The following is a 72,089-nucleotide window of genomic DNA, read 5'->3' on the forward strand; positions in this document are numbered from 1 at the left end:
TCCGTGTATACATATGACCTGGGCTGGAGCTTTTAAGTAGTAATCCTTCTCACTCAGTCTCCTTGAAGAACGTAATATCTTCAAATACCATTGGTTTGATGTTGCAGGTGCGGAGAAAACTATTACAGCCTGCGGCAAATCAATAGGAAAAAGACATTTGGTTTAAACCAGTCAACGTTATCTTGCTATATCGGGCATTTCATTTACTAAGGCTTGACGTTGGGCTGGTTGGGTACACATAATTCACACTAAAAACAGCGCAGGGACGAGGACGGAAGAAGTGACAAACTAGGGCGCTGACGAACAACTGAAGTACGATTTATTACGCGACATTAAATACATGAAAAACCAGTGGCTGCAAGCATGCGCCAGTTCAAGGATAAGATATCACTCCAGTGTGCCATGGTAGCTAACATCAAGGATAAAACAATCAGACTTGCTATCTAGTACAAGTGACGTACAACTGGCTAGATATGCCACCTCTCTTTCCAAAAGGGCAATTGATGGCGTGCTCACGCATTTTCCTCCCCCGAATGCCAATCAGTGAGGCCTCCAATATTTCGCGTGAGCGAGCATCTCGATAGCGTTGCAAAACAAGCGTTTCATTTACCTTTGGGTGGCAATCTCTTTTTTCGCATTTCTTGCAATGTATTGCAAGATTGCTGCCCGTTCCTGTGCGCATGGTGTAGGCATGCTCTCTAAGGCGATCATTTAGGCATCTACCAGTCTGGCCTACGTAAACTCGTCCGCATGAAAGTGGGATTTCGCACACCACTTTTTCCGCACATTTCACAAACTGGGTTTCATGCTTCTTCTCACATACGGCCCTTGGCCTGTCGTTGCAGTTTACCTTGGCGCACAAAGACGACAGTTTTTTGGGCGCTGAAAAAACCGTCCTTACTCCTGCCTTATCTCCGATCTTCTTCAAAAGGTGTGATACCCCGTGGACGCAGGGTATGACGTTTAAGCGGCCCTTGGGTGTTTCTGAGAAGAAGCACGAAACCCAGTTTGTGAAATGTGCGGAAAAAGTGGTGTACGAAATCCCACTTTCATGCGGACGAGTTTACGTAGGCCAGACTGGTAGATGCCTAAATGATCGCCTTAGAGAGCATGCCTACACCATGCGCACAGGAACGGGCAGCAATCTTGCAATACATTGCAAGAAATGCGAAAAAAGAGATTGCCACCCAAAGTTAAATGAAACGCTTGTTTTGCAACGCTATCGAGATGCTCGCTCACGCGAAATATTGGAGGCCTCACTGATTGGCATTCGGGGGAGGAAAATGCGTGAGCACGCCATCAATTGCCCTTTTGGAAAGAGAGGTGGCATATCTAGCCAGTTGTACGTCACTTGTACTAGATAGCAAGTCTGATTGTTTTATCCTTGATGTTAGCTACCATGGCACACTGGAGTGATATCTTATCCTTGAACTGGCGCATGCTTGCAGCCACTGGTTTTTCATGTATTTAATGTCGCGTAATAAATCGTAATTCAGTTGTTCGTCAGCGCCCTAGTTTGTCACTTCTTCCGTCCTCGTCCCTGCGCTGTTTTTATTGGGCATTTCATTTCTGGCGTTGTCACACGTGAAATATTATGTTGACGGAGAGAAGGCTATATGATATATTAGAAGGTTAACCATTACAAATTAAAGAACAGCAACAGGTGCCCTCACTGATATTCCAGCAAATAGAAGGAATTCGTGAATCAAAGTTCCTGCAATGCCACATTATGAAACGGTTGACAGTGGTAGCCCAAAAAACAGTGGTGCAGCAAAGCTTGTATTAGAGTTTGTTGAATATACCGGTGACACAGCTTGCATGAATACGAACGCCCTCGAAGAGAATAAATTTGAATTGGAGTGGTTGGCTTGCAATCTGCGGCCGCGATTAAATACGTATTTGTGTGCGAGCCCCCAAATCCGCCACAGAAATTTGATTAGGCACGTCGTGACTGCGATTTTTATTTCACAGCGCGCACTGACCGGGCGCCTCCTTGAATTGCAGCTATTTACATGCAAGAGTACGACGTAACCATCTAGTGAGGCCGCTCGGCTGGTTACTGTGCTCTGAATTATGCAGTCAATATTGTCCTTCGTGGTTCATTACTTGGCTGGGCACTTGTAGTAACTGGAAGTGAGGAGGCTCGGATAGTGCTTTAAAACGGCGAGGTTACTCTATTTCGTGTATTTAGTTGAAACGAAGTTTTTTTGTAGTATTGACCTCATTCTAAAGAAAAGATAAGATTTCTGTTAGAGATTTTACTCTACGAATATTAAGGCCAACGAAGACAATGTCCCGAGAAACACCGATGAAACTTTCACAAACTATTTTGTGCTGTAATGTAGTTCCGTAAATTTCTCAGGTGTTCTATACTTACCAATTTTCTCGTCGCAGACGTCGAACTGGCGAGCTTTCTTTGCTGTTTCCAGATTCACTACGTTCAGAATGAGGGAAAACACGAGGAGGCTAATGAATGGGCACATGTCTCCTCCGTTACCGAAGTACGATGCCGGTTTTATACACGTCAACTGCAAAGAAATCTACCTATAGGCGGTCCTCGCTATTTGTCAGTATCGAGGGTGCATGGCTTTATACCTCACTAATGATGTGTGCTCACCTTAATGTATGGCTGCGCCACATCGCGTCAAGGAAGGAATTTGTTCGCGCTGATGGTCTGGAGAAAAAAAGTAGGGAATTCCTTTGTGGAAGAGCAATTTAGCCACTCTTTGCACCTGTTTGGGCCCTAAACGCTCTTTTAGTCAATGCTAACACAATCTTTTTTCTAGGGCAATGTGCACGCAGCTGACATTTTAATGACCATAAACTCTTTTCCGTAGATCCCAGCAGTCCATTCATCCTTGAGGCTTTAATGAGTCCATTTTTTCTCCGCGTTGCTTAGTGCAGGTTTTTCGAGAAGTTGAGCGCTAAAGTAGACAAGGACAAAAGACAAGTAAGGGGCACAAGTGTGCTACTGCAGTTGGGTTTCATTGCGGCGTGCGTTCGCTCTAAATTGTTGAACGGGTAAAATAACAAACAGGCTTCTCTGTCTTACGCAGTACAAATTCTGAGGCCAGGTGCGGGTCAAAGAAGGCACTACAAACATGCGCAATTAGGGGTTACTTATATCTGCCACCGAATGCATTCGTTAGGGTTCATCCCGTGTTGGTGCTCTAGATGATCCGACAATTTATTTTTTCAGCTAATACGCGGAACTAACAAAATTTTAAATACCGCGTAACTTTTGCTATAAGGCCAACATAAGATGAGTGGCTGTTCTTGGAATAACCGAGAGAAACTGGTGGAATTCGATAAGACAGACCGATTTCGATACAGAACCTGTCACGTAGAACCTACTATCTGCGTATCGGGCACGCCGTAGTAATCTCATGCGTTAATAATGAACTGTCGAACTGATTTCGTGAATTCAAGTATTTATTTACCACAATTTCGGAAAAGGGTGCCTCTTCTATTGATCTCGCATGTAAACAGTGTTTGCTACAAATCAGAGGAATCAACTTGCAGTATTCTGAGGTCGTGTGGGTTCCTAGAGTTTCGCGCGGCATTTTATCTTGAATGGTCAGAGCGTCGCTTCGTCTGCTACTTCACAATGACCAGTTTTCATGCCTACACTTCGTACTGGTTAGGGTACTTCACCTTGTTGGGGTAGTCTCTTCGTGGCAGGTCCTCCTCTCAATTTCTCTTCATTTGGTACCATTTCTTCTCGGAATGAAATATGCAGCTCCAAAGCCCAAAGCCCGGAAGATGCTAGACAGCAATAGAACCCAATTATTTTGTACCACTGGGGTCGGGAAACTAACAGCCGTGTAATCTCCTTCCCTCCTTCCCCTTTTCCGCTTATTTTGGTGGCAAAATATTTGTAGCGTAGTGAAAGGATTTATGTGGGAACCTACACACAATTTGTAGGCATAGAAAACATGTGACACCCGATGGCCTGCGAAGTTTTGTGAACTGAAATTTCCTGGGTTGCTTTGAAAAAAAAATGCCGAACATACTTTATCACCGCATTCAAGGAGTTATGAGTTATATGCAGCGCTTACAAAGCATTCCAGCTTTCCCAGAAAAAAAGTAATCCGGAAGAGAAATATTTTCACCAAATGTGGTTACTCTTAAGGGTGATTGTCTGCCGGAGATTGATCTTTGAAGGGTGATTGTCTGCCGGAGATTGCGGGAGATTGATGATGTTCTTTGCACGAAGGTGAACCCCGTGCCGTATTAAACTCTCCCTGAACGGGAGAGAATATCCTCATAACGGATAGACTCGAATCAGAGCGTTGTTCGCATGTTTTTTTTTTTGTCCTCAGTTTTGTGTGTGGTACACAGTTTTACTGACCAAATTAAACATACCCAGCTTTCTCGCTCAAAATTCAGACCTCTCAGGAACCTAGGGAAACCACTTCAGGAAAGTGATATTTGTTACAAAACAAGAAGTCAACGTGGAGATGAAAACACTCGAGAACTTTCCAGGATTCTGAATATTGTATGTGCAATTCGCTGTCAAATCTTACTTCCCATGCATTTCTATGGGATAGTTTCCGTGGCTCAGGAACCTAGCGGCAAAACGTGCAAGACTTGAAACTGTGCGGAAAGAAAGTTTTCACCCCCAGTATTAGCAGCGCAAAATAACTTTCGATTACGCTAAACAACTGCAAAGTACTCGTTGTTCAAAGGACTGCCATGAGCGGGAACGCTGCACATGAAGGGTGTATACGCAGACTTAACTTACTCGTTGCAGCAGTTTTCATTGACCTAACTAAGGCGTTTGATAAAATTAACCACTATATTTTGTTACATAAAGTTGAAGCATATGGCATATAAGGGCGTCCCTTGGAATTCCTTCGTAATTATTTAACGAACCGCTCTCAGATTGTTTACATTAACGGTACACCTTCAACTTCTAAATCAATCAACACTGGAGTTCCACAAGGCTCTATAGATCCCCTACTATTTTTGTCATTTATAAATGCGCTTCCTGCTATGCTTACACAATCAAATCGCCTCATATATGTCGATTATACTACCATCGATACATCCCATAGATCAGCAATTCCGATTCAGCAGATTGAATTCAGGCTGATTAAACGTTCCCCATTGGTGTGCCATAATTAATCTTCAGATAAACTGAACAAAAACTACGCTTTATTTTGCCCCCCCCCCCCGCCAAAGCCTACTCAGTCGGCACTCCTAACTCTCCACAACCATGGGATCTCTTTATCTGATATCATGAAGTTTATCTGCGTTGTCTTAGACTAAAATTTCAAGTTTAAGTATCACGTGCAGTCATGGCTTAAAAAGGTAGTTTTCCGAATCCCTCTACTTATCAAGTAACGCGCTGAGTTTCAACCACGCATTGTTCGTTCGTTATACTACGCATATATTCATAGTCATCTTTTGTACTGCATTTCGTCGTGAGGCAATACATATGCTAGCCAAGTCGAACCTCTTCAAATCCTTCAAAATTAGGCTCTCCGGATCATTTATTTTGCTCTTTTTCGGTCTCATTTTGTGCCCCTTTACATTAACCTAAGTGTGGTTTCCGTAATCGAATTATAAATTTTAAATCTGGCTTTATTTATGTATCACCTTGTTCATAATCAGACATTCATTGAAGGATTGCCAGGGGAGCATCTCATAAACACAAATTACACCCAATTCTCTACCCCAAACAATTCCTTGACATCAAAAGTGCGTACGAAGTACGCCAAACTGACGGCAAACTGTTCTGGTTTTTTGACATGGAACGATACACCGGAAAAAATTAAGTGGAGCTACACATTACACTCTTCGCGTAAACTGATTAAATTTATCTGCTTAGAGAACTACATGTCTAGTAAACTATTTGTGTTTTTGCTTTGTATAATTGCTTTTCCAGATTACCTGTGTGTCAATTCTCAATTAAGCATTATTGCATGGCTCCTGTTCGATCTGTTATTTTTGCTTGTCTTAATTATTTTGTAGGACGTTTTGAAACCTGTTCAACTGCTTGCTTCGTTTTGTTCTACTAAAAACTGCGTTATGTAACATAGTACCCCCGATATGCAGTTCTCAACTTCGAGACTCCTTGTTTCTGTACTCGCTTATGTTATCCAAAAAAATTGAAATAAACTTGAACTTGAACTTCAACTTGGAGAATTTATTGGTTTGAGGGATTGCATTTATTGCCAGTAGGGGGACGTGAAAGAATTAACTGGAGGACACAGTACGTATTAAGGTTGTGAGTTTATTAGGCATGTGAGGATCACCAAATAAAGGCGTTATGTGAAACTTGCAGAACGCCGACCCACTATTAAAAAATAACCTAATGTGGCAGCCCGTATTTAATCAAGTGGCCAACCATATCAATATTCCATCCTGAATCAAATGAGTATTCATATTTTCAGCTTCTTCTATGCGTTTTCTTCAGCTAATGCAAGGAATGCGCCACAAACGTTCGCATTAACAAAAATGCCCCCAAGTCTCACATAGCTAGCAGTCAAGCCAGAATTGAATCTCTCACACTGTAACTACCACACCGGTGCTGCTCTGTTCTGTCTGCAGATAACAAGCACTGTTTGTTAGTTTTTAAAGCGCACCGCAACACTATTTTAACCTTTTCGTTAAATCTCCAACCCTTTCAAAACGCAGTTAACCAGTTCACCCTGTTCGTAGAATAGGGAGTTACAATATACCTCAGCCAAAAGTTACTGCTTCACGCCCATCAGACAGCTCAAAAATGTGCCCAAATGATATTTTGTTTTCGGGGTTTGGACGTTCTTTGAGCGTTCAAGTGACACATCTTGAGTGAAATCGAGGCTATTGGCCTTGCTCCCTTCAGTTGCGGCAACGAAGGTATTTATAGCAAATAAAAAAAAATCCCACTAAATGCAAAACAGAAATTGGAAAGCGTCCCTGCTACGACGAACCGATCCGGCACTTCGTCTATTTGCTGGCGCGACTTGTATCTTGAGCCGCGCGGCCAGGTGTGAGGGAAGAAGTGAAATTTTTTACTGAGTATTTTGCAGGGCTCTTTTAAACTCCTCACTCATATGTTGAAACTACAATCAATTTACGTTCAAGGCAAGAAGGTTTTTTTGCTAAAAATAATTGCATCCCGTGAGCTTAATGCTTTGAAGCGCCAATTTCTAACAGAGGAGAGCAAATAAATGCCAATGACCATGCTTGCTGAAAAGTCTCAATCCGTGCATCCAGTCATGGTGCTGAACGCCGACTTGAAATATCGTTCGTTTTCTATTTCCTATGAATTACTTCGGAGATTGAATCAAAGAAACGTCATAATTGCGCAGTTTCTGTTTATTATAAGAAGTTTTGATCCAAAAGCGTGTCCATTATAGGTGGCAGCAGGGGTGGGTTAATATTCGGTATTAAGCAGTGCACGACGAAGTTCATCTATCCGGATGTATTGCCTGCAAGAGCAAGTACCAAATGAATACACAGAACACTTTGAGAAATGGTTATTTCTACGCCAGTGTGTGGAGCTAAACGTTGCTGCTTTGTTTTTAAAAGAAACGAGCAGTCTCGTCAAGAAGCCGCACAAACACACACACATTAAAACTACCTTATACTGGTTAGCAAACACCAATCGGCGCCGTACTGTGCTCAATTTCGTTTAAAACATAAAGTACTCAACTTTAAAAGTGCACACGAAAGTACGGAAACAGAGCAAAGTGTCAAAGACAGGTTACTTATAGCCTCACCGCACCACTTTCACGCCCTTGTTCATGGCGCACGCGTTCAGTCTCCAGTGGAAACTTAAAACAAAAACCTCATTTTTCATGGGAATCAAGGAGGTATATCTTTTTTGAGTGTAGAGCACTTTATGGGCTCGCCTTGTCGTCGTAGCTCGCTAACAGACGATGTCAAGCGACTGCCAGAATAGGGCGGCGCAGCGAGATAATAGACCCAAGCAGAGCCTAATTACCATCGTCAGGGAGTCAGGCTAAGGCTTTGAAAACCACGTGGTTTAAATAGTCATAACCGTTGGAATATCGTGAACCGCTGACGCTTGTCATACATCTCTGTATTGTTTAGCGGTTTAGCCTTAAGAAAACTGCTGGTACGGTTCAGGCAAAATCAGTGTAGATTACATGCAACCCCCACGGTCGTTTATTTAGGAACGCCCGTTGTGTTTGTTTGTAACATAGTAAGGGAAAAAAGCGACAGCTCAAGAAAAAAATCGCGCTTTCGAAATGGCGCAGAAAGGCTCTTGCCGAGCAAGAAAAAAATGGTGCGTTCGAAATGCCGCACAAAGGCTCTAGCCCCACGAGAAAAAAATGGCGCGTTCGACATGACGCAAAAAGGCTCAAGCCCCGCAAGAAAAATATATGCGTTCGAAATCACGCAAAACAGCTCCCGCATACGAAATTAAAGCAGGAACAAAGAGAACAGAACTCCCGCTGGCGCAGTTTCAGGCAGGGGGCGCGCGAGAACACTGCGAATGCGGGAAATTTAAAATGTATTTGGTGGCAGCATTGAGCGGATAACGGTGCTGCAACCGATTATGACGAATCACTGCTCTGCACTTCTGGCAGCTTTCATATTGAGTAGAACGGCCTTAATTTTTTGCTACATTTTTCTTGGTTTGAAGGATGCATGCAGGAGAGTCTGCTTTATCTTCAGATAGAGTAGTTGCCGAGCGATGTAAATTGGATGCACAAAGTCATGGGTTTTGTAATGTTTGAGAACGAAAGAGGTCAAATGTTCGAAAACGATAGTGGCTGCATTTAAAAGCAATTATTATTGGAAGCTTTAGTAACGGTAGGTCACCGTATCCTTCTGTCGGCAAGTACCTCGCCGAAGCGCTGTTACATACCACAGCTATGTTTACATTGTTCGAATATTGCCTGTTGATTTAGCTTCTGGAGGCCACACTGCACGTACCAATGATCAACTCTTTCGGTGTTCGCAAAGCCAAAGCTCAGACTTGGTCGTACTATCAACAACTGTCTCACTCTCTCATGTAGCTAAAACGCACGCATCTGGAATGTGGTTAATGCCACTGTCTTCGTCTTGTACTCTATGAGCAGCGCCGTTTCTACTGGTATAACTACAAACCTACAGATGCACAGAAAAAACAGAAAATGCACCCCAAAAGCCTTGTATCGTTGGTGCAGCAGCTGTCGTTCTTCATATCTTTATGTGAAATCCTCGTCATATCTGCCTTTGTTCCCACACTCACCCAATTCTTAGGGAAGCAAGAGCTAGCAGCATGGTTGCATAGTTTTGTTTTAGCGCGAACAACTTCATCTACACGCTTCATCTAGTGTTTATCTCCTCAGAAGCATCCCCCTTAACCTTGAATGTCATGTGCCATTCCATCAGACACGCTTGACCACCTACTTCCCTGTACATTCTTGGGCTCACGCACCCAGCCCTCCACGTTACCTCCAAGTGGCCTGATCTTCCAACACTCGCTTCGCTCTGCCAGCTGACAACATTCATGTGTCTATACTAGAGAATTTTATGGACACATCCCTCACGCTAGTCGGCAAAAAAACCAGGAAACCTGACCCCCGGGTCATCTAGTACTCACAGGTGAGAAACAAGGGCTGGAGGACCCCGAGGATGCCGTTGACAACCGTCGCCAGATCTCCACTGTTTGCAGCAACACTCTTCAGTCCAGTTTGAAGCTGGCAGGCAACTCCAGCCACGACGGTGGTCAGTTGCAAAAGGTTGAGGCTGTTTAGCATGCACTGAAACATGAACCATACAAAATGTAGAGAGCGCGTATGCAGCGTATACCTGTACAATGTCAATACTGTTTATCCAGGTGTAAACGAGCAGAATACTTATTTATTTTTCAGCTCTGATTGTTTCGGGCTCTCTATTTAAGGCTCACTGCATCATCTGCATGTTTATTTATCATCTGCTTAGGAATATTTAAAAACCCCAATTTTTTAGGAATCTACAAAGGCTAATTGGAGAAAGCAAGATAGCAAAGCCTAATTCAGACATCTTAGTAAGGGCGTTGGGTGACCACCGCCGCAGCCTACCGGTGACCTTGTCAGCTTGTTCCGCGAGGCTCTTCTGAGTCTGCAAGCCCTAGCTAACATGAGAACTCATGATTAGTTTGGCCAGTCATTCCACGCACGTCACACGGCACTCATCAGCTTTCCTGTTTCGGTGCTCCTTATGAAAGCACGTCTATAGAGCTTGCGTTTCCAACTGACCCTCGGTGTGTCACCTCTGAACGCACTAGCGAGAACGCTCCATTACGTTCGCTTCACGTTCGTTTTTTGGGGATAGAGAGGTTAGAAAATGTACTTTAAGTAATCAACCTGACGAGAGGCATAGAAAGCCGTATGCGAGGCCTGTATCCTTTATAAGGCAGCCATTCTGAAACCAGGCTTCCCAGTATCTTATTCGACCAACACGCAGACGACCTGGGATTATTTTTGGCTGCTTTGTCGCTGGGTGTGTAACAGGCTAACGCTAACAGACTAACCGGCTAACGTTTACAGGCTTTTTGCAGGCACACTACAACGTAGTTTCAAGCCGATAGAAGGTAAAAATAAAACAACTAGGCACTAAATTCAACGTGAATGCAAATGCAGTAATCCCTCATTATAACGGAATCGCTTTACTCTAAATATCGTTTTATTTGAAATATCGTGTGGTCCCAACCCAAACTCACGCGTTTTAGGTCGCACTTCTCGAAGCGCACGAAGAGATGGACCCGCTTAGGGCGAAGTGGCGAGCGGAGGCGTCACCGAGTGGCGGCGACCAAGCGGCGACAGGCGGTCAATAAGGCGGGCTAATAAGCTCGTGTTACCCCGGCCATTTTCTCGAGCCGGTCATGCTCGATTTCCGCCATCCGACTTGAGACAAGCAGTCCAAATACGTGGTAGGGTGATTGAATTTTTTCCCCAGACATTCGTTGATGGCGTGGACACGACGTTGTGCGAACACTGACACTCGAAGGGTAGAATTAAAAGTATTGTCGAAAGCGGGGCACTGAAAAACTCGTTTTGCAAACTTCACGGCTCCACACCCCGAGAAAAAAGTGGCCAGTAATCATGCAAACCCCCTAGAGCAAAACCGGTCAGTTTTCATGAGTGCGCTGTGTACCCACAATGAGCGGTTAATTGTTTTTTTTTAGCTCAACAAACACATCCTCAGATTCCAGCCGTAGAATTTGCGGCGCTTTCCAGCGCGAAACTCTCGTAGCATTCTGTGACGCCCCCTCCGCCCCCCGTCCCCCCTATAAAAGTGGCTACTGTCTACTCCTCCTCATTAGATAGGCAGTCTGCGAGGCGTTCGGACGCCAGTCACTGGTTGGTCAAATCGGAGAGGAAGTTGCTCGCGCCCGGCAATAACATGAAACAGCCGAAGCTCATTGCCTTTTTTGCTCCTGCATAAAATTTTGCTTCACTGAATACATTGTGCTTGGATTCCTCGCAGATGTGGCACAATTAATGCTAAATACTTTAGTTTTCTCTAGTGGTCACTTATATCAAAATACCGCTTATAACAAGGTTTTTCGCCGTCCCGCTGACTTTGTTATAACGAGGGATTCCTGTACTGCATTGTTTTGTTCTCACGAAGTGTATTTAACTGTATTTTCTTGCGGTATTTTCTTGCCTTCCATACTCTGCTTATTAGGACACTGCAGCAACAGAACTACTCATTGATACAACGTTTTCTTCTTTTTCGCTGCTTCTGCGCAACCTCTTGATTTTAATATAAAATGACACATGTATAAGCATGTAGCTAAGAAGTTATTTGAAGATTTTACTGGTAACCCTGCCCCTTTATGTTCCGAAAAGAACGGCGTAATTCTCATAATACACGTCTTGTAGTGACAAGACCTTGCAGCTCACTTAAGATTAGACAAGAAGAACCTGCTGAACTGGAATTGGAACTGCAGACATTGCCTGGATTGTGTTTGCAGAAAACCCTATGCATTTGAAAGAAAAAGCAGTCCGAATAATTCCCGCTTATACGCTTCCCGCTTGAGTCAATGGTTTGAAAACAAGCCTAAGGGCTAAAGTACGCGCCCCAATATTTCCAAGTGCAAAATGTTCCTTTTTAAAAAAGGGCACTTAATCGAATAGCTGTTGCAAAGCAGGATTTTCCTTCTTCCGGAAACGTGAACTTGGTGACAACGTAGGCAAGAAATTCAGACACAAAAGACAAGAGCGAACAGAATATGTGTGTGAATTCTTTCGACTAAGTTCGGTCCCTGCCTTGCAAGGAAATGCATACGTCGCGCAGGACTGAATAGTCTGCAGCCCGCTTTACCAGAGGTACTTTCTCACATTTTCGATATGACTGGTGTCACCATGGGAAGTAAACCTCAACTGAAACCACATACTCGCAGGCAGATGTTTCTTACAGCATGTTTTCAGGAGTGTTCGGATACAGCAGTGAAAGCTGCCGCTCTCAATTCTAGGGTAGTGTTCTTCGAAGAGCTTGTATTACGTAATATTGACTCAACCTCTAGTAAGAAGTACTCTTTTAAAAAGATGGGAGTAAAACTTACGGCAATGTTGTTGACGACGTAGGTAACAGCACTCGTCTGAAATGAAGACGGTTCATTCAGTGCTCATTTGCAGCGGGGGTAACTTTTATTGAAATTGAAAGTAAGTTTTAATGAACATTGGGTGCCCAAGATAATGCGCATATATATCTTTAATTGCTGCAAAGTACGTGCTAAAACTGTCATATTTTAGAAGGCCGTCCACAATTACTATTTTGTTGATACCTATGTATTTATTTTTGCTCTAGTCAAATGCTTCGTACGCTCCAGATAATCCAAAAAATGAGGGAGCGTAGTTTATACTAAGGCAGGCACGAAGGCGGGAGAATTCAACTTGCACTGCTCCTCGGCGCAGAGGAACATGAGAACGCAACAAAGAATTTACTGCATCAGGTAAAAGAGAAGGTGACCTCGTAACTGAACTGAATTAAACTAAATTATAAACCAAATATAAAAACCGCATGAACCAGAATTTAAAGCGAGCGCAATCACTTTAATAACAAAAATACTAGCTAAAATGTTTACAAGTGTTTTGTGTACCACTTGTACACAACCTAAATAACTTTGATTGGGTAACTGAGGTTGTGAGTAGTTAAAACGAAGTTAGCTTCAAACAAAGATTACTGAACATTCATATTACTGTGTACTTTAGTCTGGTGGGGCGAAACATTACTGGCGGCGCACAGTATTCCGATTAAAGACCTGTTTACTCACGGTCGTGGGCGATCCAGCCGTGCAAACCATAGCCGCGTCACCAACGCACTGTTGGAGAAAGCAAAAACAGAACTTCATTTGAGGCACATCAGAGGTTGCATCATTTCAAGCTCAGCACATAGATCTGATGTGGCATTTTACTGTGAAAAAGAATTTGTGGATGCTATTTTTCCGGGCTTAAGTTTTTTAAATTAGTGGAAGTTATTAGTTATTAGGCGTTCGTTACCTTGACAAGAGGTGTTTATTGTATTTTGGTTAAGGGTATTTCTATCTCCTAGAGTCAACGTGGCCGTGTGCGACATCTAAGACATGCGGAACAATGCAACCCGTACAATAATCTCACCGTTGTCGTTACTGCTTCTAAACAAAACTGTACACCACCTCTTTTAAAGCAAGAACGTTGTTTGGTTCTATGCATACTGACCGTTGTTATTTTTTAAACAATTCGCCGAGATTAGTGTGTTGGTCTCTTTTTTAACCCCAGCGCCGCCCACGCCCGTGCTTTCCAGTGGTCGGCGTAGATGGGATATGGTGCTTCAGTTCAGTTGAGTTCATTTGATTTGGTGAATAAACTGTTATTAAACAAAGTTAATACGCAGAGAGCAGTCCCATAGTCAGTGCACCTTGAGTGGGACCCCTGCATAGCCGACTGGTTCCGATTTAAATTGGATTACGCGCGAAGATGAGCCCGTGTAGCGGATTGTAAACACACACTGGGCGTCAATGTACATCTATTAAACAACTTGAAAACATTGTTAAAATGTAATTAGGAGTACAGGACATTCACTAAACACACTAACTACCCTGGATGTGTCGAATAATTATTCGTCGCGAACGCGACGGCGCACATATTTCAGAGCGGAGTAATCTAAGCGCCGTTGAACCCGTTTTCGTTTGCTTTTTCTGAAGAATTAGTCAATTTTCAATCACAAAAATTGCTTTTTGAGAAAGCTGTGTATATAATTTAAAGCTAAGGAAATTAAGCACCGTCGGCCCTGTTTTTTTGCCTTTTCAGAAGAATTCGCCAACTTTTCAATAAAAACATTTGCTTCCAAGGAGGCTGCGTACTCATTTAGATATTGCTTCATTGGCTTTTGTTCTCGAGTGGAAGACCCTATCCGCGACAGTGCTAACGTCGTAATGGAACCGAAGCGTGGGGATCCGAACCTAATTATCAGCTTGCCTGTAATGCTTTTTCCTCAATGAATGCACTACCTATGAAATACTTGTAAATTACGCGAAGTGGTGTGATAATTAGATTGATTTAGCTGTCCGACCAGGAGTAAAATAATTTGTATCTCATAAGCGCCCCTACTGGTTACAAAATGAGCTGTATAACCAAGGCAACGATTGTGGCTGCTGCGGCAAAGATTCTTTGCCGACATAGGCCGCGGTCCAGGGCGGCTAGCTCAACGTAGGCGTCGAGGTGTTTACAGCAATGGCTGCTGTCAAAAAATTTGCTCTAAAGGCCTAAGAACACTATTCCAAGCGTGATACAATTTGCGGTTGTTTGCAGTTCTACTCTGCACCATGAAGGTTTAGGGCATAATTTTGGTTTCAGCTTCAAAACCAATTGTTCGGAGCATGTACACTGAACGTAAAAGATATAATTTTTGTCGGTTCAAAGGCTGTGCTAGTAAATAGGCGACAACCACCTAACTTCCCACCGTCTTTAAGTAAAATTTTGAATATACTTACGGACGTCAGGGGAGCAGCCCCGGGAAGACGAATGGTGATGGGAGCGCCACAGGTGCTGTTGGTGTTGAAAAAGTTGACACCAGCCGATAGCGAAAAGTTTCCAGGAAGTGTTGCCCCACCTATACGTGGAAGACACGAAATATGTGGTAACGTTACATTAAAAGGTAAAACACGCACGCACTTTTTTAAAGTTGCGATGGCTTCAACAAACATATTTGTTCCTGATACAAGCCAATGACATGGTAATTCTAATAATTGCTTTCATTCAGTGAAGCCACAGTTTGAAAAGTTGTGTGAAGTATTCAGATTGGCTCTTACTGTAAATTACTGAAGTATTCAGTAATTTACTCTAGTCCTAATCTTCGAATGGGCCCCTTTAGATGTCTCTTCACAAATTTTCAAACAGACCGATGTCAACGAATGGAAGCGACATGCACCAATATAACGTGCGCAATGAATGGCGCACTTCAGGAAAAATTTGCCATGCCGTTCCACGGACAGAGGGTGACAGAAAAACAGAGAATGAAAGCACGTGCGGAGATCGGTGTCGTCATCGTTACCGGTGGACACATTGTCTGTGTTGCCGCTACGTTTGTATTGCTGCCTACCTGGTACTATGGGGGGATGTCAAATCGAAGCGGTCGCGAACGCGCCCCGCCGCCGCTTGAAAGCGTTGCAAAATTTAACGTGCCCAAGTGCAAGGTCGAGTAGTGCGCCAAAATAGAATGACAGCGACAAAATGCCGATACTGTCGATTCCGCTGCTCAACTGAAGAAACCACACTACTCAGACGGTTGGAGCTCACAGCGGGGTTGGCGACATGGGTGAAGTGCGTGCGCGACGTGCCATGTTGCAGACTTTAAAACCGGAGCAACGCATGCCGATTGGCCTGGAGCCTATATTTCGGGAAGAGGGATGAGTTCATCACGCAAATTTAAATGACTGTCAGTGAAGCTCTGATTATTTGTTATTTGTTTTCTAGCTATTCTTCGGGTTGTAATTAAGTAAGTAATCTGGCGAAATTGTTTTCGTAACAAATACATAGCAACAAATGTAGGCGGATAGCAATATGTAAAGGCGTTCATAGATCAAAATGAAGACGAATAATTGACCCACAATTATTTTGGTATGCTTCACAATGCGGTCAATCGCCATGATCACCGGGAAAGTCGCTTCAGAGGCACCACGAATATTTTTTTACAATATTGTAACGAGGTGACAAAGAAGGGCGCAGTAGGGTATGCGCCGCTGTGGGCCCGATGAAGAACGACGAAGAAGAGCTGTGTGTGGGGCGTGCAGCCTGGGCGAACGCTCCACACACTAAATCATACATATAGTCACTAAATTAACATATTGTCACCTCGTGACAATATAGTTATTTTACTCGTGCTAAGAATGGAATGTTGTGCGTAGAATTTAGTGTGTGTACAGTATGTCCACATTTCAGCGCAACAAAATGGTTCTTGAGCTCCCTCCTTTGCAAACGTCTCCACTGACATGCACTCTCACAAAACCTTTTCCGCACTCCTGCGAGTCCAGGCAGATTGCCTATCGCGCTCGTGCCTGTACAAAAATGGAATTTCATGGTATGCCGCTGGTTGAAACCGCTGTCTGGAAGCTGGTCATGTTGGTTTGTGGCTGACCGCAATCCTGTTGCTAACATGACCCCTGCCTTTGCCGAATGCGGCCTTATGCACGAGTGCGTATCGAAATGATTCGGGATATCTTTAATGCCCGGTAGGCTATAGGGTAGAGTAGCCGCTGTACCGCGTGCAAGTGAGCGGCGGGAACATCGTTTCGCATTGAAACGTGTAAACTCAACTGATTTTGATCGTACGGGTACTCTTGTGAATTGAGTAGTCGGAAAAATTTTCACGTTTTTATCGCGTATAAGGAAGTTGGATCGGCATCTTGACATTGGTTTAAAGCATCAAACATTGTTCCGATGCCTGTTATGTACCTCTGAGGAGATAGGTAAGTGTATCCGGCATGCTTCATCTCGAAAGAAAAAGAAAGGAAGCGAGCGAGCAAATACCTTATGCACCGGACGCCATGTTGGCAAAACGCAGTGAAGCCCGTCTTCGTTTGGATCCCGAACTGCCGGGAGGACGCAGATTATCTATGCGGTGTCCCACATCGCCTTTTGTTAATCGTGTCAATGAGTGGTAACGCCTTCTCAGTATATTGCGGGAAGGGCTCTGCAAACATTCCCCGAGCACTTTAGTCGTGTTACAAATTTGAAAGGCGATGAGAAGAATTCTTTGCCGCTACAGTGTGGTTTTCCCCTCTATTTTTGGACGCTAATTACTCCGATAGGCGGAATGGCCGCAGTTCACGCGACAACTTCCCCACAGTCACAGCACTATTACGCCTCCATGTGTTTTCCTCGCGTGCCGTCACGTTCCTTGTGTCACGTGGCACATATCAGGGGAATTCTATACGGGTGGCATATAATCAGGCGTGGAATATAAGAGTTTGAAATATATGTCTACATGTTCCCCTAAAGGTAGAAATTAAATACAATTAAAACAAAAATACATTCATACGTTATTGTGACATAGTAGTGTACCTGATGAAACTTCATGCGTACGATTTACTGCTTCTATGTATACACTGTGATCCTTCTGTGAATTTTAGACCTATGCTTTGTATAATACATAGGAAATGTAGTAATGACTTTGCTTTGTGCTATTTCTCTATTACGGTTATGCTATTATGCTTAAATTTGTGAACAGACGTGTTATTGTGTACGCTGTAAATCGACTGGCTGAGGCCCCTGTCATGCCACGTCCGCCTTTAGTCTCAGCGTCCCCTTGGTTTTGCCAAGAAATAAAAAATTAAATTCTCGATACTCGTGTGACGTGTTGCCGAATTAGAGCTTGGGTAATACTTCGCTATTGCTGTGTGGACTCGGGTTCAATTAACGCGAATACGTTTTATAAACAGCAGAGCTGTGTAAGCTTGAGCTGGAACGGGGCCGAAAATTAACACAAGCCCCGCTTCTGCGCGTGCTAGATAAAAGCACGCACAAAAATAACAGAACTTCCGCTCCTGCTGTTCTCATGCAGAACAGGAATCAAAAGATGAAAAGAAGACGCGCGCTACAAAACTCCGCTTGGTGATGTAGAGAGCGGGTGGTTAAACAAGCCGAATGGAAGTAATAGCTGCGCCATGATGGGCAAAGGGGAGGGGGAATGGCACGCAAAGACGTATGAGGAGTGGCCGGATAGTAGTGGGGGAGAGTGACAACTGTGATGAGCTCGAGGCGTGGTACAGCTGCCGTGGAGAGGAGACGCGTCGCAACGGATTGGCGTAGCCTGGTGATGACGTAGGCCCTGTCATGTAGGTTTTCTCCTGGAACCGAAGCGATGTGTGTGCCGCGGCGTGAATATCTGCTCTAGTGTCGAGTTTGGCTTAGGTGGACGAAATGAGCTCAAAAATCTCTGCTGTTTTATCAGTATTCGCAATGTTACGTCTGAGAAGCTCGCCCATTTCTTTTTTAATTATTTATCTCATCTCTTGGCCATTTTCGTACCATTCGGGTCAATGCTGACAACGACGACGCTCACTTTTTGCGTTTGATGGGAGAACTAAGGTTTTCGCCTTAAAAATTTCAGCCAAATGCATGAAGTCAGAAGAAACGATATGCCCGCGAGGGTTCAATACAAAAGCATCGAATCGGTTATTGGAGGGATGCACCGGCTGCGACATCCATGTCGTTGTCACATGTCAGAAGCCCTTTATTGGTTCGTAACCCAGTTCTGTGGGAAGCGTTAACACCGCTCGGCGCTCTGCAGCGCCAGCTACACTGGGTAGCAGCGGGAGGTTGCGATCCACGCCATTACACCCAAGAAAAACGGGGCGAAATGGGTAACCAAAAAGGCAGCAATGTTTACCATCCTGGTGATCCTTTACATTAGTGTACAAACTCGCAGCAGTACAAGGTGTAGGAGACTGATCTAAGCCATCCGAAAGTGTTACGGCATAAGCAGATCGCGAAGGAAGCCGTCTAAAGCGGACAGAGGCACTTCTACATCGCTGGTGTACACAAAACGCCCTAGGCGTCGAAATGCTCATTGCTGCTTTTTGATTCACCACCAAGAAGATCTGCTTAGGTCACCTTGAAATGTTTTGTCTGCCTTCTTACTCACCTCATCGTAGCAATAAACAAGACGGGGAAAACTGAGAACACGTACCGGGAACGAATATGGTCCATTAAACTAACCGACTGTGATAATAGTATATAAAGCCACTTAATTTGTAAAGAAGAAAGCCGGAACTCAATTCGCAACCGCCGCAAACTTTCGCAAAACCGATCTGCGAAAACGCTAGCTTTCGCATGGACTGTCCCAAGTAAGCAACGTCGATTGTGACTCGTGGTTTCGTTTATAGCTACTCTTTATTCTAAATCAACTTCGTTTAGTTACAATTGCAATTTTCTCCCTCGCCACTTACCATTTTAACGAGCAGGCCTGTGATGGTCTGAGAACGATGGCAAGGCCAAACGGGATATTTGTTGTCTTGTGTATCCTCTAGCGTTTCCTTAAAAACGTAAGAATCATCGGGACGGCTTGAGGCCTACTCACCCAGAGCGCGATTTGCGATTATTTGCAGGAGAGGACCCAGCGCAGCCACAGTCCCTTGAGGAGAAGCGTTGGCATACAGTCCCGTTAGGAAGCACTGCGAGTCAGGGAGGGGGGGGGGGATTCAGAAGGAAGCTTATAAGAACCACGAACATTAATCCTCTACCATCTATAAATCAAATGACAACATTCACCGAGTCATATAGCTCTTAGCAGTAGTTCTGTGCTATGCAATATATCGTTCTACCTGAAAAAATGTAGCAGCTCGGTGTTTATGATTAGTTTCAGCTTCTCTTGGTGAACTGCCTCGTTTGATATGCGAAAGCCTTTTATAGAAGTGGAATCATGCAAGAAATATTTTAGGTCAACACGGTTACCAAACAGTGCTTCCACAATACATGTGCAGATGGCGCGCCGTAGAGAGGACGTAGCCTATCATACCTGTGGTGGCACATGCGTTAGTAGAGCCCACCTGCGAGGTGAATTATTCGCGTGCAAATTTTAGCTATAAACCACAGCAACGCGGGGCAAGGGCCTCTACGCGTGGAGAAACAGTAATATGCACCAAACTCATTGAAGACCATAAGCGGTGGCGCCTGGGATGAATCAGTAGCCCGACTCGAGGCACACGACTCATGTTTGGCGAAATTTAGAGCAGGTACGCCTGATATAAATATTTCTTAAAACGCATTACATTGATTGCTGTGTATTTAAACTGGGCTCATTCGTGTTCTGTGAGTTTCAGGATGACAATAAAGCAGCCTAGACTAAAGGCCTTCTTCAGGCAATTTTGAATAATGATAATCATGTAGCCGAAATGGTGTTTGTACGGTCGGGCGTTCAGAAAAAATACCGGGTAGCCACTCAGGAGCAGTGCGTACGTCAATCGCCTGTTTTAGAACAGGATGCTCTGGGACCAAACTAAAATCATTTTTTAATGCACGGTAATCGGTGAGGAGCTGAACTTGGCAGCATAAACGTTTGTCTCGCAGTGTCACACCTACAGCACCGCGTGCATCATTGTCATCTTGTGTAAAGAACAATTGTATTCGCTTACAATTTATTATTGTCCCTTCTTCTTTCGGAAATTGGTAATCTTCTGTCGGTTAGTGACGAATAGAAAAAGGGAAGGAATTCTTGTGCTGCCTGTAGTTTCTTTATTGGTTGTGTTGACCACATTCTGGCTTACAGCATACAAAATTGGTTCAGTAGCACATAGGGCAAAAAATAGGAAATATCCATAGTCTGCCAGCGTAGCCTTGTTGATAAGAAACAGGCTATCTATATAGGCAGACAGACAAGGTTCTAGCCGTCTTTCTGAAATTGCCCTGATTGCACTGTGTTAATTTGATTTACAATGACCCTAAAAAACTTTTCTTCAAACGGTGTTCTACGTTCCGTCCGTGTTTGAAGTGTGGGCATCATTTCGTAGTCTCAAATTTACCGAGTTCCGCTTAACTCTGCATGACACATAGCTTGCGCAAGGCAGTTTTTTCATTCTCACGGTCGCTAGAAGCACTGTCCTCTCCTGAAAACCGTTCAAGATATGTTTTCTCTAGCTTCGGTAAAGATCGGAGGGGTCTTGCCTGACATAAACAAATGAATAATTTGTTTTTGACTTACTATTTCTAAATGAAGAAAACTTCACAATTTGCTAACTATGAACTTCCGTATTCTACTAATGAACATCCTGAAGTTGCCAAGTGCTAGTTTGCTATACAACGCTATTTATCAAAGCAAACTCAAGGGATGATAATGATTGATGGAAAGGGAATCTGCGCAGCAAGGGTATTCATAGGACACTCTACAATAAAATTTAGGAGCAGCTTACACATCGTCGTTATAGAGGAAAAATTCCCCAGTTTTCCATGACCTTTAGTTACTTTTTGCCGTACATATGGCAATACTCCATTTTGAAAAAAAGAAGAAAAGCCAGGCAACCCACCCGTAAAACTTTTGCCGTGCCGGTAACCATGCCAGTTGAGGGGAACTGTTGAAGAAAAGAAAAAAAACAATTTCATTTCAACTTTGGTTACCCGCTATGATTAACAGAACAAAACAGAACGGAGTAAGATTGCCACCACACGAGCGATAAAATAAAAGAATATTCGAAAATTACTACGCATATACTTAAGACCGGCAACTACCAATCAGGATGTTCTACTCTTGGTTACGCAGCGCGGGTGTACAATGAACGGCGATGGTTTGAACGTGAAGCTTGCTCGTGAAGGCTTTCTTGGTTTTCGCTTGGGTTAGGGCTCTGATTCGCAGATGGTCTAAACTGTGACTTGTTGAGGCTTGACTTTGACTCCCACGCAGTTTTGACTTTAGACCGCAGCGGCTGTTGCTTTGACCCTTCCCCGTTCGATTTCGCACGAAGAAAGCTTCGCGTTCAACCATCGTCGTCGTTACACGGAGGTATGCATTATTTCTAATTGCGCACGTCCATGCACCTCTCTCCGAAGTTCGATGGTGTCAGAATGGTTCTTTTATTCTTTACAGCACACTCCACCGAAATCGTATAAACGCGGTCTTCATGACGCGATGGACCGAGGTTTGATTCCGGCAGCTCAAAGCGTTTTTTTTTTTGCTTCACCAAGGATCATCATCAAAGTTGGATTTTCTGCAGTGCATTTTCGACGCGACATACGCCATCAGTAATACAGAGAACGCTTCGCTTTAAAATTTCAGCTATTCCTAGATAGGGCTGTAGACGGGAGCTTACACATGCGGGACCATGCATTCGTATTTATCAGCTGAGCTTCACTAATTACAGACTCGAAGAACGGACGTGTTCATGCGTACGGCGCTTAATCAGGACAAGTATTTTTTTATTTTTTTGGTTGCCGCTCTTAAATACGTGTGTATTATTTTTTCAATTAAAAAGATGGTTCAGCGCTGGTGTGCGTAAAGTCGTAGCCAACCCTCGACCTGCTAGCATCGGTTTTTGTTTGTTAATCATGTTCAATGAATACGCCCAAGCAGTCGCTTTGCCGAGAAGATTATTTGTATATATACAAGATATTTTTTTCTAGGTGAACCTCGAACATGCATCACCACCTTTCCAATCTGCCTTCAGTTCCCCTTCATCAAACATAATAGCGGTGCAAGCCAAGGATACGGAGAGATAAAAGCGGATACGGGAAAGTGCACATTCGAATATCGCGCTAAATCACTGAGATTCGGATTCGACAAAATTTGTACGATCCACATAGCCACTTTCAGACCATAATATTTCATCCAGACTTTTCTAAGAAAACCAGCTTCTTTATTCCGTGTGTGGACTGAGGTTACTAATAAACAAATAGTAATTTAATTATACATCGCTCAGTGCACAAAGAACGCATGAATGAGAAGTGCTGTTTTTTTTTGTCGTGGTGATATCTTTACGATCGTGAAAACGCTTTAGTGACTGTGCAACCTGACACCCCGGATGAAGTAAAGGAAACTTATGTTACTGAAATCTATCGATGTTAGTAAAATCTGTGTTACTGTAATTACTGTTTATTGTAATTGTATTGAATGTTACTATTATAAACGTGAATAAACAGTTATTTTGTAATTATTGTTACTGTTGCAGTAAAACTTATCTTACTGAAGTATGATCCATCTGTTCTATCGGTACAATGAACAGCTTCGCAGTGCCTTATACCAATGAATTTTTGTGGGTTTTCTTTACAAGGCGAAAACATTTATGCATGCCTCAACATGCTGACGCTTTCCCGAACCTACTGATACTAAGTCACTTTTATGTTGACCCCGTTTCATACCTCGATACTTTCCACGTGAACGTCCCCGAAGACACAAACCTCGCATCCACCTTTGCATCCTGCGTCGTCTGAGCACTCATATTCGCAGCAGACTAGTAGCAGATAATATGCTACCCCTTAATATAGTTATCGGCGTCGGAGAGTCAACGAAAAAGTCTTCTCAAGCCTCACCATTGATGAACAATAGTCCAGCTGATTTCCGAGACACTGAAAAAAAGAGCCATTACTTCTGGCGTGAACCAGAACATTCCAGAGAGTTGTAAAATTCAATACCAGCTAAGCTCACTTTATAGGATGCGTTTCTTCATCGAAGCAGTCTGTGGGCTACAATATTTTTTTCTAAATTATCACTGCCGCTGGCTTGAATACGAGGCAATACAAGTTGTAGGTTGTATACCATATGCAAAAAAGTGAATTAATCTGAAAATCATGAACGTAGGATAAACCAATGAACGCAGCAACTTGCCAAAAATAGCACTTACATATCGCTTGTTCATGGCAATGGTGATTTCATCCCCGACAAAAACCGTGGTTCTCTGCTTAAGATGTCTCCTTGCAAAAATTCATTTTCGACGTGAACTGCGCATTGCCACACATAGAATGTTGCGATTACTCAAAAATGGTACCGCTGATAATTCATTATAATGGTGCAAAACGTTTGACATTCTTAAAGGCGTATTCACCCCAGGCTATCATCTAATTAACCCCACCATCTTGGTGGGCTCACTGTGTTATTCTTGAATCATGCTCTGAAAGATTTTTCAGCAATCACTTACCGAAGGTTCTCTCCCATCACATGGGAATGTTGGGAAGGTGATTCCATTCCATAAATCTGGTAGCAAGCACTCCCCGACTAACTATCGTCCGATTTCGCTTACTAGCATTCCATGTAAAATTCTTGAGAAATTTTCTTGAGAGTAGCTCGTTTTTTACACCATCTCAACGTGGTTTTCATAAATGATATCTATTCGAAGCTCAAGTAGTACCTTGACGCACAGATTAAACGTTATATTTGTTCGTTCATCCGAGGCAGATTCCATATTTTGAGCCTTTACCAAAGTTTTTGATGAAGCGCACACTCAAGTTGTTTTGCGTTAACTCCTGCTTCTTAATACAGACTCAACACTCATAACCTGTACTGAATGTTTTTTAACTAAGCGTTTCCTATTCAGCGCCGCTAACAACAAAGAACCAGGGCTAAGCGCAGCGGACTCTGGTGTTCCACAAGGCCCAGTTGTGTGTTCACTGTCGTTTCCAATCTACAACAACGACCCACTTTCTGGTATGTCTCGCAACATTCATTTGTTTGCTGAAGAATGTGGTATCTTTACAGAAATAACGTGCAATTACCACTGATTCATTCTTCAGTCAGATCTTAATGCTATTTCAGCATGAAGTAACACCTGGTTGACGGAATTAAACCTTCGCTAACCACATGTTCGGGTACCCACGCAGTACCTTTTCGATGCACCTTCGCCTCTAGAGATACTCTTATACAAACACCGATCCATATGAAACAAGAATATGCAGCGTCACTATTAGATTCCTTTCACGTAATTTATTACAATTGCTAGAAACGGGGAAAAATAACTCGGCTCGTTTCATAACGTGTAATTACAATTGAACCGAAAGCATATCATCTATGAAAGCAGACCTCAGCCTGGCATATCTTGCATCCCGCCACAAATTTCTCGTTTCAGGCTTTTTCGAAAGATCTATCACCAAGCCTCTTTTCATAAGGAAAGCATATTTCGTCCACATCACCATTCGGAGCGTCTGAATCATGCCTCAAAAGTCGGTGTACATTCCTGCACAACTTTTTTTTTCAGTTTTTCATGCCACGTACATCGGAGGAATGGAGTTGGCTTTACAGCCCGACAGCAGCCATTTAACACTTCAATAGCTAACATTGTATGACCAGAGACGTGCTGAGTGAAGAGTAATATTGTGGTTTTCTTTGATTTGTTTTGTTTTCGTTCCTGTGTCGTTACTGTTCTTCCAAATTACTCTCCTGTGTAATGTCTATTGACCCCTGGGAAAAATAAATAAATAAATAAAGTTTATCTCAGAAAGCCAAAGTGATATGCTCATTCCGACATTGTCGGGAGAACTAAACCGCATTGGGCATGTGTGTTTGAAACTCAAGCAAACTGTGATACGTGCAATATTTTTTATTCACTTTGTCCTCCGTGACCGAAAAACCTTCATTGCATAGAAGTAGCGCACTTTTGAATTGTTGACATGCCTCCTCAATGGATATGTTCAATCGCATGGGTCGCCTTAAGAGTTTTAGAAGGGATTGAAAACTGAGATGAAAGCCTCAAATTGAGGTGGGCGGTTTATATTTTGCATCAGCATGGAAGCAGAATTGTTGCTGCATAACCCCGGGCCGGCATCCAGCGTACCTGCAGGAGCTTTTCTGCACGAGTAGGGCCACAGTGGTGTGCCTGTACGGGCATGCTTTCTCATCGAAGTGGCGGGAAGGTTTGAATATGAATACTAAAGAAGCCGTGTACCTGGAAATTATTGCTGTTTTCTGTGCAGATTGTGGTACATTCCCTATAAAGCTACTATTGTAACCAACCGTTTATAATGCATCAGGCAGAGCAAAACAAAACCACTCCGCGGAACTTACCTCGCCAATTTTGAAGATGTTGCTCAGAGTGACATTGACACAGGCACTGGCGGCTGAAGAAGAAACAAAAAGGCACATGATGACCACCGTTCAAAAAACATGCATTGCAGATAGTAGTGAAAATAGTTCATAAACTTGTTTCTTACTTCCAAAAAAGTTGGTTTAAATAAATAACTAAACAATTAAATAAATGCCGTGCGTGTGCGTCAATGAATACGCAGGGCACAGCACCATTGGAGGGTTTGACAGTGTCTTTCTGAAGTGAGTGAAAGAAACTGTTATGCCAGTGCCACTAAGACTCATTGTAAAGTACCTTGATGTGTTGCATTTACAATGAACACCCAGCGAGGGGACAAAACATAAAACACCGACGCCCTGTTTTTAAGAGAAAGGTGGTTGAAACGAAAAGCTTTCTCCTATGCAACTTGAGTGAAGGCCACAGTACAAAATACGACGTGCTTTGACATTGTCGGAATGGCGGAATGTGAAAGGCATCAGCTTCATAACGCGAGGGACTCCGGTTCGATTCCTACACAAAAAGCGTATTTTTCCTGGGGCTCTTGATATGCCTTTTGTAGAAACCTGTTGTGTAATTTGGCTTTTCTCAGGGCGTTTAGGCCGTAACAATGCACGGTATCAGTCAGGCATAGGCAGCTCTGCTTTAATAGGATCAAGTCTTTTTTTGTCCACTCTATAAAATTATTCCATGCAGCTGCTGCTGAATCCTGCTTCATGGAACGCTGGACGGAGTTCTGTAGTAAAGCACATCTTCTATATGAGAATGCACAGCTCTGACAGAATTGCCACAAGAAAAAAATGGCCGCCTATCTGCTCGTTTCGTTGGAAATGTCGGAGAAAGGAATAGTCTAGACCCACAAGATGAGGTTTTTACCCCCAGACTGAGTAGCGATCACGTGCTGTTCTGTACTGTGCTGTTTGAACCCCTGGAAGGTGGAAAACGCCTGCATCGCTTTCCGCTGGAAACAACCACCAGTGGCCTTGCGTAACGTATAGCCACTTAGAAAGCGTAGCCTGATTCGGGCCGTAGAGTAACCTGGAGCCACTAAATAAGCTAGGCTAGCGTAACCAAGCCTGACCCTTTCTCACCGGCGCGCTGTCTCTAGATCTTCAAAAAAGTAAACACAGCTGCCATGGATGGGAAGCGGCGCCCGGACCAATTCCGCCCGTCAACGTCAGCCGCAATAGCTTGCATAAAGCTGGCCACCCTGGCGTCAGGCACCAAAATGGCTGCCGCCGTCCCTCAGTGTCGTTATTCTTAAGCGTAACTTATTTAGTGGTTCCAGGATAGCCTACTGGCACTCCTGCAAAGTAAATGCCTCCCTCCTCTTTACTGCTCACCTCTCATGATGTTGCTTTCCCGTCTCATTCCTCCCAAAATAACACGCTAAAAGTTTCCTCAAGTCAATTAAAATTTACCACGTTCCACTGCTTCAAGTCGGGTACCTCAATGCCAGGACTGCTGCACGGCGGAGACGCGCGTGAATCGAGGCCCCTTATTGCCACGCTTATATATCCACGTTGCGTTACTCCGCGAGCGTTCCTAACTGAACGCGAAGCCTATCTAGTTGAACCTTTCGATACTGTTACCACTTTATTTCTTAAATGCCGCCAGGATCTATAGTAGCCCGGGCAACAGCAGGCGACGGGTTTGTGCAGTTGATGTAGTACTTCATTTGCTATAGTAAAAACCAAGCATCCATGATTTTGTTTAATTAAGGAACACTGCAAATATCACTCATGTATCGATTTTCTGCCTTGTATTTGCGTAATATCATGTTCTTGTTCAACATTGTTGACAAGTACGAACACCAACACCGGGCTTGGACGTTTAGATTTGGCGGTGGTTATATAACAAAATGCGCAGCTTCTGTTACACTTTTGCCGGGTGGCTGAATCAGACATACACACACATACAGACATACACACAGACCAAAATCTCTGCGCATAACTAGCCCAAGAAAGACAATCGTCTTTAAAATAAACATGGACGCTACACTTACAAGCTGAAGCTCCGGTGGCAGCAGTGGCCAGGAGGAGGAAGCCGAGGAAATGCGAAGCACGCATGGTTGCTGAACCTTCTGGGGAGAGTTGAGGAGCAACACAGTTAAGCTGACTACGAGTAACCATGTCCCGCTGCGTCCGCCTTTTATGTTAGAAGTGCTCCCGGATTCGCACGTGGCATTGACGCCATCACGGATCTAGCCACATTGCTCTCTGGAATGGAGCGCCTAAAAATTAGGGCGTCAGAAAGCTTGTTCCGCTTGTCATCGGTATAAAAGATTGTTCAGCGCATCTAAAAGCTTGTTCCGCTTGTCATCAGTATAAAAGATTGTTAAGCACACTCCAGATCATTACCAGCGCCTTTTAGATGTAGGAGTCTACCGAAAAACACGACCATTACTTTAGCGTAGTACCATGTTGTCATGAACGTACAGCGCCTCGCATGGCCCACCAGGTTAGCCGTTATTTTTGTTGAGTGGGCGTGTAAGTATCCCTATGCACGCGGCTTACTGAGCGCGGGTTGATATACTGCACATGTGCGAATGGTCCCAGCCTGGGGCAACGGAGGGAAAAATAACGAAACCGTACAGTTGTAAATGTATGATGACAGTAATGATGGTTCAAATAAATTACATTGGTGTTATAAACAAATGTGCCACCGGAGCAGATTTTCCTGTTCAAAACTTTGTTTTTTCCGCTTCACATCCGCAAATGTCGGAAGCAGCTGTGTTTGTCAATGAATGGCCCCTGCACCTATGCCACCTGCACAGAAGGTTTGGTTGAGGCTCCATTTGGATGTCTCACGCACTGTGCATGCCTTGTTGTGTTGCGAGAATTATCGCCTTTTGAAAACGTGTCCTGAACAAAATACATAAATACCGAAAGCTGTTGTTTACTGCATCGGATGCCGCGTACCCAAAATAAGGTAATCGGGTTCCAGGTATGAACATGGATTTCAGCTGGTAGGAATATCAACTTGGAAAATGAAATTTTTTGGAGATTTTACATGTCGCTTTGATAGAATATTTTTTTCTTAAATAGTGTAAACACAAATGCTTGCTTGGAATTTACGGATATAGCCTGGGAATAGGTGGTCGCCCCAGTGGATTCAATTTTAATGTTAACTCTTTGAAAATGCTCCTAAATGAGTGCGAATCTTAGAGACGTTTGAGATTGAACTACTAAAAGTGAAAGGGATGAATATGCATTTTCGTTTAAAGTACATACGTAGTTGCACGCATTCGAGCGAGACTTGTCTGCTGGTTAAACTGTTACTAATTTCTTTAATTCTTTTTCGACGTATTTCATAAAAATGTGTTGTCTATCTGGCTTCAGCGATACATCTGCCACCCATATGACGCAAACCCCTTTCAACACAGTTGCACTGTACACAATATACCGTCCTACTCACGCCCAGCTGCAAAGGATGAGCACGAGTGAAAGATGCTGAAGAGTTTGCTGCTTCAAGGGGCCATTACCACAAAATTTAACTTCGTTCAATATAAGACAAGCAGTTTTTTTATATAACTCACGTTCATTCCAACCAAGAAAGAAATTTTAACTAAAATACAATAAAAAGACTGAAATAATTTTAAATATTTTCAAGCAGTGACGTAATATGAGCAATAGTGACATGATATGAACCAGCATTAGAAACGTCGTTATCAGTGCGTTAACTGCACGGCAGCATTGAAGTGATATCATCAAATGAAACTAGATGCCCGAAAAAAATCGCCCAGTCATATTTCCTGGTGGTGGCTTAGGTCCGTGTCCACCAATTCCGCGAAAAACTTTTGTGACGTCACAGAGAAATGTTAGAACATGGCTTGGTAGTCGCCACTGCTTCACTGCTTTACTCCGTATCAGGCTTACTGTTTCAAGGTCGCAATAAAATTTGGATCATTTTTATCAAGACAAAGAAGCAGACTTCTTGGTAAACCAAACTTGTGTTTTCTCTTCATCGCCCCTTCTAAGCGTTGTATATACATTTACGTTTGGTCCTCGTATCGACGTTCCTAAGGACCGTATTTTATTTCAGAATATGCGGGATACTTCACTCAATGGGAAGACCTATGAATGCGTACGTATTTCGGTTCCTACAATCGCCGCCAGTATTAGCGACACCAGTTCAATAACCACGGGCTGAATAAATACGTCGTAACGTGGCGACGCATTATAATGCGTGCTATAAAAACACCCTGATAAAAATCTAGGCAGGTCCGCCCTCTCTCACGACCCACGGGTGAAGTCGCTATTTCGTTCATCAGGTCTTATGGTACTGATCACTGCAAATCATCCCGTCATCAAGCCCCTCGTTACACGGACACCGAGATGATATTCTCGCGAATCACAGTAAAGAATTACTCATCGAAAGACGAACACTTGAACATCCTTTTACAGGTATTATACGGCGTAAAACTCCAAAGCGCACGCCATTTACACTTTGTAATGCAACTCATTACTTGAAAATGAAATGAAGGGCACTTTCTAAAGGACACAGAGCGAGAAAGACATATATAAAAATCTTTCCCATTTTCGTTGCCACCTTGCTCGTGATGTTCACCGATTAGTCATGTCTGCGGAAGCGCGGACGTCCGATGCGGAGCGAGGAAAGCATGTAGGCATCAATGACACGCGCGTGTCATAGAACCCCGACGAGGCAATACAGCTCTGTTGGCATCGCTATGCTATTCCTTCTGAACTAGGCTTACGATGGTTACGGTGGAGTAGGACTTACTAAACAGACAAACAACACGACCACACAATTATTCACAATGTTATTTCAAGGTTGCGATAATGATTATCCTTACTCGGCGCAGCGTACGCGCACTGTCACTCGGAGAAAATCTTTGTGGACCCTCCGCTTCTACCATGAAGGACTAAAGGACCCTGAAAGGCGTTTTGAGCACCCTCAATGTACTAACGCGATGGTTATGTTGGGCGTCAGCGTCGCCTGTGCCAAGTATAACATTGTTACGTGCAGCGGAAAGCTCATACTTCGTTGCCAAATTTGTTGTCGCGTTCACTCCCTTTCCTGCGTATCTTTGGGCTCCGCCATCGTGTGTGTATGTCATCGATTTTCCCTAGCATGTCACACGGCAGAAATCTTGCAAAAAACGACTTTTTCTCTCACTTCCGGCGAATACAAGCGTCGTCTGCTCAGCGTTGACGGGTCGCGGCGGCGCCTTTGGTTAATTAGCGCTTCCTGCAAACGCGTAACGCTATCGTGTTCGTCCATATTTATCTGTTTTTACTCTATTATCACGCTTCTCGTTAGGGCGCGTTGGCTACGCCGACACAACGATGACACGACGATGGCGACGCCGACTTCCTAGTTGGCAACCGCCTTGCCATTCGACGCTGACGTAGACACGAACACGTCGGCCGACCGGAAGTTCGCCTTGTGTGACTGGCTCCTGACTGAAGACGCCGACGACGACCCATCGGCCGAACGGTCCTCGGGAATCGATCGAGAAGCAAAAACTGCACACCGACAACAATAGTGCCGTAATGAATGCGGCTCTGTTCTGTATGTTCCTAGAGTGTGATACACGTAGTAAGGTCAATGAACCTTATACAGCTGAAAACATGTGATCCGTATTTCGGCTTACAACGCTCCGCCATTCGCTTTGGAGACAATTCGTTTCCCGCAGTTGCAAACTCAATATTCGTATGCGGCCAGCAGCGTTTGTAGAGAATATAGGCTCATTTAATGGTGCGAGGAGGTGGACGAAACGATGGTGAATCGCGACGCTGGTGAAAATGCGATGTTGTGATTTGCAATAACTACATTATTACTGAACATTTTAACGAAATTCTGGACGCAGGTCCTTACTAGAAAATTGTTTTACCTGAAAATTCGAGCACCCACGTATCGGCAAAAGTTCTTTCAGGGCACCTTTAACGCGATAAGCAATAAAGGGGGACCCACCTGTTAATATTCCTGTGGTACCAACCACTTCATGACTCATGGACGGAAACACCATTGTGCACGAATAGGAAAAGCTTCAAAATAAATCCCAAGGATCGCAATGGCGTGGCTTTCTTATTTTAGGGATATGTAACTTCTGTACTGAAATAAAACTATAACTCTGGCTGGCCTGACGGCTAGAGTAATCTAGTGAAAACTGGATAAAGCGAAAGACGTTTCTTATTTATTAGATGCGAAGCATGTCATTCTCGGGGCTGTGTCCCTCCCTCCCTTGCCCGCCGTCCGCACTCTACTGCGAATGCGCGTTTCTTCAGCCCCGTCAGCGTTTCGACTGACGTCAGCGCAGTCCACTATACAAAGAAATAGTTAGGCGGCGCCAGGTTTCGATCCCACGACTCTCTGGCCGCAACGGGAGGTACGTGGCGCTCTCCCCACTGCACTACAAACCGAGACGGGAGCATGTGCTACGAAAGCGCCTTATGTCCTTCACTCATTCAAACTACGTCAAGAAGCTACTGATACAACGAAGGCACACGCGAAGCTGAACCTCAACAGAAGCGACGAACTGAAAACTAATGGTAACTTCAGTCGACCCCATGGCTGCTTCGCATACTACTCAGGGTTCCACTACGGGAAGATGCTGTAATTTTTTATCTCAGTAAAGAGGAGGTATATTTCTAACAGAAGCAAACTACGCCGTTAGAAATATTTCTATACATTTGTAAAGCCTTTCGCATCGGTACACAATGCTTTTTAAGCACGTGGGACATGAATTAGTGCCTCATAGGAATGTGATCAGGTGAGTCTTCCGTGAAAACGCAAAAGGGTGTTAAACCTCTTATTTATTCGCGTTCCATTGAGGTCTGCCTATTTTCCAAGCAAAACATTCGTCTATCTGGAGCTCCGTTTCCACATTGTGCTACCCGCTTACCCGGCTATCGAGGGGCAGTGTACGATGGAGAAATTTATCCTTTCATATCGCTTGGCAGAAGCGGTCACATAAAGAAGCAGATAAAACTCCCTACTATGGAAACGTTTGGGTTTATCAAAAGGGGATTTTTTACCGCCGACCGGGTGCAATGAACGAACAATGTACATCACTTTAAATTGATTGCTATGAAACGGAAGTGAATATAATCGTTTATTGTTAACGATAAAGGTACTTCTAGCATTTAAGCTGGTCCATTTTGTCGCTTTTGTCACAGCTTTGTGATTGAAAAATGAATTTTCCTTCGTCCACTGCCGTCCAAGTGTATCAATCGGGCACGCCAGTTGACCATCGATACGAAATTTTTTGTGGATCAATGTCTCAACTCGGTTTCCTCACGTAAGCGATGCAGAAAAAAATGGCTGTGGCTCAGCTCAGCTAACCTTGGATATGCAAAGCAACAGCCTGGCTTAGTCAGGTCGAGTTTTGGTTTCGCTTGTTTAACCTTTGATGTAGCTGTGTCGCCAACCACGGATCAAAGCTGTTGGGACTCGGCACGGATCAGCACGGATCAAAGGAGGTCCGGCCTCGCTTTCGTTCACGGCGAACGCGGCGTTCCTCTTCGCCGGGCATAAGACAAGCCACGCTTAGCCCCAGACGACCCAGCGCCGCATGCGTGAGAGGCAGCGGGGTTAGTCGGCTGCCGACCAGCTGACCGCCCGCACACGCGGCAGCCGCTGCCGCTAATTGAGCAGAACGACTGAAAACGGGGCTCTCTGCGTAGCGCCGAAAGCGGGCCCGGCGAATCACGCGATGTGCTTCGAGGGGTGTGACGCAGGGGGTGTGTCTGCAGTGAAAAGGTGAACTTGCGCATCCACGGGGAACCACTGTACGAAAGTAGTAAAGATTTCCTTTAAAAACGTGTAGGGATGACACTGCATTTTTGCCCCTTCGTGTCATAAGTGCTGCCAGTGACGTTTTTCCCTTTCTCTGGTTGTTCCCACACCACACGACCGCAAGCGCTGGCCCAGCGAAGTCTGCTCCTTGAAAAGCGTCGCAGCATAGGCTAAAGTCGCTGAAAGTACCGCAAACACAGAGCCGACGGTAACAAACATTGCCCAACTACGCAGCAAAACACCGCGCGGAGCTATAAAAACAGCCCGCCGCACGTAGGCAACGCTCGTCCACCCACAGGAAGCGGGCTGCTAGAGAATTTTTTGCGAGTATTTTCCTCATTTACCGATTGGTTTTGAAAAATGGTGTATAGGGGGTGGATGAGCTCCGTGTGCCCCGGTGCACAAATCGAGATTGCGCACTAGAATGTTGTCGAGGCAGTGGCGCCATCTGTGGCCCAGTGTGACGGGCATCATCAACAAAAATTTCGAACCCTTAAGAGCTCAGCTGTTAGAAGTCCGAGAACAACACGCCACTTTTTCTGGATTGTGAAGGCGAAAGCATGAATATCGATTTGAACGCCTGAGACGCCTTGTTTTGCCAACGGCTTCGCAAACTAGTCGCGGGAGACCCTGTGTCGTTGGATCCGCCTTATCGTTTTCGAATGGCTTTGGTCCGTCTCCTATGAGGCGCCGCTTCCCGTTCATGCCATTTGAAGGCGTTGGTAAATTTCGCTACTTGTTGTTCCTCTTTTTCAGCTACGGCGTGCTGACAGTGACGACGACATCTTGCGACTGCGGAGTTTAATTTCTTACCGTGGAACTCATCGTGAGGGGGGCGGCCTTATAGTAGCGAGGGCAACGCCGAACGCCCTTATTTTCCGCTCAACCTCGTGTCATGGAACAACTCATTGTAAAGAACTCCTCGTGCACTGGAACTCCTCCAAAGAACTCATTTTGAAGGCGAAAGTCTTCATGGGCCACATAAGCCCAAAATCCCCGTTTTGTCTGTCTGTCGGTATGTCTGTCTGTCCCTCAATTCAGCCTTCTGGCCATAAGGTAAAAGAACTCTTGAACGAGAAGTTTCTATAGCAGAACTTTTCTGATCCACTATATGCGGTAGCACACTTCGTATTTGTCAACATTGTTGAGCAAAAAGTAATAGGAATATTTGAAACTGAACATTAATGCCAAATGGTACTCCCTGGGCTTCTTTAAGTGACAATAAATGAGTGCTTGGTATTTCTGACAGCAAAGAAAAAAGTGCGAGTTGAAAACAACGCTATTACAGAAACTAAGTTGGGACGACTATATACATCGCGATACCTAATCTGTTATGCAAAAGTTGTTTTCTTTTTACCAGATTCCTTTGACTGGTACCCTTTGCAACAAAATTCCTTACATCCAAAATATTAACTAGACCAACCCTGGAATACGGAGATTATTTATGGTTTACTCATACCCAGACTAACACCCAAAAATAAAAACAATACAAAGGAAAGCCACACGAATATTTTATAAGAAATTTAAAGGTAATAACTCTCCCATGAAGGTTCTAGCTACTTCTCGGCTTAAGCTAGAAGCACGAACGACATATGCACGATTTAAATTTCTTATCAGCTCCTGCAAATGTGTTACAAAATTGACATTTGGAAGCACATTTTTGATTCACAAACATGAGCTTCCAGGCACAAACATACGAACACTTTAGTAGAGTACAAATGCAACAGTGATGATTTTAAATACTCTTTTTTTCACTTGACTCCCATAAATGGAATATGCTAGCGCCTCCCATGACTAACGCTGAGTCACTACCTAATTTAGAATCAAGAATAATTGGGGAATCTCCTAGCACGTTTACTTGGCAATGCTAATATTTGATCACGCAAACCGGCATGTACTTCCATTTTGTGTACGTATTTGTGCATGCAGTGTAAAATGCTTGAATTGTCATTTATTATGAAAAATAGCATTTACTAGTAGTGGGTGTATTCGATGAGTGGTGCAATTTTTATTTTTGCAAAGTGCAGTATTACTCAGTATTCAAACTTATTGCCTGATCGTTAACGTGATGAGCATTCTTTGTATCTGTACAACATGCCCACCTGCTTTGGTCTATCTACAGACTGGAAGTATTGTAGATAAATTAAATAAATACACATTTTTACGCCAGAATACAAAAATAGGTCGCTCAAGCCTGGACCTCCTAACGGCACTCCAACTTTAACAGTAACCAAAGGTTGCTGTTAAAGTTGGACCAAAGTTAACCAAAGTTAATCGACCTAGCAAGCCTCCTCCGTGCTTATCGCGGGAGGATCGAAAGGTAGCGGAAGACGATGACAGTTGGGCAGGGAAGAAAAGAGAATCGTTTATGTGGCAAATATGGCAGAAGGCTATCGCCTTTGAACGAAATTAGCGAAATGAGAAGATACGCCGCCATTTTTTCGGTCACTGACGCTGTTGCTGGTACTGACCACCTAACGCTTTCTGCCCAAAATTTTCTGTATAAATATTTCGGCTCGCACTGTTCGTACGTATCCTAAGAAGAACCCGTGCTGTCATCAAGGCGACGGGAAATGTTTTCCCTTTCGGTCTGAAAGCGCCTTTGGAAAGCCACGTACTACATTGGTGTTGTCAGCTAGCTATGTGGGGACACACTCGCTGTGCATTTGTAGTTCTCAAATCGCGAGGGGCGTTCAGCAGTTTCATTACGTCGAATACCTTTCTATTTCCGCTGAAATATGGGAAATTGAATCACTTAGTCTAAAATTACCATTTTAAATCGCAACAATAAAAGCTTGTAATTTTAGCAAAAAATGCGCGAGAAATTCTAATGGACTTGAGTACAAAACAAATTCCTCATTGTAAACACACCAGCGAGACAATGCGCGCTGCGCCCATTTATACACTGCCTCACGATTTTACTAGTTTCCATATTTCATTAGTCACGTGGCAGGCGGCTTGCGAGTCGGTCATTACAGTGATGTAACTGTTTTCAGTGGTGGAGGCCAGAGCGATGGCAAGTTCTTCTGTTGCGTCAGAGGATGGGGGAACTGTAGCAGCTGGCCGTTCTGCACCGCTGGCGTCGGTGACGCTCACGGCGTGGGCAGGTTGTTGAGGGTACGGAGAAGCATCGGTGTACCAATTAAAGGGGAAGTTTCGAAAGAGCAGTCAGGGCTCCAAAATACTTCGAACCCTTTCCCTTGTAACCGCGTTTCAACTGTAACTGGCGTCTCTGCCACGCTTTACAATATTGTCAGCAAGCCAAAGACGACTCAGTTGCCTTGAAGCAAGAAACAAGTTTACTGGAGGGAACTTGTGCTCCCCTAACCACTCAAAAATACACGGGCGGTGAAGCAGCAGTCAGTGAAGTGACGTGTGCACGCGAGTGTCGGCGAATCTAATGCCGCGGCGTCTGCTCTGCGGGCATTCATATTTCTGCGCGGGTATTTTTCGAACCGTCGAATTACATCGGGAACACTGTAGAATAAAGAAGGCTATTCTAGGCTAGTGGCGTTAAGGTGAAACATTGTTCCTATCACATCAGCTAGTCCGTGCGGCATAAGAAGGAAAGAATTGAACATGCACTTCACTCGGGACACAGATAACCTAGCCCAGCGCAGCGGAGCGATAAAAACCAAAACCTCAATAAACAAATCCAGTGCAGTGTTCGCGGCCACATCGTACGGAAATGTAAAAATAACACCGACATCAACCCGATCCCAAACCCCTCCTGAGAGCATTCGGAGACAGAACTCGCCCTCTCTTGCGCAAGAAACAGCTGCAGCTGATGGAACGGGCGAAGACGGCGGGTTGCTACAATGGCGCCCTGGACTGAAGGTTCCACACACAGGGCTTCTCTGACCTTGGTAAAATTATACTCGCTCCCTCACTCACTCGCTCACTTACTCACTCACTCACTCACTCACTCACTCACTCACGCACTCACTCCTAGCATGACTCTTAATAAAAAAGACTTCGCTTCCCCCTTGAACTGGCAACCTTTTTTGCCTCGTAAGAACATTTTACCCCAAGCGTGCATTCACGTGCCTGGAAGACCAGCTCCATCTGGTAAACCTGGCCCGCAAGGTCAGGCTCAGTGGTATCCTGGACTAGGAACCCCACCCATCACCAACACCAAAAATCATCTGTTTCAATAAAAGTGTAATAATTCCTTTATTCATTCATTGTACATCCTGTAGGAAGCCCTTGAAACGCGGGTCCATCTAAGGGCACGTTTGAGCATATATCCAAGTGCTTAAACTCGGTTTAAACGAGCACAGGCTGGCTGGAGTCGTCAATAGCGGGTTCCGTTTCCTGTGAGCAATCGCATGAACGGGGTGCAAATCCCTAAGGCACCAGTTTTTTAGTTGTTTCTTTTACTTGAAACACATTTCGTTTCATTACGCCTGATATCTATTAAACAAAGCTTCGGGTGGTTTTGTTGTATTTTGTATTGTATTAACTTTTGTATTGTACTTTTCAGTAGTTGGGACACTGTTAGTTCGGTTGCGGCTACATCAATATTTTTGTGCATTAGCGTGATTTTGTCTGTGTTTACGTGACTTTTAAGTGAGCACCTTTTTTCTATGCAGGTTTGCTTTTATGTCCAGTCAAAAGACAGTATATGTCCCGAAGGCAACAGACTAGGCACGTCGTGTGTGCGTCCCTTGCGCTGAAATTTGGTACAGACTTTCTGCGTCCTCCACGTGTCCTTCGTGTCTGACAACTATACAACCTTCGTGTTCGACAACTTTGACGACTACAAACCATCGGCATCTTTTCTTACCCACTAGCAAAGCCAGCAACTAAACCTGTCTAGTACTATTAAAGGGACACTGAAGTAAATTTGTCAAGGTACCGTTTTTGCTTGCACTACGTAAACTGGCTCAAATTAGCTCACTTTTCATCGTTTATCCGGTTGATAAGTCGGTATTTATTTTATCAATAGAGAAAGAAGAAAAACTACTATGCGCGGTCTGTGGCGGCCACACCAACTAAAGGCTGTGACGTCGGGAGGAGGGGGCACTGGGATTGGACCATGTCCAAGGTTAGCATTCAAACAAGTTTCGGTTTCGGTTCTGTAAAAGAACATGCTTGACATCCGACGGCATCGTTGCATGGGCATTCTCGATATCTCAGTAGTCGTCGTACAGCGCTTCTGCCATGTTTTCGGCCGTAATATGCCTAAGATAAGCCTCCCAGGACGGCTTGGCATCGTAGGAATCACTAGCCGAGGCATACGCAGTGCATGAACGCCCTCCTCGTCACCCCAGACGCTCAAATGCCATGCGCCTTTCCCGCATTCTCGGAGCTTGCCTCACTCATGCCGGTATCGTAAAAAGCGTGTTCGCACCAGGCCAAGGGTTTGCTGATTCTGGCCTGTGCCCACTTCCCGCAAGCCGTCGGTGCTTGTGGCAACAGCACGCCAATGAGAACTGGCTAGCGCGTCAGCTTCAGTATGGGCGCGTTCTGTGAACTCGCTCGTGTAGCAGTGAACGTTACGGCCCAAAAATGGTGAACTCAGGTTAGAAAGCAGCGGCCGCCAACGAAAAAATCAACTTACAAAAAAAATCATGCACCCTCGGGGATTCGAACTTGCAACTTGCAAAACAAAAATTCTAGCGCTTTAGCCCACTCGGCCACGAGCCAGGCTTCACGAAGTGGGATATATAACGTATATAATGTACAACCAGTTTACACTTGTATTTAGTTTTAGCATTTAAAGTACTTTAGGTGACTATATGTGGTATAGCACTCCTGCAGTGCGCGTCCCCCAAACTTCCACAATATCTCACGTCTAGCAATTGCATTTCTTAGATGGAAAAGCGTTCGCCGATGTGTGGTCATGCTGCTGACCGCGGTGCTTGTTCAGCCAGCGCAAAACAGTACTTCCGGCTCTCTATGTTTGCGCTGTACGGTAAAAGTTTCAGTTGATTTTATTTTCTTGGTACCTATATTGTCTTCGCTGACTCTTCTCCCGCCTTCAAGTGGCGTTATATTTTCCTACTAGCGCAAAGTGAACGAAGCGTCGCATGTGCACTTGTGCAGCGCTTGTGTGGAGCGACCCGGACTCGGAGCTTGATACAGTGTACAAACTAACAAAGTGAACAAAGGCACATTCTTCCATTCACAAATGTGTTGTGGTTTAGTTTCAACTGACCGAGCGAATTGCGACGACCCGTCGGCGGCCGGCGGACATAACGCTGGGCCGACTGACTCGGTCGGAAGGTCGGCGAACCGTGCATTAGCGCAGCCAATTGCCAGCTTATTTCCTGCTGACGTCCCACGAAAACGCCACAGAAAACGGGCGAGGGTGCAGAGAGGAGGAAAGCATTTTCGAAGTGATTTTTCTACTAAAAAAATTCGCGTAAACGCGCTCAGAGTGGTCGAAACATGGCCTATGGACTCCGGACTACAATTTGCGCTAGGAATCCCGCAATGTTTACCAATCGCTTCAGTGTCCCTTTAGGGCTCGCGTGCTTGACTTCATCTTTATTTGAGTACGCACAACACGATTGTTTAGTTTACGGCACTTCATGAAAACATTTACTTCAGAAAATAGTTCAACCTTCCACGCAATTCCCTAGAGGCTGCACAAAGGAAATAAGCCAGTCGTTTGACATCATTTTGCCTTCAGTGCACACATGGGCATTAGCACTTTGGCACTCACAAAAAGAAGAAAGCAATTCTATTTTTAAAGTTCTGTACATCCCGCCGAAAATTACCTCTGTGTATAGCAATTTAAGCTCCATTTTTCCCTAGGACATGAAAAGGTAGAACCTCGTGTCTGTTTGTCCGGCAGTCTGTTACAACTCCACAGTCTGTTTATGGCATGGTGGTAACACAAAAGAAAAGCCAGAAGAAAGGCCAGACAGTAAGCATGAAGTAAACATAAAAGAAACAGACAGAAAAAAAATACTTTGTGATGGTTGTGCCACCTAATATTTCATTTAGTATGCCTTTTTGCCTGCTTTAGGTGGGTTTCTGTTGTCAAACGCACCCAAAGCAGGCGTAGGCCCATAGATATCAAATCAAACGAAATCAGTTTATTCCGAAACAAAGTGCTGAGGACCGTGAACAAAAAGCCTCAGAAGGGCTTGACAGGATCTGCGGCCCCTATACAGAGTAGATGCAACCAGAACATACGTTCAATAAATAAAATTTACAAACATGTGACACATTTTTGATTAGCAGTAAAGATGCATCATGAAATTCACACATTCACATATAAAATTCACACACATGGTGCATCCTAAAATTCACATACATGAAACGGATAATACATTAGCAGTCCTGTATACATGGCACATTGTTCAAAGGAAATGGCAACTGATAACGGAGCATTTGTTCACCGTAATTCGTTGCGTTCTTCGGTATTTGCCAGGGGTCCAATCACGGAATGCTGCGCGGGTACAATTTAGGCTGAAGTTTGGAAATATTGCATAGTACATCGTTATTTCTTTTTACATTGGTTTGGTAGCATGAAGCAGCAAGGATTTATAGAAATGGGTCACTGGTACTAACCTGACATCTTCAAAAAAGGAGTCTGTATGACTATCGTATACTACATTCATGATGATGCGAACTGCCTTTTTTGTACTGTCGAAAGCTTAGTAATAATCACCTGAGTTGTGGTGCCCCATACCAAGTGTCAACACCGCAAATATCATAAAAACATGGCCCTATATAGTATAAGCTTTACTCTCTTGCGCATACAAAACCTAAGTTTAGAAAGAACGCCAGTAATGCGACGAACTTTTTATAACACTATGTCAATAGGAGCATTCCACATTCCACCACATGTGTTGCTCAAACACCACTCCAAGGCGTTTCACCGTAGGTAAAATTTCAACATTAGAAGTACCTTGATTTAGGGTGAGCTGTCTGTGAACTGTGCGGTTTCTTGTTCTAAACAGGACTGCTTTAGTTTTATTTCAATTAATTGTCAGTGTATTTACTCATCTCCAGCGTATCGGTATATCGAGAAGTTCATTGGACATTCAAAACACATCAGAATGGTTTTTCGCGCTAAGAAGCATGGTTGTGTCATCGGCATACATTATATTATTAGTAGAGCTATCAATATTGCAAAATCATTATTATAATGCCACGGCCCCTCGATTCAGTATTTCGTTGATTTGATTTTGATTTGATTGATTCTAGGGTTTAACACCCGACGCAACGCAGGCGATGAGGCGCGCCGTAGTGGAGGGCTCCGGATTAATTTTGACCACCTGGGGATCTTTATCGTGCGCCGACATCTCGTACACGCGGGCGTTTTTGCTTTTCGCCTCCATCAGAAAAGCGGCCGCCGCGGCCGGGAATCGAGCTCGCGACCTCGTGCTCAGCAGCGCAACGCCTTAGCCACTGAGCCACCGCGGCGGTTGATTCAGTGATTCAGTGACAGCTCAGAAAGGTGCTCTTCCGGGATGACTGCCCATGCCGTCAATCTCACCATAGCAGGAAACCAGGCTCACGCGTACTGGCGCATGGAAGTGAAAAAAGAGAAAACTCGTGTGTGTATCGCTGGGTACCCGGCATCACCATTAGTCATGTGCTTTAGGCCAAATTCTGACATTAAACTAATTGCTTTGGCGTAGTGAACCTCAATATTACGCTACATTTCTGGTGGAGCAGCCGGGTAAAGTCATGGAAGGCAATCGCATTAGCGCACCGTCTATTTCCCTCAGCGATAAAGAAATCGTTTTTTACAATATCGAGTGGTGACTACAAAAGGAGAAAAAGTTAAGTGACCAAAGCATTTTTAAATGAGTCATGCGTAGCGGTTGGCGCATGCGTCGGCTTGGTTGTTCACAGGGTGTGTCTGTTTCTTCTATTGAATGCGAGTTGCTAGTTCGACGTGTGTGTTGTCTCGTCTCTCCTTTGTGTTTCCGTCGTTTTTCGCTGGTTTTCTGATCTGTCAATGTGTACCAACTGGCACAGAAAGCTGCACTTATTCAGCTATGATTGAATTCTTGTGCGATTTTCTGCAAGCTTCGCCGGTCTTTTTTTGAAGGCCCATATTTGTCATGGAAGGAACTTCCGGCCATTTCATTGGGAGGTTGATTTTGTAGGTTGAATTATAGTGCGGATTGAGTGTTGCATTCTTGATTCTGGGCTTCCAATAAGTGCTCCTGTCGTGGAAGCATGACTAGCCACCTTTTGCATACGAGAGTTGCCTCTATTCGGCCGGCGAGGAGCAAGAAGCAAAGATATCTCGTTTGCCCGTGACCTTTATAAACTGGGGTGCGGTAAAAGATCTACCATGAGTGCTCAAACTTGTGTGCGGTAGTCACTTTGAGCAGACAGACAACATAGCGCTCAAACGTGTGTGCGGTAGTCAGTCCGAGTAGACCGAAACAAACGCAGCTTGCATGCTCGCGGGACGCACTGCGCGACCATAGGAGTGCTTGTAGCTGTTGTCTGGAGATGAGCGCGGGCTCGGACCTGTGTTGTCGTGGTTTCCATACACCTATCCTGTGTTATATTCTCCCGCACAAACCAGTAGTATATTAGCTTTAGAGCTCTGAGGGCAGTGTTCTAGATAGCATGCCGTCAATGTCAACTATATGCACCAGATCCGCCTGCCACTGAATGTGTAAGTAGGACACATCATCTCGGTGGTTTTCGATATTTTCTTATTGTATCCCTATTCATTTTGCTTTGTGTTTCAATATGTTAAAAGACCCCTTGCGAATGATCAGTAACCTCTTATTTGTGAGGGGCTGGGGCTCACGAAACGTGAAGGTCATCAAACAATTTACGGGTGAATGCTCACGCCGAGATACATCGGACAGAGATCCACCCCAGGCGTTGGTTCAGTGCCACCGTGCTGGCCTCGGAGGCTCAAGGGTAAGTCATGTGGGACTCCCGAGTTGCTTCTTTGATGAAATTTCTCAATGGAACAGCATTTGTACCCGCCGCGGTGGCTCAGTGGCTAAGGCGTCGCGCTGCTGAGCACGAGGTCGCGGGTTCGATTCCCGGCCGCGGCGGCTGCTTTTCTGATGGAGGCGAAAAGCAAAAATGCCCGTGTGTACGAGATTTCGGCGCACGTTAAAGATCCCCAGGTGGTCAAAATTAATATGGAGCCCTCCACTACGGCGCGCCTCATCGCCTGCGTTGCGTCGGCGCGTTAAACCCTACAATCAATCGGAACAGCATTTGTGTGGTAACGCAACTGTGAGTACGAAAACTGCAAAAGTAAACGCGATATTTTTGCGACTGCAGCACTCTCGGTAAGGGAAACGAACTCTATTTACATAATATCCTAGAGAGGAAACGTTTGATCCCCATCCTCGTTTATCTACAGCTTACATTTGCACTAACGTCTTCGTCTTAGAGGGGAAAACGGTTTAACAACCCTCCTGCGCAGTGCAAAAAACAAGAGTGGGCGTGTAGGTAATGGTTGTTCTACTTGACTTTGCAGTAGTACTTCCACTTGCGGCGTGATTTCGGGCGTGACCTTGTTTCAGTCGTTCTTGGTAGCACTGCTGACGGTTCTTGCGCTGCTACTTAGGATTATGGTATGGCATGGTGAAGCATCTTTATTTTTGTCGTTTGCGCGTTATCTTTTAGACAAACATGGAGGCTGTCGCGGTCGTGTCGATGACCTGAACGTCTGCCAGGCACGGCTTGCGTAATGCAGATGATAAGGTCACCGTGCTACGTCGGCTTCAAAACCTCTTGAGTGAAGCGCTTCTGATCGTTGGAAGTGCCGTTTGTTCTGTCGTCTTTCTTCCTACGTGGTTTTCCGCCCTTCTCCTAGTAAATTCAGCTACGGATACTCGTATATTAGTGTCTCGTGGGCGCAATATTTCTCTTGAGCCTCCTCCGTTGGTTCAGTTGTAAGACTTCGTCAAATATTAGTTGGCCCAATCGCTCTACACGCTGAGTACGCGTTAAAGTTATTGCTGTCAGGACGCAAGGGCTTTAATTTAGCTGTGGATGCCTTCCACCCGCACTTGCTACTTTGATGTGGGATGTATTGGTTGGTGTTAGAAATGTCTCAATCGAGAAAGTCCCCCGTGTTGCCTAGCGGCATTGTTATGGTTATGTCACTCTAGGGCGGTGCACGGAGGTTGAGTGCAACCTGATAAGACACACGGTAGGGCTACTGGTAAATTGCTTCGGCCGTTTCGTCGACGATGATGCGATGTGTGGCAACCAGTGTTTGTCGGGCTGCGATGAAGTGGAGAAGCATTCGAAGAAATCCCCAAGAGCTACCAGCTGCTGTTTCTGGTGTAGCGACAGGTTCGAGCTAACCTGAATTACCCCGGCCGCGTCTTTTGGAGCCGATGCTACACTCTGTTCCCATAGCACAAAATATTTGTTGATTGAACAAAACAGCGCCGGGAGGTGGTGGCGGTTCACTATGGCAGGTGTTGAAACTCGTACCGGACGTTCGTCAGCAGGACATCCACAGAGCACTTACTCAGGAAGGTTTACAAGATTGGTTGCAACTCAAATGTCCTAACACTGAAACGCGGGAAAGTTGGTGACAATTTGTGACTGTAACTTGAGCGCACAAAAAACGAGGACTGAACGAAAGACACGAAGACCAGCGCAGGCTAACAATTGGATTTGTATTCATCACTCGGCACATATACACCCTCTTTGACAACACCCGCACTTGATCAAGTGTGTACATATCGTGTCATACACACAAACAGAAGTAAAAACACTCGCTTTATGATTATTTGTTCAGGATTATTTGGTACTAAGCAATTACACGAAAATAGAAACGTTCAGTGCACAGGTCGTATACTTGTTCATCTTAAGAGGGGCAGAGCTAAACTTTACATAAGAGATGCCAAAGGAAAACTGTTTACAAATCCTAGATGTGCCGTTCACCTTTGAAGAACGCCACATGTGCTGGCAGTATTCACCATGCACGGAGAAGCCACTCTATAGTACACGTCTGGCCACTCAACGATAGTTATGAAACGGGATATTAATGTGGTGTCCAACATCCGCTGTCGACAAAACTTACAAACACTGAATGGAAGAAGCGTTTAGTCAGCACAGACACCGCCTTGAAAAGGCAGGGTACCCAACGACGATGCTGCTAACACTTAGCGAAAGGCTACTAAAACGATTACAAATGGAGGGTAAGAAACAGAAAAAAACCCGCCGAAAACAAGTACAAGAGCATGTCAGTGATCACTCACGTGCACGGTCTGTCTCACAGGCTCAAAAAAGCCACCACCAGGTACAACGTAAATGTGTTTTTTTCTGCCAAAAACAAAGTGTGACGCGTTGGCCCAGTGGCTAACAGGCAGTACGAAGAAAGGGCAAGCGCAAGGTTACTAAATGTACTATACGTCCCACGTACAAATTTTTGGAACGCAGCAAAATCGTTGTGTACAAGATTCCGTTAACATGTGGGCACCAGTACGTCCGTCAAACGAGTAGATGCGTAAATGTAAGGCTCAAAGAACATATGTCCTGCCTTAAAGGTCGGCCATACACGCATCTGGCTGCGTGTTGTGCGCAGTGCACAGCAAAAAATCCGAACCGTTGTTTGACCTGACGACGATGGAGTTCCACCAACAAAGACAGGACTACGACAGAGATAGTGCAAGCCTGGCAGATGTCGAAATAAAAGGGAACGTGCATAAGTCAACTGTCAGTAGCCCTGTCCGATAAGGAAAATAAATTGTTAGACGACATGAGATAATGTAAAATGTTTTTTCTTATAATTGCATATGACCTGATTCCTGTACACTTGATCATGCGCGGGTGCTGTCAAAGAGGGTACGAATAAAAATCCAGTTGTTAGTCTGCCCTAGCCTTCGTGTCTTTCGTTCAGTCCTTGTTTTTTGTGCGCTCAAGTTACAGCCATCATGGGTCATTTTCTAAATGCAAATTTATGCTGCTTTCCCCTAGCCGTTTACAGCTTTCAGACACATTTCATATTAAATTGATTGACCAAAATAATAATCCAATCAAATCACTTAAATGATTGAGCGGGGTCACCGATTTACAAGGCGTTATCGAGTACACTTTCGCGGGTATGTGCGACTGATTGCGAGTTTGATCCGCAGTTGCAGACGACCTCTACACTCATGTAGCTTAACATTTCTTCACGAGAGCGTCACCATCACCTTGTTCTTTTTGTGCCTTTTTCTGCTCCTTTTTTTAGTATAAAAAGACTACGGCCACACGTGCTTGTTTGGACAATATTTGTGCTTCCGGCCTATCAACACTGAAGTGTATAAACCGGCGACCCCTAGGCCTCCTTCCAAATGCACCGCCGCTAGTCAAGCCGGCTCGTTGGCAACGCTGAAGCTGAACCGGAGTATTCGTTTTACATCCGGGAAATTCATGGCTGAAGGGCAAAATATCCTACAGAATAAAGTTTCAAGCCAACAGGGTTGCTCCACTGAGCATGAAAATGTCCAATACGGAACTGTTGTCGATTTGCGAGAATTGCTTTCGTCAACCACTGCGTACCCATATATCCGCAAGTATGACATGCCCAGGGGACAACAAGAATTTACCTTAGGGCTGTTGCTTGTTTTTGGTCGTAAAGGTTTGCCGCGCGGTCGCCGCCTGGAAAAATACTTTCGAAGCTATTTTTTGCTTTTTAAGGAAACATTCTATGAGCTCACAATTACTCCGTCTTCTACTATTCGTGCACACATAATAGGACAACATTTTTCATACAATAATCACAATAATCATTCATTTCATTCGTAAACATGGTTACCTTTGCCTGAGTGCCCATAGAAGGCTATTGCAGTGACCGGTAGTTTTGCATAGCGAACTCTCGTTTTCAAATGCTATGCATGCGGAAAGGCTAGTGTTTTTATTCATTATTATATAAAAAAAACCTAATATTTCAAGGCTACTAAAGCTTTTAACGCACAATAAGTGATGTTGATGAGCCTACCCAAACTAATGCTCGAATGTCCACAGAATATTGGGGGAAAACATCAACCTACTCTGTTCAATGTAAGGTTTCACTATGTACTGCAGATTCCAAAGGTACATTACGAAAATCGCCATCGACGAGACGTAATTTGATTTGTTATCTAGGGCAGGTGAAATATTTTGTAGAGACACAAAACCAATTTACAATGCTGTTTTTTTATTTTGCAACGAACTTATTCAGAAGCGTGCGCATATTATTCCGTAGCCCGACACCATTAATCTTCCGCAGCAGGTAGTGCACCAGCGAGTCCATCTAGCCGGATGTTTTGCCTGAAAGAGTAGAGAAGCAATTAGGAATAACATAGGTATCGCAACACCTTAAAATATTCAATATCATGTGCCAATACCCTTTCTCAAATCCTTACTTTAAAGAAATTAAAGAAAATAGTTTCAACATGCTCGCGCACGTATCTAAAATCAGTTGTAGATCCTGCGCTGTGCAATCTCACATAAAGCTTGTACATTTCATCTTGAGAACAAATGTTAAAATCAAAGATGCAACGGCAGTTTTCTTATATCTCAACCTTGGCGTGTTAACCCCTTTAGAGTTATTACGGTAATGACCCGGCGGAAAATTTAGGTAAATCAAGTTTCGGTTTCAGGCATAATATCTATCAGCGAAAAGCATTTCAACTGCACTCGGTAATTGACAGTGTTTCCGGGACGAACAGAGCCGTTGCGATGAAGTTTTCGATTATAAATAGCACCGTCGCTGTTGATCAGCTAACTTGCAGGTGTTAAAATACTTACTTCAAACATGGTTCGCAATCACTTCCTACGAGATATGGCAAAAGGCAGAATGAGTACCATTTGAAAGCGAGTTCTCACCAAAATGAGACAGACTGGCTGGTTCTATGAGTCAGCAAACAATTTCATACTCCCATTCATTGATCAATTTCACAAAGGCTGTGCGGAGCTTTCTTCGGGAAAGTGGTTTTGATTGTGAAGACATAAAAGGCCGATGCCATTTTTAAGCTGATCATTTATGCCTTTGAGTTGCGGATGTAACAGACTGTCCTGCCTAAGCACTAATAATGGCTGCAAAGCCACTATGAGCAGTAAGATACCATGTAAATATATTTTTTACTCTGTACTACATATAATTTCCTATCGAATGGTCCAGATTTCATCCTTGTAGTGATGCCATGTTACCACCGCCTTCGCAATTGAAGGAATGCGCCCTGTTTATCTTAGGATTTCATCTAACTTGAGGCCAGGCAGATCTTGTCTTGTAACTCAACTGATCTTCAGGCAAGAAAGCACTTCGCGAAGATGCTGAAAAAGAGCTAAGAGCTAGGCTTCCGTTAAACTGCATGACCGCTCGCCAATGCTACAGGGTCTGGTTGCAAAACTGAACATATTAAGTATCAATCTGCAGGTATTTCCGAAGCTGCAGCTCCAGTAGAGTCCGCACCAACAAATGGTTTCCGCCCTGATAAAGGTAAAACCGAGAGGGCATATTCTGTGTTTATTGCCTCTTCGTCATCTGTTTCTTTTTTCTGAAGTGTTTCCAGTGTTGTAATAACCGCAACGGAAGCTATACGCAGAAAACACAAAAAATATTAGCCGACCCAAAGTGTTTTAGCTTTGATGCTGGCAGCTATGAAGCTTTTATTCTGGGCGAGTAATTGTCAGAGTTTTATAATGGGCTAACACAACTCCTAAAAAGTATTAGTAACGTGGTGCAGTGCATATGTTTCTTTACAGCGAACCACTTGGTGTTGGTAGCAACATTAGCACAGCTTGCAACCTCTGAAGACAGTCTTCAAAGTACAGAAAGCAGTCACGCAGAGTATTTGCTCCGTAAAAGCTCATTCGCAGCGCCAGTAGGGCTCTTCTCCGGTTAAGAAAGTTGATGGCCGTTGCAAACCAGCTTGACCACGTACACTTGAATTCATGGTAGAATTAAAGGAAGCAGGCGCAGGTATCTCTCAGTGATAAGATAGAAAAAATACAGAACAGGGTGGCAAGGTTCGTCCTGGGACGGTATCAATGGCGGGAAAGCTGTACCGCTATGAAACAAGAATTGAATTGGGAGCTGCTTTCATCACGTAGAAGAAAATTGCGATTAAAACTTTTATATTTAATATTCAATCATAAAACTGGAATCAACAAGGACATGTATTTGCATATGCCGTATTATTTGTCAAATCGAATTGGTCATTCCTTTAAACTGAGGGAATGCCGTCCCAGGACTGGAATTTTTGCAAATTAATGTTTTGTCAAAATGATACATGAGTGGAATCGGCTCTCAAATGTACAAGTGTCTGCTGTGAATAAAAACTTGTTTTTTTTCGAACCTTTAACCCCCCTGCTATAACGCCTTCGGGCGCTGCAGGTATATGTTGAATAAAGAATAAAAAAAGCAAAAAGTTCTGGCCGCTCATGAAAAATGTGACCTGTCCCATTTGCAGTCCGGTACTCACAGGTCATGAACAGGGGCTGCATAACGCTGAGGATGCCGTTGACCACAGTCGCCAGGTCACCACTATTTGTAGCAACGCCCTTCAGAGCAGTTTGAAGCTGGCAGGCAACACCCGACACTACAGTGGTCAGTTGGGCCGTGTTCAGGTTGTTCAACATGCACTGCAATTTAAATCCGGCAACAAGATAGAAAGGGTGTTTAAGCATCAATGCATATTTTTGCTGCACCAGTAGCAGTTTTATGTGCACAAAAGAGGACGGTAACTACTTTTTATTTTCTATCTCCCCGTTCGGGCATTGACAGCTACATAAAATTATAATTTCCTACGCAGAATCTGCCACTAACCAGTAGAGATCTTCTAAACAGCTTACATTTTAACGGACACGCCCACTGATAAAGTTTCGCTACACAGCTCGAGAAATAACCAGCCACAACTGCTTCTCGTTGGAACAAGAAATTATTTTGTTACATCAGAGTGTATTTGCTAATAGACGTCAAAAGGTAGCGTTCAGTTCTTGTGTTCTGCTCAAGTTTGGCAGTGTGCATTTCCGCACACTAATTCCACTTTTTCTTGATAAATTCATGTGTGTGTAGGAGGGAGCCTAAAAGCAAAGTTAGGCGCTTTCAAAGGAAGAGCTCATCTTCATTATTTTGAACGTTTGAATTTTGGTCAGTCTGTAGCACATACTGGTTTGCGGGCACTGGCAATCATGATTCCAATCCTAACTGCGGCACATTAGATAGGGGTATTCCAGTCATTGTCTGTTGAGCTTTACAATTTTGGTTGCTATATCTTACAAGGCGTGAATAGAAATGGGTAAGCATGTTTTTTACAGTATTATTTGTCCTCGTAAGTAATGGCTGTACTAGCATTTAGGCCACAAGAAAATTGCCCACCTACAACGTGCAACTCAAGACTCCGCATTGAGGCACGCCATTTTTCTGCGCCTGAACCTTTGACAGTGCTCACCCAGCTATGACGCGGAATGCTCTTTCCGACCTGTAACTGAAAAGGAGGCTCACCATGTGCCAGAAACAGCGAATGACTTCAGGCTAAGGATCCTGTTTCGCAAAGCGGTGTCATTAGCCTTCTCGAAGGCAAAAAAACCCGGTTACGCAAAACTGCTTATGGACGAAGGCATTCTTAATGTACGCTTCAAGAGCCAAGAAGTGGTTGTTCGTGGATCGCCCCAACCTGAAGCCCGCCTGGAAGCTGTAGTAGAATGCCATTATACTCAAGAAAGTAGACGTCTCCTATTTACCACCTTCTCGAACAGCTTTCACAGGCGGATTCTTCAGGCAACAGGACGATAACGTTGTAATAATTTTGGGTCATTTCCCTCTCTAAGAAAGGCTATTACTATAACTCCTCTCTCGAAGACCTTTAAAGGTGTCCCGAAAGCCGTATTTAGTTGTATAGGTGGAGGAGTGTTTCCAGTCTGTTTGCGTCTGGGCGTGGTATCCTGGTGGATGTAATGTTGTCTGCATCTTCAGCTGAAGGATTACATGTGCTCAGGGCACTGCTCAACTCACGAATTGTAAATTAAGAGTTGTAAGCAGCTTTTCACTCGTTATTGTCACGTAAGGGCTTCCTTCCTGCACCTGTTTCGTATAGCATGAAAGCCTTCACGTAGGGTACAGAACTGGACAGGTGTTGAAAATGTGCGAGTGTGTTACCCTGGTCTTGAAATATGTCCCTTGTTTTACGTTCCATGGGCAGGCTACACGTCGGTCGTCCATGCCTGCTTTGCAACCTAAGCGTACGCCGACAGAACAGTGAATTACAGCATGCTACAACCAGGGCTTCTTTAAGATTTTTATATGTACCACATAACCGTTTTTTGAACTCATCTGCGATCAGCCCACAGGTGAATGTGAGTAGGTTTCTACGAATGGAGCCCAATAAAGACAGGACTTGTGGCTTCCGATGACCTCCCACAATTTCCCACAGCAGTAGCAGCCCTTCTAGCCCCTTGCGAATGTGCGGAAACAGACAGAAGTGTGAAACTTACTGCAAGGTTGTTGATGACGGAGATAACAGCACTTGTCTGAAAAAAATAACAGATACACCTTACGCAGGGCCCTATTTGCGGAAATTCATTTTTGACTAAGCAAAAACTAATTTTAACAAAACACCTTGAAATTCGGAAATGGTGAAAATTTGTTGTGTTGGTTGAACTGTGACAGATAGGTTACAGCAAGCGAAGGCCGTTCCGGAAATGTTCGATTTAAGAGTTCAAGGGGTTATTCGTCCTCCGGCAGCTAGTATAGTACACCGAATGTTTCGTGCCCTCAAAAAAGGAGCGACATTTGTAGGCACGCAAGGCACGCATCTTGGAAAGGAAATGAAACTTTTGTGCTTCTACATTGCATTGAATTACATGTATAGAAAACCAAGGACCAAACAGCACAGAGTACACAAATGAAAACAAGAGAAAGTATGAGGTAACAACCCGATAAACAAAACATACAGCTGTTTACATAATGTAGCTTTGCAGTTTACAACAGTTAGACTATTTGTAAGTTTTTTGTCAATAAACTGAATAGAAACGCTATTAATTTTAGCATCTACCAAACTTGTGCGATCCAAATGCAACGAAATGTTAAGACAAATATTATAGCGCACCTCAACTTGTCGGCCCCGATAATGGCGGGTAAAACTCTACTGGCAGCGCACCCTAATTCCATAGACGGGGTATGTATACTCACGGTGGCGGGCGATCCAGCTGTGCAGGCTTGAGCAGCGTCGCCATAGCACTGTTGGGAAACAGGCGAGAAGAAATCCAGGTTACCTTGGTGGTGAGAAAAGCCAAGTTTACAGCATCAATTGAAGCAAGGCACAAGAGATTCTTCTTCTCTCTGGCAATCATAAATACTCTGCCGCTATTGTTTTTCGGCGGGTAATTCTCAACTTAAGGAAGAAATGTTTAACTTCGCCATCATTTGGGAAGGATATGTTTCATTTGTTTTCGCTATTAGGGCGCGTGTTACCATGTGGACTATTGCGCAACACTGTCCTTACTGGAACATTTTGGTTAATGTGTTCGAATGTCCCGATAGCACAGTGGTACCGCACCTATTTCTGCCCCAAAGAAAATATTTGGTTCAAATGCCCTTTCACCTATGCTAATACCGTAAAAGCTCGTGAATTCGAACTTGGCTATTTTGAAGTTCCGGTTAATTGCAATTCACGCCCTTGTTCCGGCTCATCCCTGTATACCTCAACGGGGAAGAACTCCCGATAATTCGAACGCGTCGGTACCCAGAACGGTTAATTCGAACTATGATCGCCTGGTTTCCACCTCTCCTCGCAGAAGAAGTCGGCTCAGAGTGACTAAAATGTGTTGCAAACCGAAACCAAACCAAATTTACTAGAGAGGTAAAACAACGAAACAAAAACAACAGCGTGGTGCGCGTGCTACGCTCCTGCAACGGGTTATTTCGCTCCTACAGAGGGCGCCGCGCCTCCGCCGCCAGTGCTCATGTGCAGGCCTTTATTATTTACGTAACATTATTTACAAACTCACCTGCCACAAACGTATAGTAGCGCCTAATTCGCGAGAACGAGTCCAGAGGTGGCTTCTTTGTGCTCTGCCCGCATTATGTGGCGCGATTTTCATTCATTCTAGGGCCCTCCCGCTATAATTCAAAGTCCGCTTAATTAGAACAATTTTATGGTCCCGTTCGAGTTCGATATAATGAGATTTTACTGTTCTATTGTGGAGATACGCTGAGCGCATTGGTTGTATTTTACCCCCAGCACATGAGCCCCTGCTTGACTAGCACAGGTGGTTGCGGCGATAGTTGCACATACTTGCTTAGAGAGGTGACATCGCTGCCACCTTTTGAGCGTTACAAAATGCAGACTAGTGGCACAAGTAGACTGAATGCTCTGGTTGCCCACGCGTAATATTATACTTGCTTTGAAAATAAAACGAATAGTGCGAGAACTTTTGACAACAACAAAAACCGCTACGGGGGTCACGGTAATTCTTCCTTGCGAACATAACGGCGGATGCCTTTTTACTCTTGCTGGAGCAACTAGGATGACCAGACCGGTTTTCCCATTCTGACACTACTGCCAAGCTGCCTCTCAGAACATCTTGGCGGCGAGGTTGGCCCCACCAACTTTCCGCCTCCTCTCGCAACATCAGCCTCACAGAAACGTCGCCCTCGCCTGGAAACCAGCCCACTGTGCATTGACGGAAGATAATTTTGCCCATCACCAATCCTGCGCACTCTCTTCCCAGGTTCTAGAAGACAAACGGAGTCCACAACATCGGTTACATTTCAGGGCACAACACCGTGCTATCGACTCTACAGACAACAATGCCCTCAACCTCACCCCAAGCCCTCCAATTCAGAAGAAACGACTATTCGTCGCATCCAAAGAAATACCTTGGCCCATTCAATTGCCTTACACCCCATGTTTCCAATTCAGTTTCTCTCCGAATGCACATTGTGCTCTAAGCCTGGCACACTAGTCCATATTTTATTAGTGTGCGCGCATAACTCCGACCTCCCACCCTTTCCTTCCCCCCTCTCCCTTTCATGAGCTGTGGGAGAACCTTGTTACCTGCGATCACCTGAACGTCCAGCAACTACTGGCATCTAGGGTATCGGTAACCCGGTCATCACTTGGATTCACGGACTAGAGAACCACTCCTACTTTATGGCTCATTAAACTTTCGTACTCCACCTACTACTTAGTTTTCAGAAGTCTGAGCAATTATTTCGCAACAGTTTTATACACTTTTGCTCGAATGGTTTAAGGCAATAATAATCGGGAATGCTATTACCGAACCCCGACGGCTTTAAATATCTACGATTTGTGAAAGCGATGTCCCCGGTGGTGGTCTAGATTGCCTCACAATGTGTGCGTTTGCGGATTTTGCGGCAAATCTGCCATACAAACGGCGACATTACGGGTCTGTGCATTGTGCGGCCAGTCTTCCATGCAAACTTCAGCATCATTTTTTTCGGCCAGTCTTCCATGCAATCTTCGGCATCATTGCATGGATATTTCTGTAACTGTTAATCTGACTGGTACTGTTTTGCAATGGCATCTTGCACATGATATAAGCATAGCAGAAGCTTTGCTCACAGAAGTTGCTGTTGCCAACAATAAACAAACCCCGTATGCAGTTTTCTTTAAGTTCCTTCCTCATAATGATTGACGTCAATACTTTCTTCGTCTACAGCTGCATTTGGTTACGCATATATTGAAACTTAGATAACACATTTACTCGGTGAGAAGGTTGTTCAATATGTGAACATAGCCCTCGCCGGACATTGCTTATTGTGTCTAAATATAAAATACTTGTAAATGTATTACGGAAGTCATTCCTGCAGCTCCAGGAAGCCGAATGGTAATGGGAGCGCCGCAAGTGCTTGCCGTGGTGAAAAAATTGGAATTCGCCGACAGCGTCAGGTTGCCAGGAAGGGTTACTCCACCTGCATACGTACAGCACATGAGAATCACCTCACGCAAAATTCATGCTAAACAATGCAGTGCGGACTTCTTTCTGTACCCTGATGCCTTTGCTGACGTCATATCGTTTCCGAAAAAAAAAACCTACGCATATACTTTGAAGGACTACGCTTGCTTGTGAAAGAATCAAACAATTTTAGAAGAAATGATTCAGTGCGTGCACGCTTACGTATATTTAATTTCAGAAGACATATTTAAATATCATTTTCTCCATTGTTTGCGCGACGTTTACTATGCTTACGACATCGTATACTTTTAATTTCTCGCAACCCACCACGATTATGCTTCCATTCATTCGGCACGTAACATTATTACGTCTATTGTTTTGATCATCTCAAAAACTCAGATACTGCCCTTTATAGGATCACTTTTTTCTTCTCGTAAATCAAATTTTTCTTGATGCCGTGCTGTTTCAAAATCAAGTAAGTAGCGTTGGATCTCTCTTCCAGAAAAATACTTCAAGCAAACGTTATTTCCTGTCAACTAGTTACAGCTCTGCACCTCCTGTTTGCAAAAGCTTCAAATTGTGCCCCGCATTCTTGAAGAGAAAAAGCAGTGTTTTAATTGAGTTTCGCTTTTTCGTGGACTGAGAAAAAATTTCGGAAGTAAGATATTTGCTATTTCGTCTGGCGTTTCTGTCTAACCGTAATAAATTAACATCACCGACACAGTTGAAAGCCTACTCACCCAGCAGGCGATTTGCAATTATTTGAAGGAGAGGCCCCAGTGCATTGGCAGTCCCTTGAGGAGAACCGTTGGCAACGACCCCCGTCAGGACACACTGCGGGTTGACCCATAAAGCGGGCGTTGAAAAGGAAGCTCGCAGGAGTGTTTTGTTGTTACATGTGTAGGATAACTTCTACGCTTACTGCACAGCTCTGCAATTGGTTGTTTCGCGTATCTATCTCTCTATGTACCTCCATCTACAATGAGAGGAGAGCACATGCACCCAGGCACCTTACGCATGGTGTGCGCAGCGCGCGTGTAACTAAATTGGGTTTCAATCTAAACTACCGTACGTTTGCGTACGTGAACTACCTACGAACGTGAAGCTAAAATTGCCTATTACCAACCGAAATAGGCGCAAGCGGCTGTAGTAATCATCAGTTGTACTCGACGCCCATGTCGACGTTGCGCACACTTTCCACAATTAATTTGAACCTCAGAATGACGGACTTCTTTCGAGCTAAAAACTGTGCAGTCGCCTCCCGTAGGTACCGAGATAAAGACCTCAGCGTCCTGAATTAAACGTCTTTCGCGTTAATTCTAATACTGCATCGCAATAAAAACAAGGACTAAAGCTGAGCAACAGACGATGAGCGCTGACTTTCAACCTAACGTTTTTTATCAGAAACACGTCAAATTGTTAAATGCGCATTAACACACTTACGTTGAAATCAGCCAACGCGATAGCAAATGAACCAAATCCCGTGGCACACAAAAAAAAAATCGGTCGCCATCGCAACCTGCAAATGTGGATGTCCAGCAAACCACTACAAATGGTGATGGAGGAGGCTATTAAATATTTCCCGTAGTCTTGCCGGCTTGTCGCTTGTGTTCCGCTAGTGTCAATAGGTAGGGGCACAGAGTGTCGCCACTGTTTTCTCCTATACTGTTCTGTGCCACTGCCATCATCATTGGTCAGTTCCCATTACGTGACATTTGTTTACTTTGAGACGGTTCATGGGCGCCGCCGTTTGGTTGTTTATGCTTTTTAGCCGACCAACTCTGGTAGGCTTAGCTGGTCTGCCCTTGTCTGCGAATGCGCGCGACAGATGTCGTTTCGAATGCGAATAAAAGATAACGCGTGTAACAGCATTTCAGCAGCAGAAGTGCGTCCAAATATGCCGTTTTGCTGAATCACTCGGTAGTGTTAACAAACGACCCGGTCGAAGTTTATGGCGAAGCCATAGATGCGGCAATCTCGCAACACTGATAAACGCCAAAATGGCCGCCGTCGCTGACTTGCGTGCCTCAGTGGCGGTACTCCAATACCTTATCTACTGGTATTTGAGTGGAGATAAGGTATTCTATAAGGTACTGAGTGGAGATAAGGTATTCTCTTAGAGATAAGGTATTCTCTCCATGCATCAGCTCGTCGTCTTAGGCACGACCTGCTCTATTTAGTGACACTGTTCCAGCCTAGGCTTCAAGAATTATCTGCAAGCATCAACTTTTCCAGGAACACATGGCGGAGGGGGGTCCTATTGTTAACAGGCGCCCTATCATCCATATGCGGTTTCGATGCTTGTTTTGTGGTTTCGTTAAGCGAGTTCTGATCTCTATGCTGTATTCCTGATTAGGCTGACGCATGCGGTCGGCGACTTTGGCCTTACCGCCTTGGCATTTTGCCCACGGATGTGAAATCATTGGGGGGCCGAGGTATGCAGCTTTGCTGAGAAACACAAGATGCCATCCCCTCCCCAACACACTATGCAAGTGTTTGGTTCTTCGAGATAGCTAGCTGTACAGTAAAATCTCGCTAATTCGATTGTCAGGGGAGTGAAATAAATTATCCGGATTTCTCAATTAGAGGGGGCCGAATTAACTAAATTCTACAGTAGTTCCATTGACGAAACGGCGTTAACGTCGTCTCGTCCGTGTAAATAACCAAGTTTCTTGGTGCAGGGGCTATAGAAAGCAGGCTGTCGCATTCTTCGCCCAGCATTGCGATTTCCGCAGTCTCCACGATTCCCCTTGTCATGTGGTCACAATGACGCTTAATGACTTGGCATTAGTTAATTTCGCAGTGCACTTTTCTGCATTTCCCTTGCAATCTCGGCCGTGTATGCATAAATTCCCTTTCACACTTTTTGTAAAAGGACTTTTGTCAACTGTCACTTGTAGAAAATAAACTGATTTGATTTGATTTGATTCGATATGTCTATTTTGAAATCCTTACCGTTCCTTGTTTCGCATAAGGCCGTTTAGGCAGTTCGTGTAGTGGACGGTTCAAGTTTTTATTTTAGCTGTCCATCTCAAATATCATGACGACCCGTCTCGTACGCTCGACGTAGCGACTAAAGTTGAGATTCTGAATTAATTTAAGAAGGAAGACGTGTTGCAGGCCAATAACAGTGCTTTTCTTGTGCTGCTGTTTCATTTGGAAGTTCGGCGTTTTCGGAGTGTCCTGCGGTTCCCGTGCATTTGGTATTACCGGGAATCAACTGTAGTAGCGTATATCAATGTTGGTTTCGCAAGTTCGTAGCCCTAACCTCGGAAGAAACATAAGAACGAAAGAAATAACATTTTCTGGCTTTTCGGTTTGACTGAGCTCGCCCGAATTCCTCCGTGTTGCACGCACTTCGGGGTCATTAGCGAATAGGGCAAATAAACATCGGCAGGTTCTGTTGACTAAAATTAGTAGTTAAAAGACCAAGTTGCTTTGTAAGGGCTAGTGTACGTCAATGGTGCGGCGCCGAGACTACAGGCGGAAAAGCAAGATTTTGGGCTGCATTTTCAAAACTCGTCTCTGTTCCCGTGCTATCCTGGTTTTGAAAAATGTGCTTGAACAGGTTCTTGAAACGGCGTACGAAGGAATAAGTTTGCGCAAAAGACGAGGACGAAGCGAAGAGAGGACAAGACAAGCATAACTTCCAGCTTGTCCTCCTGTCCTTTCTTCTCGTCGTCCTCGTCTTTTGCGCCAACTTATTCCTCCGTACGTCAGGAACCAACTAGCCAGCAATCATGTCCTACAAAGTCTCAAAACGGTCTTTTCTCTAGCCCGCGTGAGGCTGAAGTCTACGCACTGTTCCTCAGCCTCAAAAGTGCTCTGGTGAGCTTAACCTAAAAGAACTGACGAATGCCTGTTTCTTGGCACATTTCTTGCGTTGCGACTGTGACTAGTATTCCCATCTCCCCAAAACGTCTACATTAAAACCTCGTCGCGCTGCCAGCAAAGCTGATTTTCATTGCTTGCGTTGCGGTGTGCGTTCCTATCGGCTTACCTTGAAATATAACCGGCTTCAACAGGCGGGCGGGCTCAGGCAGTTTAGCTTCCGCGACATAGTTTTTTTGCCCCCTGATGCACACCCCGATTGCACCATTGCCGTGTCACCAGTCGCTAAGTTAGAAATTTGCTATAGCGTACGCTAGAGGCTGTAATAGTCAGTTTTGCGACACGTACACTGCGCAAATTTAGGTTCACTCACGGCTCTTGTTCCGCATCTGCCGCAGTTGTTTTACGTTACCAAATTTGTACTCGATTCTGTGAATGTCCTGCGCTTCCTTCGGGATTTTTTAAATTTTATTTTTATTCAGAACTTCCTCTCACATGCGGCGGAAGTTAGCTCCGGATTACGGTTACGCGCTTGCAGTTTCCAGAATGACGCCCGTCTTGACCTGCTGGAAGCCACGCCGTGCTAGGAAAACCGTGTGGCGCTATTGGCTCTAGGCATTACAAAGCCGTGCATTACCCCTCTCGATTTTTGCATGGTTTTTTTCACCGTCGTTACCAAATATTCCAGTTCGCACAATTGCAATAGCTACGCCAGTGTAAACTGTCGGTCATCTGCGACAAAACAAAGTGCTCAGTGATACGTTTCTGAATACGACGGACTCTAACAGTAATCTAAACACATGAAACTATAACTTTCCTCTAGCCCTTGTCTCAGGCTTCCTGCTGGGTGAGAGTAGAATTAAATGTGGTGTAAATGCAGATACCGAAAAATGCTTGCACTTAAAGTAAAAAGGCTCATGATGATGATGATAATCATGATGGTGATGATGATGACGATTATAGCTGAAGAAATGTCGAGACGACTGTGTCTTTATCTACACATTGGTATTATTTGCACTTATAGGTGGAGTTTAACTCGAGAGTTCAGAATAGTTGTCCGAAATATTTTTGTGTCGCTTCTAGCTACTATGACACATTCCTTTGTTGAGAAAAACGCCTGCCTTACATGTTTGTACTGCGGGGATTTTTCTGTTGAACGGTAACGTAAACCCTATGTAATACTTACGCGGACGACCGAGATTCCGCGAAAAAGTTTCATCATTCCGTTCATAGCGCAAGCAGGCTTCCGCTTTTTCTGCTGCTATTTGGTTAACATTGATCCTACTTATAGTATTACTTCTACTTTTATTAAAAGAAGTAGCAACGTCAGGCGACTTACTCTAAAAACATTGGTCACGCCAGTAACGGTTCCGGTAGAAGGGGTCTGTTAACAAAAGGAGAAAGTAAATGCAAAAATAAGGTTAGGTAACCGTATTGATTAGTTCCACATGTCAAGAAATGTTCATCGGAGGCAGTTTTTTTCTTTTTTGGGTATGAGTCGCGTGCGCGACTCAGAATATTTCGCGGCAGTACTCAAGAATACGACGGGGGAAAACACAACCAGTTCCAAGAAATGCGTAAAAAAAACCCTACCCATGGAGCTAAAAGATTGGACAGACCACCCGGACACATTTCCGCGACGTCAGGACAGCCAGCGCAAATTTTCAAAAATAATAGTGGCTTCGCTCGACAATGCCAGGATATACGTAGCGTGAGCTAAGGTTCAGGAATCCAGTCCAATCCCATTCAGCCCAGTCCAGTCCAGTCCCTGCTCCTCGCGCATACGCAGCATGGATCTCCAGGAACCACGCAAAACAGCTATCAAGCGGCTCCGGCGCAGCGTCAGACTTGGCTACTGCGTACCGCAGGCGCCAAGCTGGGCATGCGCCGGCACCAGTGCGTCTGCCGCGGCTATGACGTCACTCCTCTGGAATGCGCAGACCGGCGAATGTGCAGACCCAATTGTCTACACACCCGTACTCCAATTGGATTAGATTTTCTTACCCATCCAATCGAATAGAATTAAATTTATTCAAATCCAAATCCAATCAAATCCAATGCTCCTCGCGATTGCGCAGCATAGCCCTTCAGGTCCACGCGACACTGCTCAACCTCTCGCGCTACAAAAATTAAACCACTTACACTCAATATGAACGCTGTCGAAGTGCGCAGCAGTGATTCGCCAAAGAGTTTGTGGTGGCATCTCCTGGCTATCTTCAGAATCAGCCTAGCGTTATCTTTCAACTCTAATTTAATCCCCTCAAAGGTACTTGAAGATACAAAGACAGAACGTAAAAACGCGAAAAAGCGTAACTACGGTACATACAAATAGACTGCTAACTGGAGAAGATACTTTGCTAAAAGAGAGCAATAAAAAACGATGATTCCTTATCATGTCTCGTTGTTTATGCCGTATGCACGCTCATAGCCACATATGTGTTCTTCCCAATACACCAGCGATTCAAACTAGCTCTCTGTACGTGCGCGTCCTTTTTGGTCTTAGTCTTTGGTCGCGCTATTTATTGTTCAGTTCACATTTTTGCCTTTTCATATTGTGATTCTTACCGAGTGTTGCTAAGAAGATCACTAGGATTCCATTAAAAGGGACACGGGTGAAAGTGCTATTTTGCAGGGTGGACCTACGTGTTACCAGGGATCACAGCAGGGTGAAAACCGTTAGCCCATGAGGCCGTATCCAGGAAACAACAAATTTGTGATTCAATTTTGGGCTGTTGAGACACCATTTGCCGGCACGAAGATCGGTCAGTATATGGCGAAGCGTTTGAAGGCGTTTAGACTTGTCTTTCTATAATCATTTAAAGCTGCAGTATGACAGCTGTTCTAAGAGTCGGTAGCAGTACGGAGCTAGCTCTGATTGGTTGTGGTCCCAGCTGTACGATTATAATGGCACATACTTTCACTAGGAAATCACATGAGTTCTGATTATCAACGTTTCAATATTACCATAACTATTTCGGAGAATTTAAACGTTCCGGTCTTAAAATACCCACAGAAGTCGTAAAATTATGCTGGGCTTATGATGCCAGAAGTGTAACTCATACCCACGAGTTACCTGCCACGATGACGTAATTATACATGGCAGAAACAAAAAGAATGCGGTAGTGCTAAATCATGCGCAGCGGCTTTCCAGATAGGTTTATTACAACCTCCGCTGTGTGAACATTCTCTACACGAAGTAGTTGCCATCGGCCGTAGTTTTGTAGCCACTGAGGCCGCAGCCGTTCACTACACGCCATATTAGAGATTTTCAGACACACTGCTTGATTGGGACTGATAATAACGATCACCTGAAACATAAGGCTTTTCTAGGAATACCTTTCTTCAAAAACTTCCCCGTAGCATCTTTAATACAGTTATATGAGATCCCAGCAATGGTTTTTACAGACTCACTCAATAAAAATCAACTTCAAGTCGGGCTACTAGCATGTAATTTAAGAAGTCAATCAACAGTGACAAGGTAAGAAGTCTTCACAAGGCTCACCATTGATGTGCAGTAGTCCAGCTGGTTTCCAAGACACTGAAATGAGTAGGCATAAGTCGAGGTATGAAACACAAATGGCCAAAAAATGCTACAACTGCCTTGCAGGTAGGCTTTTATGAGAACATACGTTTCATGATCTGAAAGCAGTCTTTGCGCGCTTTCTGTATGTACGCTAAACTGTCCGCGCGTAGTTCCATGCAATTGATGCGGTATTCTGTTTACCATAAGTTGAAAGTCAGTTTTATTTCGGAACCATGAACATAAGCAGTCTGAAAATTAATAATTATTCTAAGTGTAAAAGGTGTAGCTTATATTAACGTGCGGTTTTGCTGTCGGTTGTAGACACTTGGGAACGTGCCCTATATGGACAAATATAGTAAACAACTCTTCAAAAGCAGTAGAAACGCACAAAATAATCAGTAAAAAGAACGTACCTCTCCGATGCCCAGTATGTTGTTCAGAGTAACATCGACGCAGGCGGAAGCAGCTGCAGAGAGGGCGAAGGGTGCATAATATCAGCAATGTAATATAAATGTACACAGTCGCAGTGATGATCTATTCTCTAAACCCCTCTTCTGTTACCGCTGACAAAAATAAGTGTTTATGGGGAATTATGGGGGCGTGAGGAGGAGACCCGTGTTCATTCGGGTGGGAAGGGGTAAGGTGTAGGAGGACAAGGCTTTTTTGCTGCGGGATCACTCATGATGTTATCAAGGTCATTACCATAATCATCAATACCTTCATCATCACACTAAATTGTTTATGCCAGCAGCGGACTTCTCATGACTGAATACATATTCGCACCGCATTCTCGCCTTATAACATCGCACCTTTGGAGGTGCTGGGTATAGACATAAGCACCTCACTGTACATCTTTCTGCCAGGACTGGACGATCTGCGACGACGGAGCTTCACATTTGGAAACCAAGCCCTGCTCATTTCGCTTCCTGTCTACCAATACCAGTTGCTACGAGACGCAACCTGCGACTACTCTCGCCACGACCAGCCCGGCCATAATGCTGTTCCACCCGCGCAATTTCAGACACTGCGTGGCTCGGATAACACGAAAGTGGAGGCCAGGATCCGGATGCATGAGCCCGACAGCAACCATAACCTCTGAAATCTAACACTTATTCTGTGGTGATTTTCAACCTCTGAAGTGCGGAAAAGCTGTGGTTTCAGACGCTCAAAAAAAGCCTCACTATCACTGTGACAATTGCAAGCATAAACTGAAGGGCTCCTTCAGAGCGTCCGCGAGAAAGTAGCAGGCAGCGAAAAGGAGATTACTTGCCGGGGTAAAACCAGGCTGAATTCTAAGTTTTGTGTATTCAGAAATCACCATCCTTTCGCCATAAACGTAACCGCCAGAAGTCGGAGGGAGAAAACGTGAAACTTAAGAAGAGCTTGCTGGTGGGTGACTTGGTGAGAACTTGGCAACATGATTCAAGCGCTAAAAAAGACGGAAGCAACAAATCCTACCGGATATTGCTTTTTTGGTAGTGTTTCCTGTGTTCGTCTTTTGTTAGCGCTTCAGTCATGTCGCAAAACGTTGAACACTGTGTTCCACTTTTTCACACACTGCTACAATACATAGCTGACAAAGCTTTCAGGCAGCTGATGGTCAAGAAAGGTATAAAATCGGCGCCCATATTGCCCAGTAATTTTGCTTTGAGCAGAGAAAAAGCCACGACATCGCCCAGTTGGTCCCCAGGCCGCCGAACACAAGAGGCTTTAACAAAAAAAAATTACGATGGAGACAGCAAAAAGGGGAACGACACAAAGTGTTTTCGTGTCCCCCCCTCCCCCCCCCCCCCCGTTTTCCGTGTTGCAATATTGCGCTTTTTTGTAGAAGTATGCTGTACCATCTCATCCGACCTACAACTCGCCCGACGTGACCAGAGATAGCTGCGACCTTATTCTGCAAAGGTATTATCGAGCCATCATACAGGCCAGACTTCCCAAAATGTCATGATGATGGTGCACCCCAAACTTAAGCCCAATGCTCCTTCGTACTTCCCACACACACACACTAGACACCTCCGTTGCTGCTGTGCATCCGATACAAGCCGTTGTGTGCGAATTGCTGAGCGCGGAACTACCGCCGATTTGCGCCACGAGTCCAAGTGTCCCCGCGTTCCCTCTACCAGCGCTTCTCCACGCGACAGTGAAGAGTCTCCTTTGAGAAACCGCGACTCTTAAGCGACGCCACTCAACAGGGCAATTCTTACTCGGTAATGCAAACATCGCTGGTTGCCGTGTGTCAAGAACACGCTCTACCGGTACCCGAAGACGAACGAGAGAAAACATTGTAATAAGCAGGAAGGTTGCAGTCGAGAGACCTTCGACTCCTTCACGTCTGCACCACAAGGTATCAATATGAGCGTTGTGTCTGCTTTATGAGAATGCTTTCTTTCGCTTTTATAAGAATGCTTACTTTCTCGTGCCGCAGTTGATCCTCTCCAAAACCCGGATACTGAATATGCGCGTGTCCGAAACTACCGAACCAATTGGTGTTGGTGTCTGATGTGCCGCGTGTTCCGGCATAACATGCAAAACTCCATCTTCTAACTTTCTATCGGGACATCTTGACCTGAACAATCGTTATTTAGGCACAGCTCTCTCGACGCCGCATCGGATTAGCATCACAAACGCAAGTCCCATTCCCAAACACTCTCCACACTTTCCGCGTCTCCCCTTGTAAAAAAGTTTGAGCACTAGGCCGTGTAGAAAATTTTCAGCACTAACTGCGACGGGCATTAATCACAGAAAGTTTGTTCGCCTACTATCCAAGCCAGAGCGCCGATTGACAGCAGCTCCCTCTCGGCTAGCTCAGCACATTTGTAATGGAGGCGTTTTAAATAACCAAATTCTGACTTTATCAGTTTTCGTGCGATTTGCTGTTTTCACATTGTCAGTCAAGTACATTCTTAGGTAAACTGCAAAACAGAAGCGTCATCCGCTCTCAACGCCACCGCTGGCAATACAAGTCTGTGTTCCAGGTGCCCCGAGCACGTGACCGCAACGAGCAGGTACATAGCCAGGGCGTTGCCAGCCGATGACATGCAACATTTGATTGTTCTCATCAAGCTAGAAAAAATTCTAATAGCGATAAGTAGGCTAGTCTGAAGACTTAGGCAAAAAAATTATAATTCCGCTTTATTTTCTTTAAAGGTCTCCATTGCAAACATGAATAGCTCAACAAGACAGCCTTACAGTCGACCGGTGCGTTCCATTGACTGTTTTTATTTCAAAACAAACAGGGATGACGGCCTCAGATGGCCGACAGCTTAGGTTCCATAGGTCATACGAGCGCGGACTAGTCTGCAAACAACGGAGGCTAGCAATTAGTCCGCGAAGCCGAGATGGGTAGAGAGGTTGCCACACGGGGAGGAAATCTTTGCTTACGTACCGACAGCAGGCTCTGCTTGCGTACCGACCAGAGGCTTGTCGTTATCATAATAGTGCACAAACACAACTAACACTGAGCAAAGGGGGAAACACATGCACACAGACTGATGAGACTCGTGCTCACAAGAAAACATAGGAGACTGAACATTTTACAAGGAGACTGCCACAGAGCCAGCTTTCTTCAAAGTGACCTTTCAAAGTGACTCCAAAGTGACTGCCAAAGTGACGAAGAGATTCGTTTTCGTCAGGGAAATCACGGTCATCGATGGCAGGTCTGATGTAGCGGTTACGCCCAATGAGAAAGGGAGGGTCGGCGCGAGAGAAGCAAATTGTAAGATAATGGTTATTTTAAAAGAGGTGAGGTGCGAGTAACCAGGTGTTACAGAAGTGTATTTTCAGAGGAGCCAGCTGGCGAACTGCAAGCCCAGTGTAGATAAGGTTTTTTTAGTTCAAAGAGAGGGGGGTTGCAGGTAGACGGTGTGTAGTGACACCTCATCACCTACACCGAGACTTTAGGGAACGCCAAGAGGATGACCTGTCCCTCGGGGAGATACGCAACGATTGCACGACATTTCTTTAAATGGGAAAAAAACGAGCCTGTCAAGCAACAGCACTGGAGAGCATGGAAATCGTTTGTGTCAGGCTATTTTTTCAAGAATCCAGGCAGTAGACAAAAGATATAACCATGTTGGAACCTACTAGTAGACAAAGACAAAACATGCTGTCTGAAAAAAAAAATTTAACGACCGCACCATCCGTACTGTGGCGGATTCCAAGCCGTGTCAATTACATTGGGTTGCACACTTTTACAAAACAAATGTTTAACACGAAAGTGCTTTATTTCCGGATACACAAACAGTTTAATGACGCTATTTCCGCCACGGAAATGACGCCAGTTTAACGAAGCGAGCGGCATGTAAAGGGTGCACCCCTGCACACTGGGTCTTCTTGCGGGGAAGCAAAAAGCTTTTGTACATTAGGCGAAGATGTCATAAACTGGCGACACCCTGTCGCCGCTTTTTTAGCGCGTAGGGCATTCCTGGTCTGGAAAACCATGGTATCCCCTCGAGAAAATGTCGGAAAAATATGCAGGTGCACCAGCTGAAATGCTACCCACGTTTTAGTACTGAAGAGTACGTTATACATGGGGTTGTTTGTTTTGGGGTTTTATACTTTAACACAAAAGTATCTTATGACGGGATATACCAAGAGTCCACTCAAGTCAAATCCGTCATGGAAATGACGCCAGTACACCTTTGCCGAAGCGACCCACCAGAAGTACGTCGCTCACCAAGCACGCCCACAAGATAGCCGCCGACCCGCAAATTATGCTCAGCTGCAGATTTCGCTGCACATTTCACTTTCGTTTTTTACCGATCCCTATTACAGAGGAATCAACCAGTTTTTCGGCGATCTCCCTTTAAGGAGCCATGAAGAGAAAACACAAGTTTGGTTCATTCGAAAGATTGACTCATTGGAACCATACTGACAGCACTTTTAACGCGAAATTCGCTCAAATAAGCTACATAATTAGGAAAAAAGCGAATGACCATGCGACCCACTAGCTCATTTATCCGCAAAAGAACCTATGATGTCATACTAGAATGCTCTGCGATTGGCGGATGCCGGCAAAAGCAAACGCAAGTTAGGCAGGGCTTACCAGTTTGCAGAGTGAGCTGTATGCCCGTGAAACATACCGCACATTCCTTTTATGACACTAAGAACGGTGGAGTAAACGGTTGAAGTTCCGAAGGAACACGCAAACGTACGTTTTGTGAACTTTGCAAACGGCGGAGAGAGGGAGCTAAAGGAAGTACGAGTGTGCTCGCTTCGTTTCCGACGAAGTGATTACGGCAGAGACCCTTACGTTAGCTCCCTCTTGGGACATGCCACTGCACGTCGCCGACTTCGTCAAATCGCCGTCAAAGCGCTCTGACCTTGGAAAAAAAATACCGTACACACCGCGCATTGACGCTCGTATCTTTCTGGTCGGAGCAGAGAGCTTGGGCGAACGGCTTTCTGTACATGACACCGGCCAACTATTGAACTATCGTTGAACTATTATTAACCGTTCTAAAAATACAACACAGACGTACCAGTCTGTATTCATCCGTCGCGACGGAGCTGACGAGCTAGCGGTGCGGAGGGCTGGGCCTTCGTCTGTTGTGGGTATCGCGGAATGGTCGCTTTCCGGTCCATACGTGTATCCCACAACTCCTGCCACTCGTGCACTTAGAAGCATTGAGCGTTCAAGTGGTGGGAGGTTGTTAAATGCACGCCCGAGCTCCTCGGCGAGAGCTTTGTTTTCGGGATCAGGTGATTCCCTGACCTGGGCTGCGGGTGTACTAGGTTTTACTAGTATTTTCAAAATGGCCGCCGTCTCAGTTTCGGTTCGAGCTCCGGTTCCTGTTTGATTCCCGCGTGTGGGTGCTATATGGAGTCGACATACTAGGTATCTGTTTCCTGTACCGGCTCATATGACGCCATTGTTCATGTCACGAAATGCACAATTTAGCGGGGGCTTTAAAATTTTCGCTTAAGTTGCCTTATTTCTCAGTGAATAAAGCACTGTTTGCTTCCGGGAATGTGCTTGGGGTAATATGAAACACCTAATCTTTCGAATAAAACAAACCTTTGTTTTGTCTTCATGGCTCTTTTAACGCTGGAAAATGTATTCTAGTTGTGTTCTACGTGTTGCACCGCCGCTTGCTCATGCCACCATGTAATGAAGAGGCTGAAGAACATAGTAACCTTTCTTGTCAAGCGGAACATGTACGCGATTAGTGAGCGGGAGGGCACCCTCTCCCCCTCTCCGCGGGAGATGCTACAAGTTCCACCAGTGCAATAACCAGAGTAATCGCCCATCTTACCCTTGAAGCTGAATGCGGGCATGTGCATGTCAACTCTACGAGTTCTCAAACACACCAAAACGTACATACATCGGCGGGCCCCGGAATTTGTGCAGAATAACCGCAAGAACGTCGCCGCCTAAACTACAAGCGCAAAATACTGAAGTAACGTAGAAATGTTGGCTAGTTGGTACAAGCTCCTCTTCGCAGCGCAAAATTAACGGGAAAAAGAAGGGACAAAAGACAGGACAAGCACTGAAAATTGACGACAGAGAGGAGCTGTTTTGTTCCCGCATCTTGCCGAATTTCCGCTGCCCGGAGGTTAAAAAACGCTTGTGTAGAAAAAACAGGGAGTAAAAGGTAAATGAAAGGCAGAAACGTTGACCATGCTGTGCTTTGTTTGACAGTCTGCACGTGAGAAAAGGGGAAATCGGAAAAGAGAAGGCAGAAAAGAAGGGTATACAGGTGAGGACATGGCGTAGATAGGTGTGCCCAGCGTTATAACTGTGATAACTTCTATAGACGTTAGAGTTCAGTGATCGCCCCTAGAGTTGACACCTTCTATGCTACAGCCTTTTGTAAAAGTCGGTCGTTTTTAGAAGGGCATGAGTGCTTTTGTCGCCTTGTGCGTAGATGGTGGCCAGAATGTTTTTCTCCGAGAGTAGCCGCCGAGAGTCTAGATACCCCGTAATTGAGGAAAGCCGCCGTCTTTCCGAAGAAAAAACGTTGGCACTCGTATAGAAGGCGCGGTGTGGTCTCCTATCTGCCAAAGGCTTGACATGCCTCACCAGCTGCTATTCCTGTGAAAATTAGGGCGGCGTCTCGAAGCCAAAAAAGAAAATCAAGGTTGCATATGACCGCAGGAGGTTTAATGAAAGGGGACGCTGGATGTGCCGGTCAGAGACCCATATACGTGCACTCGTAAATTGTTGTACAGTCCATTTGGACATTGTGACCTTTCCTGAACGTTTGCATAGGGCTCTAGATGAATCTGTTGGACATGGTCTCTGTTCGTTTGTGTGCCAAACAGGTGGCAGCCTCTGCACTTTTCTCGTCGACAATGCCGAGGTGTCTGAAAAGCCACTGCAAGACACTGTCATGTCCCGCCTGGGCAGCACGGCCGTACAATCTTCTTACCTCGGTTAGCACGTGTTGATGAGTTATACAGCTTACTCGATGAATTGAAGTTCAGGCTATGAATAGCAGAAGATTGCCCATCTCCCCCTTGAGCTTTGCACAATGGTGTGAAGGGCGCAACAAATAGCGGTATATAGTTGCAGAATTCTTCGAAGTAGTGAGATTTTACATCTTGAATTCGTTTCTGTGGCCATAGATATTATTGGTATAACCACCGCGTCGGCCCATAAGGATGTTGTTATAAAGATATCAGTGTAAATATGAGTACGGTCACCATAGTTTTTCTGAAGATAAACAAACGTTAACTGCTGTAGAGCTAGTGACGTTGTGCTTCTGAGTCCACGGACGCGGGTTCGATTCCAGGCCATGGCCACCGCTCCATTGATGGAGACGAAAAGTGAAAACGCCCGTGTGTTTGAGATTTCGGTGCCTGCTAAAGAGCTCGAGGTGGTCAAAATTATTCCGGAGCCCTGCATTACGGCGCCCCTCATCGCCTGTGTAGCGTTGGCGCGTTAAACTTCACAATAAATTACTCAAATTCAGTGCTACTGTTGGAAAATCTGGATTGTTAGATACGCCTGGTATGTTAAGGGACGCTGGAGGCTGCATCGTTCACCAAGGCGGCGTCAGCGGCGGCAGTGTGGCCTCGTCGCAGGCGTTTGCCTCAATGACATCATGCCGGTAATATTTGTGCAACAAAATGTTTACGAAACAATGATAGACATTCTTTTTTCCTGCAATATTTCACGTTTTTTTGGTTCGTGCCCGGGGCATCGCCCACGCCACTTATCTATGAATTTCGGGTGACAGGACATGGCCTATGACATGGACTGTAAAAAACTAATTTATTCTAGAGTAACATCACCTGGACAATGTCTTTCCTGCTTAAAGCACCTGTTTTGATTGGGCCAGTTTGAATTTTTATAACACGTAATGATCGGTTTGAGGTATTATGAACATGCAGGCGGTTGCCCTAAGACAACCCTAGATACTTTTTTGTTGGCTGCTATAAAATATTGTCAGCTCCGGCATGCCTAATCGTGCTTGAAATAATACAGCTAGTAAATTGTGTACAGTAGCAAATTTTCTCTCAAAGATTGAAAAGACATGCCTGAAGTGGCTGAAGAAAATGTTGTACGTCAAACTTACAAGCTGAAGCTCCTGTGACAACCGCTGCCAAGAGAAGTAGGCCGAGGGCGTGCGAATAACGCATGGTACTCGATTCTTGTGGATAACAAAGGGATCCGCAATAGACCAGAGGACTATACTGGTGTTCTGCTGAGTCCGGCTTATATTCCCAATTTTTTCAGTTTCCGCACGTGGCAATGACGCCATCTTGAACTTGGCCAAGGTGATGTCGAAGCAGAAACAGTAAATTTTGCTGTGTCAAACAGCTCGTTCCATTGGTTTTCCTCAATATAATGAATGTTTCCCTACCGTTGGCCAATTAACACGGCGTTCTGGCAGTGACACGCCCGTGAAAAACACCACAAATACCTTTATCGTACTAGGAGGTTTTTATCGAAGTCCATGGTCCCACGTGCGCCGACGGGGTAGGTTTTGGTCATGACGTTGATATATATATTTTTTGGGGGGTGCATCTGTAAATTATCCTAAAATTGGAGCTTACTCTAAAATGTGTGAGGGGATATACATGTGTGCAAGTCTTATTCCTGTGGCCACAAAAAGCATTCGTGTGGTGAGAAAATAAATGATTGCAGAAATGAGGCAGTAAAAAATACCTGCCTGCCATCAATGATAACGGAGGTAACACATATACAATCGCGACGTGTATTCCACTTCGTAAATTTGCCCCTACGGTCCACATCCGTAAACACAGGAAACAGCTGCATTCGTCGATAATTTTTTCACAGCAGCCATGACAAGTTGCGGCAAA

The 72,089-nt window shown here is 44.7% G+C and overlaps 1 protein-coding gene across 1 annotated transcript; it reads right to left on the minus strand.

The window, feature by feature from the left end:
- Positions 1-7,290: 7,290 nt before the first annotated feature.
- On the minus strand, positions 7,291-28,070 carry LOC144168970 (uncharacterized). The gene is made up of 10 exons (XM_077697975.1): positions 27,915-28,070; positions 25,894-25,946; positions 23,430-23,465; positions 21,434-21,478; positions 19,492-19,585; positions 14,906-15,024; positions 13,208-13,255; positions 12,497-12,532; positions 9,548-9,707; positions 7,291-7,421 (listed from the first exon to the last, which is right to left on the minus strand). The coding sequence occupies exons 1-10, from the start codon at positions 28,039-28,041 to the stop codon at positions 7,405-7,407; spliced, it is 735 nt and encodes a 244-aa protein (XP_077554101.1). The 5' UTR covers positions 28,042-28,070; the 3' UTR covers positions 7,291-7,404.
- Positions 28,071-72,089: the final 44,019 nt, after the last annotated feature.

This window comes from Haemaphysalis longicornis, unplaced genomic scaffold (genome assembly GCF_048455015.1).
Source record: "Haemaphysalis longicornis isolate Haplotype H1 unplaced genomic scaffold, Haemaphysalis longicornis Haplotype H1 scaffold_2, whole genome shotgun sequence".
Taxonomy (NCBI): Eukaryota; Metazoa; Arthropoda; class Arachnida; order Ixodida; family Ixodidae; genus Haemaphysalis; species Haemaphysalis longicornis.

Bases quoted from the DNA above. Each gene is read 5' to 3' on its own strand.
- LOC144168970 (XM_077697975.1), bottom strand. From the start codon at position 28,041: ATGGTTACTCGTAGTCAGCTTAACTGTGTTGCTCCTCAACTCTCCCCA. The intron at 21,479-23,429 runs GTGAGGCTTGAG...TTTCTTCAACAG, and splicing joins TGGACTATTGTTCATCAATG to TTCCCCTCAACTGGCATGGT. The intron at 12,533-13,207 runs GTGAGTAAACAG...TCTTCATTTCAG, and splicing joins CGGCTGGATCGCCCACGACC to ACGAGTGCTGTTACCTACGT.